The sequence below is a fragment of the Solanum stenotomum genome, chromosome 10 (genome assembly GCF_019186545.1).
Source record: "Solanum stenotomum isolate F172 chromosome 10, ASM1918654v1, whole genome shotgun sequence".
NCBI lineage: Eukaryota > Viridiplantae > Streptophyta > Magnoliopsida > Solanales > Solanaceae > Solanum > Solanum stenotomum.
Window position 1 is genome coordinate 54,288,087 of NC_064291.1, and position 70,793 is coordinate 54,358,879.

General features: G+C 32.2%; 9 protein-coding genes across 15 annotated transcripts in view; 5 read left to right on the top strand and 4 right to left on the bottom strand.

The window, feature by feature from the left end:
* Positions 1–14,077: 14,077 nt before the first annotated feature.
* LOC125842495 (protein DETOXIFICATION 56-like) lies at positions 14,078–15,894 on the top strand. Its single transcript, XM_049521795.1, has one exon. It carries the CDS (start codon positions 14,139–14,141, stop codon positions 15,579–15,581), a length of 1,443 nt encoding a protein of 480 aa, XP_049377752.1. The 5' UTR covers positions 14,078–14,138; the 3' UTR covers positions 15,582–15,894.
* Positions 15,895–27,039: 11,145 nt separating this feature from the next.
* LOC125878371 (probable LRR receptor-like serine/threonine-protein kinase At1g12460) lies at positions 27,040–30,904 on the top strand. Its single transcript, XM_049559614.1, has 2 exons — positions 27,040–28,767; positions 28,852–30,904. Exons 1-2 carry the CDS (start codon positions 27,602–27,604, stop codon positions 30,332–30,334), a joined length of 2,649 nt encoding a protein of 882 aa, XP_049415571.1. The 5' UTR covers positions 27,040–27,601; the 3' UTR covers positions 30,335–30,904.
* LOC125878372 (probable aminotransferase ACS10) lies at positions 30,766–34,775 on the bottom strand. Its single transcript, XM_049559615.1, has 4 exons — positions 34,087–34,775; positions 33,818–33,943; positions 32,225–32,385; positions 30,766–32,135 (listed from the first exon to the last, which is right to left on the bottom strand). Exons 1-4 carry the CDS (start codon positions 34,594–34,596, stop codon positions 31,280–31,282), a joined length of 1,653 nt encoding a protein of 550 aa, XP_049415572.1. The 5' UTR covers positions 34,597–34,775; the 3' UTR covers positions 30,766–31,279.
* A 10,800-nt stretch (positions 34,776–45,575) lies between these two features.
* Positions 45,576–52,122, top strand: LOC125841897 (protein TPX2-like). 4 transcript variants are annotated; one of them, XR_007443839.1, is made up of 18 exons: positions 45,576–46,029; positions 46,877–47,020; positions 47,489–47,578; positions 47,864–48,023; positions 48,336–48,444; positions 48,961–49,011; positions 49,438–49,535; positions 49,618–49,696; positions 49,766–49,825; positions 50,021–50,110; positions 50,474–50,532; positions 50,731–50,809; positions 50,885–50,950; positions 51,036–51,098; positions 51,256–51,333; positions 51,419–51,463; positions 51,609–51,714; positions 51,868–52,122. XR_007443839.1 is itself a non-coding variant. In XM_049521084.1 (18 exons), exons 1-17 carry the CDS (start codon positions 45,849–45,851, stop codon positions 51,665–51,667), a joined length of 1,515 nt encoding a protein of 504 aa, XP_049377041.1. In that variant the 5' UTR covers positions 45,576–45,848; the 3' UTR covers positions 51,668–51,714; positions 51,868–52,122. The 4 variants fall into 4 exon arrangements, 3 of the variants coding, with proteins under 3 accessions (XP_049377041.1, XP_049377044.1, XP_049377043.1); XM_049521084.1 differs by having other exon boundaries at positions 51,605–51,714; XM_049521087.1 differs by having other exon boundaries at positions 48,336–48,435; positions 51,605–51,714.
* Positions 52,123–52,255: 133 nt separating this feature from the next.
* LOC125841896 (guard cell S-type anion channel SLAC1) lies at positions 52,256–54,576 on the bottom strand. The gene is made up of 3 exons (XM_049521083.1): positions 53,960–54,576; positions 52,951–53,756; positions 52,256–52,862 (listed from the first exon to the last, which is right to left on the bottom strand). Exons 1-3 carry the CDS (start codon positions 54,482–54,484, stop codon positions 52,511–52,513), a joined length of 1,683 nt encoding a protein of 560 aa, XP_049377040.1. The 5' UTR covers positions 54,485–54,576; the 3' UTR covers positions 52,256–52,510.
* A 2,061-nt stretch (positions 54,577–56,637) lies between these two features.
* LOC125842328 (mavicyanin-like) lies at positions 56,638–57,488 on the top strand. Its single transcript, XM_049521605.1, has 2 exons — positions 56,638–56,806; positions 56,954–57,488. Exons 1-2 carry the CDS (start codon positions 56,638–56,640, stop codon positions 57,292–57,294), a joined length of 510 nt encoding a protein of 169 aa, XP_049377562.1. The 3' UTR covers positions 57,295–57,488.
* A 3,400-nt stretch (positions 57,489–60,888) lies between these two features.
* On the bottom strand, positions 60,889–62,508 carry LOC125841840 (probable sugar phosphate/phosphate translocator At1g12500). Its single transcript, XM_049521021.1, has one exon. It carries the CDS (start codon positions 62,335–62,337, stop codon positions 61,267–61,269), a length of 1,071 nt encoding a protein of 356 aa, XP_049376978.1. The 5' UTR covers positions 62,338–62,508; the 3' UTR covers positions 60,889–61,266.
* A 1,203-nt stretch (positions 62,509–63,711) lies between these two features.
* Positions 63,712–65,291, bottom strand: LOC125842064 (growth-regulating factor 10-like). 2 transcript variants are annotated; one of them, XM_049521263.1, is made up of 3 exons: positions 65,180–65,291; positions 64,859–65,083; positions 63,712–64,191 (listed from the first exon to the last, which is right to left on the bottom strand). In XM_049521263.1, exons 1-3 carry the CDS (start codon positions 65,235–65,237, stop codon positions 63,821–63,823), a joined length of 654 nt encoding a protein of 217 aa, XP_049377220.1. In that variant the 5' UTR covers positions 65,238–65,291; the 3' UTR covers positions 63,712–63,820. The 2 variants fall into 2 exon arrangements, with proteins under 2 accessions (XP_049377220.1, XP_049377219.1); XM_049521262.1 differs by having other exon boundaries at positions 63,736–64,191; positions 64,832–65,083.
* Positions 65,292–67,244: 1,953 nt separating this feature from the next.
* The window catches only part of LOC125878221 (uncharacterized), a 5,266-nt gene continuing 1,717 nt past the window's right edge, over positions 67,245–70,793 (top strand). For 2 of the 3 annotated variants that reach the window (XM_049559422.1, XM_049559419.1), the window contains exons 1-4: positions 67,245–67,404; positions 68,632–70,292; positions 70,379–70,529; positions 70,620–70,767. In XM_049559422.1, the coding sequence (XP_049415379.1) occupies positions 68,645–70,292; positions 70,379–70,529; positions 70,620–70,767 (1,947 nt within the window). In that variant the 5' untranslated portion in view covers positions 67,245–67,404; positions 68,632–68,644. Of the gene's footprint in view, positions 67,405–67,542; positions 67,567–68,631; positions 70,293–70,378; positions 70,530–70,619; positions 70,768–70,793 lie in introns of those variants that run through there. The other variant, XM_049559421.1, reaches the window with a different exon arrangement.

A 70,793-nucleotide genomic window follows, 5' to 3' on the forward strand; every position in this document is an offset into this window, starting at 1 on the left:
GAACACCAGAATTTATGTTTTAATGTAATGAGTTTATATTAATTACATAAATGTAATTATTATGAATTTTTATTTATAATTGATGTTAATTTTTTTTCCATATTTTATCTGGCTCTTTTTGATTTGGTATTGCATTTATGAAAAAAAAAATTAAAATTTATAATTTAAAATAATCTTTAGATATTTGTATGACTGAAAATTATTTCAGTCATAAGACTGTCACATCAAATGAGACATCCGTCTTTAGGAATGGAGGATTCTTTTGTTAGGCCATCAGACCATGATGATCCATATGCATAAGTGTAATTCGAATTTAATATTAATAATTAGTGTTCTAAATTTAACTTTGAACTAAAAAATGGTCCAGTTTGGCAAACTCACAAAACTCCATTTCCCAAATCATATATTCATCTAGAGGTACGCCGGGGTAGAAGAGGTCGTTAGAAAATTTCACGGTATATATAAAATTAAGTTATTTTTTATGTATATATAATAAATATTGAACTCTCGACTATTTTTAGTTGTTACATTAGTTTTTTTTTTCCACTGATAAAATATTGTTATTTCATGGTTATATAAGAGCATCAACATAGTCTATGATCACTATCAAGTTGCATATATACTATATAATATAAATAATATAAAACCAGAAAGAGTCCACAATTATTTATTTCCAACATGCATACAGATGCTATATATAGTAAGAATAGAAAAAACAAACTCAAAGACATAATGCTAGCTGGCCCAACTATATATATACTGTATATTGTATATAAAATGTTTGGATCAATTGGTTAATAAATATAATCAATTACTTTGCATGTTAATTCCACTCATCTTTGCCAGCCTATTATGATTATGCTTTCACAATATATAATTCTAGGTTGATAATTATATTATAATTAAAACAAAGTGATGTTCAATGGTTTGTATATAAATAAATAAATTCAACATAAAGTATTAAAGTCAATTTGCCAACTAAAAAGGAACTTAATAATTCTTTTTGTTCCATACAAGAAACAGAAACTCTAATAGTTTATGTATAATCACCAATACTTAAAAAACTGAGCTCGTTTATTTATTAAAAACAAGATAATCAGATCGATAACCACCAAATTAACATACTCCTAGATAGACTATGTTAGAATAAAAAACTAAATGATAAATACGACTTATCACTTAAAAAAACAACACAAAACACTTATCAGTTATTCAAATTGACATTACTCAAACAACGATATATACACGCATCACATTTTAATCCGTACCAAAACTTTTTCACTAAATATCTTAATTATTATGTAATCTTTGTATTATAATTTTGTCACTATAATCAAGAATTTCCAACATAATTAGGTTAAATGATTGTTGGTGAATAGAGAGTATTATTATCAAGATTCAATCTATAGTAATAATACATTTCTTTCATTTCAATTCAAGTTAGTTTCAAAAGAATGACGTACATGCTTCTATATGAGTCTGTCTGAAGTCGATAAGATAATAAAATTTAAATCTTAAATTTGTTATATACGTAGATGGCATGATGGTGAAGATTTGACTGGTTAAAAATATATGAAAGAGCGTGCAACGCGAAGGTAGCGCTGACACAAAGCAGGCCACGAGCGTTCCTCTTTCTCTCCAATTGCCACTACCACTCTTTGATTGGCCTTGAAGACAACACTAACTGTTTTTTTTCCACTTTCCCTATTCATTTTACTTGGATTCTTTCTATACATCATATGGTCCCTACTCTTGTAAACGATCACTTCGTTTTAATTTGTTTATCTGATTTTAATTTAATATGAAGTTTAAAAAAATGATTAATCTTGTGGTCTTTATAAGTTAAAGATACTATTCGATCCATTTTAGTTTGTTTGTCTTGTTTTCTATTTTAGTCTGTTTAAAAAAAAGAATAAATTTGGGGCAAATTATTAATTTCATCCTCGAACTATTGACCGTCTTAAAAATAGGTCATTTACTTGACTAATTGAACTTAAATACACCCTCAATCTTGAAACATGAGTAAAATACACTCCTAAATTCTTGTCAAGTTTAGGAGTATTTTCAACACTTTTCTCGACCTTTTATTAATCATGCTCCTACAAGAGTTTGAGACCACTTGCTACGTCATGTGGCAGATCGGAGATGTATCTAAGTTTAGTTAATTAAGTTGAGGGGTGTTTTTCAGGTTGTCATGAATAATTCGGATATGAAACTAATAATTTGTCCAGGTTCGGAGATGTTTTCGATACTTCTCTCAAAATCATATGATTAAAGGGCAAATGTCCTTTAATTTTGTAGTTTTAAACATGTAACAAGGAAAGTTGAAATTTTAAAATAGACTAAAAATAAAAATAAGACAAATAAACTGAAACGAAGTAAATGACTTTTTTTCACTCTGTTTTTCACTCGCATGATCTCTTTTTGGGCGAAAAAACTGGGTAAAGATGCTCTTTGTCGGCTCATTCTCCTTGCCAGGCTAACACATATGAGTACTAAAAAATAGGGTAAATTTTGGTCCCCATCTTCACATCTTGTTGCTTATATTGATGAATGAATCTCATGTCAAACTTACATACTGTCATAAACCAAAGTTCCATCATCCAATGCTTCATATTTAAGAGAACCAATGACATGTCAATTGGATTCATTCATTACACACACCATATATCCCAAAGGGTAGAAATCTCACGTCTAGAATTAGAGAAATCAAGGATTGTATTGATGAAAATATTATTGAGTTACAACCTCCTTATATAGGAGAGAATTGTAGAGTCCTAAGTTAACTATACTTAGAGTCCTACTACAATACCTATTACTACTATATAATAATAATAATGCAAATATAAATAATCTAATCCTAGTTGTACTATAATCCTAATCATAATCTAATCCTAGTCGTAATATAATCCTAATTAATATAAGTAGTCTAATTCTAGTATGACTCTAATTCTACAACAGTGTTGTAAACTCGTCAGTCAGCTTCGTTGGACCTGTTCCTTTGACATGTTCCAATCATCAGCTTCCTTCTTCTTCAACACCAACATCCACAATCATTTAATATCTAAGTCGCATAGTCAGAAATTTGAATAAAGAAATTGAAAATATGAACGTGTTTCAACAAACATAATTCAATTGAACTCGATTCACGGTTAGATTTTAGACATTGTGATAATTTTGAGGTGAGAGTGAATTATTAAATCTATAATATTGATAGAACCTAATTAACTAGTTACTTCCTCTGTCTCAATTTATGTGGCATTTTTTCATTTTGGGAGAGTCAAACAGTTTAAGTTTGATCGGCAATTTACGCATGGAATCTTCAAATTTTTTGAAATGAAATTTACATATTTGCAAACTAAGTAAAAAGTACTAGAAGTCACAATAATTGACAATTCAAAATATTTAAAAGATGTATGAAAATTTACGATCAAAACTAAACTTGTTTGAATCTCGAAATTCGAAAAGTGCCACATAAATTGGGACGGATAGAGTATAATCTTTTGAACATTTGTAATCATTTTTTTGTATTTTATATTTGAGACGAAAACATATCTAGAAATGGCATAAATTTGACATTCTATGTTAGAGTTGTTGCCCTTATATATTGTATATTGTTTGGGTACACAAGTACAAGTACTATACACTATATAGCATATATATATCCACTAGACAAAAAATTCATGCACATGCAAATTTGAGGTCTTCAAGTAGATACAGATATTGATCTATCATCCATGTGTTATCGGAATATAATAAAGCAAATTAATACTTGCACAAATAATAACTTTATATATATATAAATTAAGTTGTATTCATAGACAATATATCGGTGAGGATCGCCACTTCGCCAGTACTAACGTCAAAATATAAAAAGTAAATGTAAGAAAAAATTAAGAGAATTCAATATAGAGTCAAGAGTGTGCATAATTTTAGTAGTTCTATTTTTAAACTTTCGGAATATCCATTTTTTTGGGNGGGGGGGGGGGGGGGGGGGGGGGGGGGGGAGAGTCCATGTGAAAGGCACCTAAATATTTGTGATTTGTGGTCTACTAATCTTTCCTCAAAACTTAGCTATGGGGTTTTGAGATTAACAAAAATATTCAGTCCGTTTCGTATTAATTGTCCATATTTTTTTCTGCACACTCCTTAAGTAAGTACAGTAAATAAGAATGATAATTTTACTAATTTAACTCTTAAGAATTTTTTTCAAACTTTACAAACTTGTTTATACTTTTATAAAAACAATTATAAGAATAAAATAAAATAAATAATAAGATGGACAACTAATATGAAACGATGATGAAATATTAATTATTTAAAATGAAGAAAGCGACAAAATTGAATGCATGTGACTGGTGGCCATCTGTTTGGTATCAATGCAATTATCACTTAGCTTAATTAACTAACCTTATCTGAAAATTATAAAATTATTGTCAGCGCTGTCACACTAGAAGATGCCATTTTTAATTAGCAATTAATGACTTCGATTAATGCTTCATTAATTAATTTCTATAAACGTGTTATGGGCATTTCATCAAATTTCACAATAGCTCTGAGATAGCCTACAATTTATCCATACATTTACAGTTGCATCCCTAAAATTAAATGAATCAATTTTTTGTTTTTTATTTTGATTAGTAATCCAGTATATTAAAATAATTTTTAATTATTTATTTTAGTAAATTAAAAAGAAATTTTATTTTTCATATCTTCTAGTAATTATTGGAGTGCTAATAATCAAATTTAATTAATACGAGTAATTTAGTAAAATAAATATTTAAAACATTTTAAGAAGAGAGGAAAGTCAATGTTGAATTAAAAGGAAAGGGATGAAATACTCTTTAAAAATATCATTTAATAACATTAATTATAATAGATATTTGATTAAATTAATACATATTATCCCTTCTTGAATGAATAATTAATGATTATATATCTTCATGGAGTGTAAGAGTGAAATTATTTTCCCTTTGCTATTTTAATCTAGCTATCATTAATTAGTTTATATATATCCAAATCCATTTTAGTTATCATTTTAGCAAAGTAATTTAAGTTCAAATTAATGTCCTTGTAATAAAAATGGTACAAATTATTATTTTTTCTCAACTCTGCTCATGTTTTATTTAGTAATCCATTCTAATTCTTTCTAGAAAAAAGTCTCACGACAATGATTATTCATTTTAGAGGAAATGTTCAATCTTTCCTCATGGAGTATTAATTTTATTTTAAACTTATCTTTTATTTATTTATTTATCGAGGTCCATAGAAGTCCTCACTGTTATCTTTCATTTCAAATATATTTTATGTTATTATCATGAATCTCCCAACGACCTAAATTGTTTAACCAAAATAACCAAGTCTAAATATTACTACTTAATTATGTATTATAATCTTTTAAAAGTTGAATTTTGTTTGTCACTATATTTTTCTCCTAGCTAGTATCATTATATTATATATATACTTATATTATATATATCGGGTCCTGTTTCCACTAGAAGTATATATTAACTTTCATATAGATTTTACGTGTCTAATAAGATAAAATTAATTAATTCATACAAAAAAAATAATCCAAGAAAGCAACTTATATACAATAAATAATATTATTAGTGCATGGTTGAGTCGATAATATACTTTAAATTAATATCAAGAATCTTTGCTCCTCTCTAAAGATTAATTTAAACTTAAAAAGTATATATCCACTCTAGATACTTGTCCACTGATCTATATATTATTCTTAAGACATATATTAATTAGTATCATTAAATCCTCAAATCTAAGCAAATAAAAATTTATAAGTAATTAACAAGATCCATGCGTTGTATTTTGTATTTAGTATAATGTCCCAATTTGAAGGATCCTTCTCCAAAGCTACCTTAATTTAACAATTTGAGGACAATTATTTATTGACACCATTAGATCACCTTTACCTGTTATAGCAGGTAATATGTATTATTTTCATAATTAAGAATTCGATATTTTAAAGGATCGTATCAATAAATACACTTTGAGTGAATTGAAGGTGTATTTTCTTTTATATACTGACGATGCATATAATTTAAGTTTTTTATTTATCAAAACCCAGAGAAGGGTAAAAGATTATGAAATAATTCTATTTGTAAATAATTATTTTTAAAAAATGTCTGGAATTTTTTTGCTAATATTGTTCGAAAAGAGAACCTTTCCTTAAGAAGTCAAGGCCTGTGGATCAGAAAGAGTTATCTGGCCCAATTACATTGAATAGTTGGGTTGGGCCTATTTGAATATGGGCTTGAATGGATACGAGTTGTAATCGAAATTGGGCTAAAGAAGAAGGGCCCTTTTCTACCTCCAAGCTTTTGTAATTACTAGCTAACGGAATATTACACAAATCTCATAGTGTTAAGAGCTAATTTCATCATATTCCTACTCTTTTCAAATTACAAAAATTCCTTAAACTTGGTGGAATCTGGATACATCCTAATACATCGCGTCCTGGAATCTGATACATCGCGTCTCGGTTTCGGATACATCATTCAACGTCCTAAACTCCTAATACATCGCGTACATTCCAATACATCGTGTAAAGTGATGTATCTGACCAATACATCGTATAAAGTGATGTATCTGAGAATATGAGAGAGTAGAGATTTTGGTAAATTTTTCAAATGGTAGAAAATTTAGAGTATATGATAAAACTAAGTTATGTATTTAGGTATTTTTTTCCCACTGTCGTTTTTTTTTTTTTTTTTTGCATTGATGGATTTATGTAATTAATTGTAATTTGACAAATTATAGTAACTAATAATAGTGTTATAAGTAGTTATCATTAGAATATCGTGTTACGTTATAATTTTAGGATAAGGTTTTCTTTATGTAGTTTATTGCTATATAAAAGTGATAATTTTATGTCAAATATACTTGTATATAGAATTATGATTTGCGATAATAATAATAATGAACATCATCAATAAAAGTTATGCATAATTTGAAATTAGTAAGTATCGATATCAGTCATGTTTCATGTTTGTTTTTCTATAAAAAATAATATATTTCTAAAAATTATAATCAAACACATTTTAACTTCAATCCAACTTTACCTAAGTTATTTTTTTAAAAAAAATATTCGATCGAAGAACTAATATGATTTGCAATAATAATAATAATGAACATCATCAATAAAGGATACGCATAATTTGAGATTAGTAAATATCAATATAAGTCATGTTTTATGTTTGCTTTTTTATAAAAAACAGTATAATTCTAAAAACCATGTCAAACACAATTTCATAATCCAAACTCCACTTAAATCATTTTTTAAAACATATTTGATGGAATAACTAATAACCATATAACGATTTTGTGTCCAATCAGTTAAATCTGCAATAATTACTTCGTCAAAAATGATGGGACAATTAGAAGAGAAGTCCACATGTGATTCCACTACAATAAAGAATCTCACAACTTCAATCAATCGAAAATAGACCATCCACAAATATCCTAATTTTTGGATAGTGGGATTGTGGTGGAATTTCTATTTTATATTCTTTTGATTTATCGTTCTCAATATATGTAAATATATTTGATTGAGCATGAAATTTAAGATATTTAATATAAATAAATTATGATTTAAGACTAATAAAAATATAACAATTAAAAATTATTATTTCATTGAATAAAATAAAAATACCGCATTTGTGGCTTATATTGTTTGTGAAGTTGTAATATAAAGCTAGAAACCTAGATTGTCCTATTTGGGAAACAGAAAATCGTATATTTGCAACGAGTATAATTATTGGGTACTAACTTTAATTTTAGGACCATATGTGATATGTCCACAAAGAAGGGCTTTACTTTGGCCCCAATATGTTTGAAGTAAATAGCCGCTTTTTTTTTTATAAAAAAATAAAATAATTCAGAAAATAGTTATTAATTATTGACTTGACAAACATCGTAATAAATAATAAATAATAAGGATAATATTACTATATTACCCTATGGATATATTAAATTTAATGTTTTGAAAAATGGATTAGATAGCAACAAGAAGGGTAAAATAGAAATAAAAGGATAAATTATCTCTTGATTTTTCAAACTGGACAATTATTTTTAGTATAGTGGACAAGTAAAGATGGACCAGAAAATATATTACTGTTGTTTTAGTTTTTAAATAATTACTTTATTTCAACTCGTTTTCCTTAAATTTTCTTCAAAATATTTATACTTTATACCTCGGATCAATTCCTTCTAAATATTCTAAAACTAAGTTTGCCTTAGTATATTTCCTTTACGTCTAATTCTTTTAATTTAGTAAATTATCCTAAACAAAGGTATCTCTATGGCAATTATGTTACTTATCATATATACTTCTAATCCTACATATTTAATTCCCATCATCTTAATTTTTATCACTTGCATGATCTTGAAATTAATTTTTTATTTTAGTTTGAGATAAAGAAGTTCCAACTCATTTTTCAAGATAATATGTCCTTTAATTTATTCTTATCCAAAAAGCCTAAATTAACCATTTAGTGGGAACCTATGTTCATTAAATTAAATAATCAAAGATTAGATTAACTAGTGCATATCAGATAAGCATGAATGAATTAACAAGAATCACTAAACTTTTTGATAATGGTGGTAATTTAATTACATGACTAGGAAATACCACTAAATGAATTGATTAATTGAGTGGCGTCACCTATTGCCATTAACTTATTATGGAATTCATCTATTTTGTACTTCCTATTTTTCATACTAGCTGTCAACATTATTATAAAGATTCATTTCAAAATATTTGTCAAATTACAAAGAAAAATACATTCATTAACTTTTTTTCCATTTTGCATTTATAATTAATTGTTTTTAAAAGTAAACAGTATTAACTACACTGAAAAAAATTAAGAATAAATTACTAGTAAAGAGAAAGATTATCAATTTATCATAAAGACATACATGCAAAGTGATAGAACTAGGATAATTAATCTATGAAGAATTTAAAAAAAATTGACGTCTGTTATAATTGTATATATATAATATAATTTTTTATTAAAAAAGAAACAATTCATGCACTCTGCAATGTGGAGGTGTTTGAAGAGTGAACAAAATAACATTATTTTCTTTATTTTATCATCAAGAAATCAACCACTAAAGTATGAATTTATTATAAACTATGACCTTAATTATAAGTAGATCAATGTTGTTACAATATGCATGCATTACGAAGGGGAACAAGTGGAGAACAAAGTTGCCATAGGCCAATAAGTCCATAAGCATAATAAATCAATAATATATTCAGTATAATTTCATAAGTGAAATTTGAGATTAGTATATAATGAAAATGTTTTCGACACTCTCAACTTAAGAAAAAAATAATTCAAAACATTCATAACAAATATTATTTAAAAAAAGTCTCTTAAACAGTAATCATTAACAAAATAATAAACAAAGAAATTAATGTTTTATTATTCTAGCTCTTTGAGTAGCTCTTTTTTTCCCAAGAAAACTTTTGTAGTGCATATTTGTGTTTTTAATGTTGGAAAGCAGACCAATAATGACTAAGAATAACCTTATTTATATTTTCACAACTATTTTAAAATTACTTTATGAAACTTTTTATTTTTTATTTTTTTGGCATTTAGCTTGACTATTTGATGTGATGTTCTTGATAGAGCAACGTATATAGATTTTCAATAATTTAGCTACAAAATATATAGATGCAATTTTCGTTTGATATATATTATGAAATGCATCTTTCTCATTTATCTGAGCTACGCATCATTGATTTATTGTCACGATTCAACCCATCGGGCCGTGCGGACACCTACGTACTAACACCAAAGTAAGAGAACCCTCATATCCCAATAGTCAAGACATATGGAAAATTAGGAAAACAGACGAATAAAAGAAAAACATGTAATATCTTTATAAAACAAGAACTTTAAAACGACTTCGAGTTAAGACTTGTAAAGTAATTAACACCCCAGGGATCTAGTCTAAACAGGTACAAGAGCTACTAAGAGTACAAGCAGGACATAATAATGAAAAGACACAGCTCCCACCATGCGGAAGGAAAAATAGAGGCTGCTAGAGAATTTCTTCTTCTTCACCTAATGAAACATCGCCGATCCTGCTTCCAGACTATGCCCAAAGGCTTTTGCAATAAAGCCACTCGCTTCTCCACCTTTACCCTCCCCCGAATACCTCAGAATCACATTAGCACTCTTACTACTAACTCCCGACTCAGTCAACCTACTCACTAGGTTCTTGACCATAGTCTAACCATTCTAACTCATAGAAGAGTCCACCATTACAACTACCAACATTCCCCTGAACGACTAACCACACACGACGTACCCTTGCCTTCTCTTCATCTTACCCAGTCCTTGCCACATGGCACCTTTTATCAAGGCTTCCCAACTACTGACCACGAAGTCTTTTCTTCCATGGTAAGATCTACCTAAGTATTTTTATCACGTACAATACCTCCACTTCTCACCCTTGCAACACGCCGACAACCTTTTCTCTCAACATTACAACCCTGAACCCTTGGCCCTTCTACATACCGTATCACCTTCCGATTTAGGCTTGCCCTTCCCGGTTCATTCATCAACAAGATACATAACAAGTTAAATCAACATAGTAGAGCAAATAGATATAGGTTATCATAACTTTTTAACCCTTCAGGAGCAATACAATATCAATATCATTTACGAATAACGTTCAATTTCACAGTTCTCAATTTACACAGTTATATTCAGTCAATGGTCCTCTCATGGAACCCACACCCAAACTGTTAGTGTACTGATACGTGGTATTCGTTCCAAGTTAGTGTGTCGGATCGTGACACCAGTTCCAATATTTATGTCGGTACGTGGCAACCGATCCAGTTGTTTATGCCGGTATGTGGCAACCGATCCCAATTAGTGTGTCGGAATGCAACACCCGATCTATTCAACAAACCGCATGCACAATCACAAGTATATTCTCATAGTCATACAATCAAGTCATGATTCATGGCATTCAATCATTCAACTATCCTCATTTACGATTTGTGTGATCAATAATGCAACATTCGCATACATACATACATCATAATGAAGCAAGGACAAACATATATCACACAACATGAAATCACAACCATCACCTACCTCTAGTTCATCGTCTAAGGCTTCTTCCAACCATTAAGTCATCTTTTACTCGGTGCATGAAGGCCTACGCATAATTCCTATAATTGATTAACATTATACTACGCAGTGAGCACATATTTATAACTACTCAATTAATAAACCTAGCCTATCTGGGCGCCAAGCTGCTGCACGGAATTATAGCTTCAATTCGGATTTCCGGGCAATAAGGCGGTGAATTTGGCCAAGAATCTGCAAGTCATCGATCTCCTTACGCTAGAACTCTCCTCCTCCTTCTTTCCCAAGTCTAGAGCAGCTTTTGGAGGGTTTCTGGCGTGAATCACGTCTAAATTAGGTGTTTTTGGAAGAAGGAGAAAATAAAGTTTCGCGTTATTTATATTCTGTCTCGCCCATCTCACTCTGGCGGCTACTTACCCCGTTGTGGCGATGCCGCTGGCATATGGCCCGCCCTGGCGGGACAATGGCCCCAACATTTTCTTGAAGTTTTGTTTTTTCTAAATAACGATGGTTCGGATCGTTGCATTTATAGATTCTGTGAACCGATGCATGCTATATTATTTAGGAAAAATGAATTGTAGATATATTGATCATTAAAAGAAAGAATCATCATAAAAATTACGTTTTTCTTTATAGAATTTGATTGAAGGTCTAATTTTGAAGAACTCAAATAATCAAAAGATAAATAACGTGAATAAATGAATTCCCTACAAAATAATTAAAGAGAAACATTACAATATAATTTACACAACATTATTTTTATAGTTTCCTTTTCAAAGATTAATTGGATATCTATCTTTCATCTTTATGGTTTACCCTACTTCTGTCTAATGTCTTATTCTACAACTTTTTAAATTGATCCCCACCAATTAAAAAAAGATTCCAAGTGCTCATTTTTCTCTTCTTTTTTTTTTCTTTCTTTTTCTTTTGGTAGGGGAGGATGTTGTCATGATAATTGCTATAATTTCCAAAAAAAAAAACTTCAAAACACTGATCATGGTGTAAATGATCTTTTATATCAAGCTTAATAGAAAAGGCTAGTTATATGCTACTGTGAGTCAGCTTGATCTACAATAACATATTCAGTGAAATCCCACAAGTAAAGTTTGAAAAGGATAGCGTATACGCAGGCCTTATCACTATCTCGTGGGGATAGAGAAGTTGTTTCGGCATACCTTCAACTCAAGTACATATTAGCTTGACCTAATAGCATTAAAAAAATTACACATATAATGCAGGTACATGACATGAACTCTTTCAGAAATGTACATAAGAATATAATGGCATATTCCAACACATTAAAATATTCTAAACTTGTTTTTTTATATATATAAAAAATCTTGTTTGGTAGGCAATTCAACCTATTTCATATGATTTTCCGATATGTTATATTAAGTGGAAAAGTTTCCAAGTATTGAGGGGAAAAACAAGAATTTATTGGCATCATATGCTAATTCTTATTCGAATTAATATCTTATCATATGTTCCCTTCTTTTCTTTTTTTATGTGTCCATGTATTAATTAAATTAGCAAACACTTGGAGTATATTTTCGAGAAAAAGGACTTATTATATTTGACCATTTTTATCTCTTTCTTTAATTTTCCTGTAGAAAATTTATAAATGGAGAATAGAATTCAAACCTTGTAAGAAAAGAACTTATCTCTTAATAATGGATTATGTATAATTTGGGAGAAGTTAAACAGAAATGTGGACATTACAATTAAAGTCACAAGTGTAATTTAACGTGTACCAATAGAATATACTACGAGTTGATATTTTCAAACTTATCAAGATTAAAGATATATAATATTTCAGACTTAAGATTTTGAGTTTATGAGTTTCAGATTCTATTTAAAAAAAAATTATTAGCTTTTTGATAGATCATTTATACAAAATTATATCATCATCAAAATTATTGAGTTCGGTCGAATCTGTAATCAAAATACTAGCTTCTCATACCTAAGTCCTTTGAGCAACACAATTATTTTTTCATAAAGATTTTTAAGCTATGCTTTATCTTCCTTCAATCAGCATCTTTCTAACATATAATTGATTTGCTTTTGCATTCTCATCTCCCACTAAATAAGCAGTGGAGAGTGTTACGAGGGACCGCCTAGGCCATGTATATATTAACATAATAATACATTTAAAAAAATACTCAGAATGAAATTAATATGAACCTACCAAATTCTTTTTCAATCTAATTTAAGTTATATATACTAATAATGTACATGATGTTTACATTATTAATGCAAATAAACCAACTATAATAGGTAATTGTTCAACTTTTTAGTTTATTATATTAGACTTGTATCGAGGAGATATTAAATAGGACATGACACAACTTAATATTATTGAGGACGTGATCTTAGATAGAAGATTATAGAGGATACATATAAAAATAGAAGGTTAGTAAGTAGTTGAGTCTTATCTCACTTCTCTTCCATACTAGTAATCATGGTATTACTCTTGTAATTTGTTATTTCTTCAATTTATGCTATACTACTATCTATTGTTCCGTATACTTCAGTTGTCATATTGTTTTGTTGTAGTTGTTATTCTTTTTTTCTCCTTCAAAATGCTTTGTCATACCTTTTTTTAAAAAAATGCTTTGTCATACCTTTTTTTAAAAAAAAAATACTTTGTCATACCTTGTTTAGTATCGGAAATAACTTTTCTAGGTCTGCGTACATACTATCTTTCTCAGACTCCACTTATGAAATTATACTGTTGTTACGGAGAACGTGATGGTATAAAAAATGAATTTAACTTGTAACGAATGCATAAAACTTAAAACTCCTCACCGATTGGCTTTTTTACCTAATTGGCCGTTACAAAAAGGGCCATTCTTTTTGTGTCATCTTTTAGAAAAAATACAAAACCTTCACGATACTAATCATACCCCTCATGCACATTATCAAATTGAGTCATCAATTTTTATTTTATTATAAGATTAGAAAAAACTGAAACAAAGAGATCATTAAACTATCTTTGCCAATAACACAAAAAATATGCCATCTTCACCACCAAATGTGTCACAAAAATGGCCAAAATATTCAATCCTAATCCAAAATACCCTTTCAGAGCTAAAATTGCAAAGAGGAATATTACTTCCTTTGATTGCTATGAACTTCACATGGTTTGCAAAAACAGCCATTACAACTGCATTTCTTGGTAGGCTTGGAGATCTTTATTTAGCTGGAGGTACACTTGGTTTTACATTTGCAAATGTAACCGGTTTTTCGGTCTTGAATGGCCTTTGTGGTGCCATGGAACCAATTTGTGGTCAAGCTTTTGGGGCTAAAAATTATAAACTTCTTCATAAGACACTTGTTATGACTACTTTGTTTTTACTATTAATAAGTTTGCCTATTTCTTTCTTATGGCTAAATGTTGATAAGATCCTAATTCACTTTGGCCAACAAGAAGATATTTCAATTGTAGCCAAAAGTTATCTAATTTACCTCCTCCCTGATTTGGTTGTTACCTCTTTTTTATGCCCTTTAAAGGCTTATTTAAGTACACAAAATGTTACAATACCAATTATGTTAAGCTCAATTTTAGCAGTTGCTTGTCATGTACCAATAACTATGTTGCTATCAAGAAGTAAAGGAATAATAGGAGTTTCAATGTCAAATTGGATAACGAACTTCTTGATTATGTTTTTGTTGGCTATTTATGTTGTGATTGCGGAGAATAGGAAAGGAGGGAAATGGAAAGAAGGAGGATGGTGGGAACAAGGATATCGCGATTGGATCAGATTGCTTAAGTTATGTGGACCATGTTGTCTTACTACATGTCTTGAATGGTGGTGTTATGAAATTTTGGTTTTGTTAACAGGGCATTTACCAAATGCTAAACAAGCTATTGGTGTTATAGCCATTGTGTTGAATTTTGATTATTTGCTTTTCTCTGTTATGCTTTCGTTATCAACTTGTGCATCCATTCGTGTGTCTAATGAGCTTGGTGCAGATAGTCCTGGCCTTGCTTATCGTGCAACCTATGTATCGTTAGCTATGAGCATTGTCTCGGGTTTTTTTGGTGGCTCTGTTATGGCAGGGGCAAGGGGTATTTGGGGGCCATTGTTTAGCCATGATAAAGGGATAATAAGTGGTGTTAAGAAGATTATGTTGATAATGGCATTGCTTGAAGTTGTTAATTTCCCTTTAGCAGTCTGTGGAGGTATCGTTCGAGGAACAGCTAGACCATGGCTAGGAACATATGCAAATATATTTGGATTTTATCTATTGGCATTGCCATTAGGTGTGGTTTTGGCTTTCAAGATTCATCTTGGTTTGGCTGGATTGTTGACAGGGTTTGTTGTTGGTGTAGCTTGTTGTTTGGCCTTGTTGTTGGTGTTTATTGCTAGGATTGATTGGAGTCAAGAAGCTAAGAAAGCACAACTACTTTCTTGTAACCTTGAAGAAATTGCTAACGATGATGAGAGAAATTAAAACTTTTCAAGTTGTTACTGAGTACGACTCGTGAGTCGGGACTATAGTCATGTTTCACCTACAATCAGAGGCGGATCTAGAGCAGGTTCAGTTCATTAGTTCAAGTGAACATGTTTGCTTTTGACTCGAACTATGTATACATATGTAAAAAAAGATTTATTCTTACTCCTGAATTCACATATGCCTACAACTATTGTTAGACAAAACAATGTGAAGGAGAATCAATTAAGAAGAAAATACCAATTGTTAGTATATTTCTAGTATTGTATAATTTAATGATGAGTCATGTTTATTTTCCAAAAGATCCATTACATAATCTTGTGCAATCAAATAATTAAATATACAAATATTATTACAAGTTTAAAACACAAATGCACTTGGGGTTCAAAATTCAGAGTTATTTCACCTACGCTCTGTCTAATTTGAGATATTCTCTCTGCAATTCAAGATCTTCGATCATGGATATCGATTACTTCTTTCTTTATGTTATGTCGATTGCGATGGAGGACACTTAACCAGAGTTCTTGCGGGCATGGAACCTTCTAGGACAAGACAAAATTAGATTGAAGAAAGTCATACCATACAAATTGAACTCAAGCCTCAGTAGCCAAAAAGAAAAAAGCTAAAAGCTAAAGCAGTCAATAGGTAAATGCTTATTTTGAATTCATACTAGGATCCGTAGTATGAGTTAGCTTATTTTGAATTCATACTAGGATCCACCGTATGAATTAGTGGGGTGACTCAATAAAATGGGTGGCATAAAGTCAAAATTTAGAAAAGAAAGTTACATTTATTTAATTTTTTATATATATTTTATTCTCATAAATTCTAAAAAAAATATTTTAATTCATCATAATTTAATAATTAATTTTTCTTTTTCAATTAACAGTATAACATTCTGTAATATCTTGTAAGACAAGAATAAACATATATAAATTATTATATGTTACATAACAACACAAATGTTTAAATCTCTCTTATTGATTACATTTTTGAAAACTTTTTCAATAAAATAAATTGTTACATAAACTATCAAAATTATTCTAAAAGTGTTTTAAAAAAATTTAAGACTTCACTTCATTGAATATGCCAATCAAAGTATCATCTTTTTACTTATACAATATTTCATAATATTTTTAATTACAAAAACCAATATTATAGTAATTGTTACCTTTAGAAGACATTCAAAGTTAAGACAATATTTTTTAAAATTTAATTATTTGATAATCTAATTAGTTTTAGTTTGAAATGTTTAATATAAAACATTTCAAAGAATTGAAGACAATCTTACAAAGTCAATATTAAAGCATGGTTGATACAATTTGAAGTAAATTAGTCAAATTAACAAATATAAAGTAACTATAAATTTAATTGTCTACAATTTTTAATTATAATTACATCTACCTATAACACTTTGTTCGAATGATTATTACATATTGTTTTATAATGTATCGTATTGTATTATGTTGTATTGTATTGTTTAATTGAATATAGTGTGTGGATAGATTGTACTCCCTCCGTCCCTATTTACTTGTCCATATTTCCTTTTTTGGTTGTCCCTATTTAGTTGTCCATTTTGACAAATCAAGAAAGGACAACAAATTTTTTCCTATTATACCATTATTTACACTTCTTGAAAATTGTAAAAGTGTATGTTGTTTCCCTCCAATATATTTCACTTTAATTCAAATAAGTGGTTGTAATTTTGAAGTGAAAAGTTGTCATAAGGGTAAAATTGTAACTTCACTGTGCTAATCATTGTTGCCTTAATCTGTGTGTCATTTCTAAAGTGGACAACTAAAAAGGGACGGAGGGAGTATGTTCTTTGTCGTTACAACATGTCACACATCGATAATTTGAATGGTAAACCCATTAGGATACGGGGTAGAGCTACTATGAAAATGTAGCATAAAGATAAAATATAATTATTAAATAATAAAAAATGAAAAAATGAAAAGAACTTGGCAAGGTGTTTTTTTAGGCGTGCAATAGGACCAAAGAAGTCGGGTCGGGTCGCCTGCTATAGGACCAAAGAAGTTGGCAAGGTGTTTCTTTTGGGCTTCATTGATGGCCCAATAATGAAGGCCCACTGGAAAATAGCATGTCCACGGGTTTGAATTTCTTTTCCTGGAGAAGAAGGGGAATAAGCATCAGCTGATTCTGTGCCAGCAGTCACGGTAATACAGAGTATGCAAGCGTTATCCAGAATGATTGGGCGCAAAGCGTAGGTGGCTTTTTAAGTCCGCCATCAATCCCAGGGCTCAACCTTGAACAGGAGATGGAAACTATCAAGCTGGAGTACGGTAGGGGCAAAGGAAATTTTCGGTGGAGCTGTGAAATTCATAGAGATCGAAAAAAACACCAACCGGAAAGCACTAAGCTGGCTCAACATGGGTGGCCCACTTTTCGGATTGCCCTATTACCTTTACTCGGTACCATTTTGGGCCTAAATAACACGCTAGGCCCTTCGTACTCATATCTATTTTTTGCTGGGCCTGAATAACAATTTAGGCCTTCTCTACTCTATCCTTTTTTAAGGCTATTATTTAAATTTTTGTTCCTATATCTAAAAAATGGAAAACTACCTTATCACAAGTACATCCATATCATATATATTAATTCTATTTATACTTTCAAATAATTATGTACTTTACCACTAATTTAGAGTTTTCTACCATATATTGAGGAAGATACACCTAGATATGTGTATTTTTGCAGCTAAATACACAATAATAGGGAGAGAGCCGAGCGAGATGGGGAGGGAGTCGAGCAAGATAGTCATGTATTTCATACACATGTGAATCACACCAAATTCATGTATCTGGGATATCATATACATTGGAGAGTGATGAGCAAGATGAGAGGGAGTAGAGCGAAGATTGTCCATATATCCAAATACGTGTTAATCCACTTGGATACAATGTATTTATAATAAATTACACTTAACTTTGACCCTATTTATCCCGAGATACATGTATCTAGTATCTACACGCACCAAGATTTGATAAGATTCATAATATTATAAATTAGAGTAATTACCTCTTAAACTAGTAGGATTTCTGTAATTTTCCCTCTAAAAATTGTACAAACACAACCTTACGACTAACAAAATACTAGACTATTGTCATTTATAAAACGTTAAATCATAGTATAACGTTTTCTCATAAATTTTTCAATTTGCTCAAACAAGATTGTTAAACCAATGATCTAATAACAAAACATTCCTGAACTTGGGTACCTAAAATACAGGCTTTACTAACTTTTATGCCATAATATGATGTCATTTCAACTACCAAAACAACTAGACAATATATGCCTAACTTTATTTTCTTTTCACTGATACTTTAATTTGGACACTGAAAAAGGTTCTCCATATCAAAATACTTTTTTTATCAGCACAGATTTTAAGCTTCCTGTTTTGTATCCATTTTGTCGTGCGCATTTGTTATTGAATTTCTAAAAGTGATCGAATCAGTTTGTGTGTACGTTAATTATTTTATCAGATATTTGCTATTGTTGAGTCCCACGTCTATTGATTTAAGTATGTATGATCCTTTTCAATCCTTTTACGAGCCAATCTTCCTAAACATAGGTATCTAAAAAATTATTGAATCTTGTTGACATAAGTGAAGCTCTAGGATAATAACAACGACTCAGAAATTATTTTAAATTCCAATTATGATATCCCTACTCCTTTTTTTCTCAGCTTTTAAATAGTGTAATTTTTGGCTCATGTCTTTGGCTCTATCTTAGCTTAAACTAACACACTGACATAACCTATATATAGCAATCACTCATGCATATATATTAGCCTTTTTTTCTATAATCATCAATTCATCATCATATATATATATATATATATATAGACCAAATCATTATAAATAGTTAAATTTTCCAAGCCTAGTAAGCAGGGGCGAAGCCAGCCTTCTGTGAGGGGGGTCATCCGACCCCCCTCGGCGGAAAATTTTACTATTTATACATAGTTAAAATTATTTTTTATGTATATATAATAGATATCGAACCCCCTTCGATTAATTCGTATATTTAGTTCTTCAATTATTGAACCCCCTTATTAAAAATCCTGGCTCCGCCACTGCTAGTAAGGTGTATAGTAAAGCTAAACGAAGGAACATGTGACTATTGGAACTTTTTAAACAAAAATTGCGGTGGGGTTTAAAGTGTTTATTAACTAATCTTGTTGTCTTTTCAAAATTATGATGATGACCAAAAGTTCCCTGTTTTGTACGTAGCTTCTTCATATATTAAAACACTTTCTGCTGGAATAATAATAATGTTACATTTATAAACTATATTCGTTCACTTTTAATTGTCATAGTTTTTTTTTTATAGTCAAACAATAATAATTTTGACTAACATTTCACGATGTATTTTTTCATCATATTTATATGCAAAGAGTTGGAATTTATAGTAATTTTAGTATAGTTTTTAAATATCTAATTTTTTTGTTTAAAATATCGAATTAATGTAATCTATTTTAACTTTAAAAATTAGTTAAATTGCCTTTCGAAAAGCGTAAAATGACAATTAAAATGGACAAAGGAGTATCAGTCAAAGATAATTATTACTTACTATACTTGTCATCCTAATGACTTCTTTCTTGTGGGTTGAAGTGACATAAATTTGAGTATAGTCTGAATCAATGTTTCCATGTTACCTTAACTTTTCTGTTTCATTTCCATGTTATTATTGAAATTTTTCACCTTTTTTTTTATCTTTGTTTTGCGGATTATACTTTTAAGTTAGGCTATTTAAAGTTTTTATATGCTTCATAAAATTATTGAGAGATATTTTTAACATTTTTTCGTTGCATCATCCTTTACAAAAAAAGACAATAACAATTTAGTCAAATTGTTTAATTTCCAGAATTTAAAGTTTATGAATTCTAATAGATTTAAGGTTGTTTTGTTACTCGATCCCCAACACATATTTCTTATATTTTGAATATATTTTTCAATATAAATACAATATATGCACGAAAGTTACTAAGTTCTGAAGAACCCCCACTCAAAGCTCTGGATCCACGTGCCCTTGTATTTAGGTCCATCGAATTTATGCTTGTTTTAATCACTAGCTAAGTTAATTATTGAATATTTTACAAATTTAACAGATTATCAAACACAAATACGAAAAAAATAACTAAAAATTATTGAATTCATCCGAACTCGTCTTTCTTCTTCAGTTTCTTTACCAAATGGTCTTGGTAAAATTCACATGCACTAGTTCGTTCATTAATTGTAAATGAAGCCGTTGAGATGGAGTAAATGATCTTCCTATATACATATTTATAATTTGAAAAAAGAAAACGATCGTTCATACAAAAATATAATCTCTTATATTTTATTTATTTATTTTATATATCTCTTTGTGCTATTTATTATCGATATCCTAGCTTAGATGGAATGAAAATGAAATATGAATAGGGGTATGTTGTCCTTCCCATGCTGTGAAAGTGTTAAATATTCTTACTTTCTTTTGAGTTGTCTCAATTGTTATGTTATTTACTGTCTGTAAAATGATAGTTTGTCTTCGAGATGATTCGATTGGTTTGAAGGGTGGTTATCCACATGAATAATTCGGAATTGATCCCCTCAATGTCTTCTGAGTCAAGCATATCGCATAGGGCTTGCCTAATGCAGTTCCACCTCATGACAGAGGTTGTAGCGGCCGCGGGTTATTTTGAGGTTCCAAAAAATAAAATGATAGTTTTATACAGTATAGTAAGTCCCACCAAAAAAATAATTAAAGGCTCGATATATCTATTTATTCTCTTTTTATTAGTGAATTATTTATATGTATGTCAATAGATCAAATTATGTTAATTGATCACGTTTCTTGTTGATAGTTTTCTCTTTATTATCTTACGTATTGTCGTCCAATGTTTTTACTTTGTTAATTTTCACATCACATCTAATAATTAATTTTGATCGGAGTAGAAATCTCTAATTTTAAGTAATGTATTGATGTTGGAGTTAGACCACAAACATTCTAACGATGAAAATGTCTACATAAAATCAAAGAAATTAAAAGAGTTCGAGGGGTGGTCTTTTTAAATCAACCAAACCTATTTCGACTATTAGGTGGTAGCGTCTTAACATTAAAAAAATGTGAAATTTGCAAAAAAAAAAAATCTGAAAGAAAAAAAAGTTGAAAATGATATTTAAAAATTAAAGTTGTGTTTGTAAATGAATATAAATTGAAATTATTTTTAAATTTTTATGAGTTAGTTAGAGTTAAATTTGTGTCAAGAACGATTTTAAATTTATTCAACTTCAAATTAAATTCAGAAAATTATCCTCTACAATTATATATTCCAAGAAAAAGTGGAAAATATTTATGGACAAATAGACTACTTAGCGTAACAAGGATGACATCCCATTTTGGTTTCTAAATATGTGAGCAAATTAAATTCATTTCCAATTGCGTATAATTCTAAATTTAATTTATTTTAATTTGTGATCTCTTAATACGTGAGTAACTTAAATCACTTTTCTAACTGTGTTAGATTTAAAAGCTTTTACGTTACTTATGATCTCCATAATAGTAGTAATAATTTAATTGTGTGCATATAATCCTCCACTAAAATAGAAAAAAAATATATTAGGTGAGTAGTCAATTCTCATCATAAATAAATTCTTGATTGCTTCAAAAACCTTTCATTCTAAATACTTCAAATTAATATTACACTATGATCTTACATGACCTAAAAGGAAAGATATATTATACATTTAAATAGTGAACATGAAAGAAATAATTAGGTATTAAAATTTCATTCAAAGTGTAAGAGGCAATAATTATTCGATATTTATATTGATGAAAGATAACAAATATTCAATGAAATTAGTCCAAAAGAAAGTTTATGTATGAAAATTAATATTTTTAAATAATGACCTTTCCACATGATGGCTGTCCAATTAGAATGAAAACATAAATAAATTGAATTGACTCCAATTAATCTTCTTTAAAATTGATGGGTCTATAGATAGTTATTGTTTGATAAATACTTAAATTCCTTAGAACAGTGTTTGTTAATGTCTCTATATCCTTTTATATACATTTATTACAAATTCATTCATTGCCAAAGCAAATTGACAATTTTAGAATATACCACATCTTTTAATATGTTAATTAATAAAAAAAAATATGTGTGACATTATATTAATATTTTGGGAAGAAAAATCATTGGCCACAAATCTATCCCTGTGGTCATGTTCACTGTTAAGCAATTTCCAACTGGCACTCCTTTATAAGCACCCATCACCTACCATATTAAAAATGAATATTGATATATTTAATACATTTAATATTTTATTACTATTATTCTTGTATTTTTCCAAAATATATTTTATAAAACATTTTTCTTAAGCGAAATGTCTATTAAAAATAACATTATTAGGGATAATATTGTTGGCTTATATTCCAACCTTTCGCAAACCTCATTAAATATATATTTTATTATTACTATTTTATATGTTACCAAATAATAATACTAATATTTACTTATAAGTCGTAAATTCAAATCGTAAAATGAATCCTAATATTTGCATCAGAAAATTCCTGTGGGAGCAAAACCAATAGACACTTAAGCGGAAAGTTAAGCCAAAATAAGTGTTAAACAAAAATCTTAAATGAGAATATACATACCTTATGTCATCAAATGACCAATTCTTATTGTCTAAGTATGTTTATCATTCCTGGCAAACTAGTCACGTCCAATTCGAGTGTTTCAGAGAAACCTTCATCCCCTATTATTGTTCTCTTAATGATGTATTGTATGATTCCGGTGTAAAGCCCTTTGGTATTTGTAAAGGATAGACTATTGTTTTATTCGGTCATGATATAACCTGTAGTCGACAGATAGTTCCGACATGAAACCCTTTACTTATAAGTCATGAACTGATAAAATTAATACTAATATTTACATAAAAAAATATTTGTTTATATTATACCGTCGTCTGTTGTTCTTCACACAACTACAATTAATTGCTTAATGATAAGTACCAGCTACTCTGGCAACATTTTTTTGCATTAAAAATGACAAATGAAAGGAACTTAAGAAGAAAAAAAGGGACCCTTTCTTTTAATTTCTTTCACAAATCTTTATGAGTAATTGAAAAACTATAACTTTTCTCTTTTCCTGGAATGAACTTCATCATGGCATTTTAAAGCTTATATGTTATTAATACATTATATCCGGGGATTCAAACGATCATTATTCCTCTTTAAATATTTATCATGTTTTTTATTGAAAAATTATATAAAATAGCAAATTATTAATTTAAATTAAATGCTATAACCACAATTTTATTTAATTTTAATCCGTAGCAAAAATTTGTCATTCGCCTCTCTCCCCAGAAATCTCGCTCGCGCCTCTCTCACTTTTATACAAACACAAATGTATAAATTGCATTTGTGTTTGTATAATGCGAGAGAAAACTGTATATACAAATACAAATACATATATTTCCGTCCTAAACACTTATAATTATACAAATACAGATACTTCCCTATCTGTTCTCTTTTGCCTTTCTCGCTTTATACAAACACAAATTATAGAAATTTCAATGTATAATTTGTGTTGTATAAAGCGAGAGAGAGATTTGATATACAAATGTTTTATTTTGATTCAATTGTATACAAATTCAAATTTATGCAGATATACAAACACAATCATAGATACATATACAGAGTAGTTACATATATACAATTATCTAACCGATATACATATATAATCGCTGCGTTTTTATACAAACGAATGTCTGCCTGTGATTTATACAAATCTGATGCTCCATAGCAAACATAAAATTTGCTATGGAGCGCAATTATACAAACCATAGTTATAGCATACAAATATGATTTTTATGTTTGCTAAACCTAAAATTTACTCTTTTTTATTTATATGTTCCTTCGAAAAAATAATTAGGGAATATGTTTAACTCTCTTCTGTTAAATATATATATCCATTTCATGTTCCTAATTGAGATGTTGAAACATATATATTTAATAAAAACGATAATTATTTTGAGACACATTTAAATATGCAACCTTTCTTTGATGTTGTTAGGGGTGAGCGTCCGGTATTTCTTCAATCATTTCTATTTTTTAATGTGGAGGCACGATACAATAGAAGATCAACAAGTAAGAAGATATCAAGAAAAGCAAATTGATATCATTAATTGACATATGACCTTCCATTAAGTCAAAAATTTGTTATTCGGAAAATACCGAATACCAAATGATATTAGTGTCTCATATCAAACTCAAATTCGGATACCATAATTTTAAGATTTTACTCCCAAATACCATATCGAATACCGAATTATTGGATACTAAATTATCAAAAAATTTAATTTGATAATTCAACTTTTGATATTTTATGCCTAGTCGTTGAAGTTGCTTCATCTATCTTTTCTCCTTTAGGCTTTATGTGGTCTTGATTGTTGAGACATTAATAATCATGAAAAAAACATTTGCTTTTATCATTTGTATTATTCTTTTTGTCCTATCCGGAGACAAATCTAGAATTTATAGGTAATTATTTTAGAATAAATGTAATCTCATTATATTTTTTAAAATGATTCTTGAATATGTACACATAGGTCTGAACTGAAATAATGTTAAAAACCCATCCTTGGTGAAATATTGCTGGGTCAATGATTCTTATGAGGGGGATTTTCACACTTGTGTGTGTTGGGGGTGGGGTGTGAGTGTGTGTTTGATTTTGTGCATTTGTTTCTTTTAGAAGTTGACTCTTTTATATTGTCCAAGTGCTTTGTATCTCTTTTGACTTTGTATGTTATTCTCATTTTAGCTTTAATAAATTTTCTTTTTATAATCGTACAAATATTATGACATGTTTAAAATTATAAGGTTCGAAGGTTCTGTAAGTATGTAAATATTATTATTCCATATTTAAATCACTAATTTCAAAATCTTTATTTTTTACCTATTTCGTGTTGATTTGAACTATGTCAAATAAATTAAAACAAATGAAATAGTAGTAAGCTTATGTTTGACCATTGAAGTTGAAACTTGAAAATTTGAGTTTTTGAAATTTGAAGTTTTGTGAGTGGAAGGAAGTCCCAAAAACTGACTCAAATAGCGAACCAGTTTTGAAAATATTTGAAGATCAGATTTTCAAAATCTAATCGAATTTCATAATCAAATAAATATTTAAAGATAATTTTTTAAAATCTATGATAAAATGCTAACTAAATATCTGATGAAATAATTGAGATGTACGCCAAACTTACTAGAATAGCATCATTATAAAGAAAAAAAAATGAAAATGGTAAAAGTAGCACAAAATAATAACCAAAAAGGGAAAAAAAACTTATCTTGACTAACCACAATAACTTCAATAACCCCACCCCTGCAAAAAGAGTAAAAGGAGAAAAAGAAACTTTTGTAAGACTCATTCAATTCAACCTATATTTTTTTTTGTTTTTCATTTCATTGATCTTTTAGGTACCTATCTGTCTATAAGAAAAAAAAGAGTGTTTGGTGAGTAGTGATGTTAATGGTGGCTTGGTTGGTGAATAGAATAAATGCTTCTGTTCTTGCAACAGACCCTACCATATGATGCATACTCACACTGTAGTGATAGTGAACCCTCACAAAACCATGACATATAACAAATTGGCTTCTCCTTTTGTTTGTTATCACTAAAGAAAGAAAACAATTTAAGTATATACTAATTACTTCTTTCCGATATTAATCCATCAAATTTATGATCAAAGAATTAGGTGAGATAGTAAGTTTCAAAATTGTTGTTGCACTCGTATCGTATCTTTTTAAGATATAGTACTATTTTTTGAAGGATTTGACATGTATCTGTGTGTACTTCGTGTAATTTTGTATACATACAGTTCGTATGATCTTGTTATATGCATATATACACTTTACTTTTGAAGGACTATACATATAATACATTGACGTTTTCGAAGAGTAGGTGAATCAAAGATTTAAAGTCAGTTAGTTCGAGTGATCTTGTATATATATATCATAAGATTCGGGTAATGCGAGTTTACTTTTGAAGTACCCACACGAAGTTATCGACATTTTTGGAGGATGAACATACACAAATTAAGAATTTAGAGTCAGTCCGTCAGTTCGAGTGATCTCGTATATTTATATACACACACTTTACTATCACAATCAACAACATTTTTTTTTAAGGATGAACATACATAAATTAAGAATTTAGAGTCAGTTAAGTAATCATATATACATCTTAAAACACGATTCGTGTAATCTTACTACATAAATATGTCTTATTTATATATATATATATATATATATATATATACATATATATATATATATATATAAAATTAAAAATAATACATTCAGTTGAACTCGTAAAACTCGCCCTAAATCTTTAATTCTTGAGTGTGGTTAAAAAGGAGGAAGATGACCATGTGGAGACAACCGTCAAAATATATCTGCAGTTTCTCTATTAAAAAAAACTGGCAGACCAACAATCTTTTTCAGCAAAGCCAGGCATTTTCACCTTGCATCCCACTAGTTTAGTACTCTATTTTGCATGTCATTGCCAGCCAGATTAGTAATTGTAGCTCTAAAAATCATTTTTTTTTTTGTATTGGGTTCTTTCTTCTTAAGCCCACTTTCTTGAAATCTTCATTTTTTCTTGAAATTCTGCAAAATTATAGAATTTAGGGTTAGTAACTCCAACACCAACACCAACCCAGATATACAAAATACCCAAAGTTCCAAACTTTATTGTTTCCTTCAAGAAAAGAGTACCAAATCACAGAATTTTAAGCTATACCCAATAAATGCACTTTAATTTCTTTCTTGTTTTAAGAAGATACTGAGTAGAGTATTAAAAATGTTTTTGTTTAGTCAAGATCGAAATCTTGTATTTTTGATAATTGAACCCCATTTGAGAAAAGGTAAAAGGGTGTCTAGAGGAGTTGAGATCAAGAACTTTCAAGATTGGATCCAGCAATGATAATGTTTGAGTGTTTGTGCTGGGGAACATGAGAAAATTAGGTACATTTGTTCATTGTGTTGTTCTTGTTTGGTGTTTGTGTTTGCTTGAATTGGAATTGGTATCTCCCATCACTGAAAAGGAGATCCTTCTTCAATTCAAGGGTAACATTTCTAGTGACCCTTTTAATAGTTTAGCTTCTTGGGATCCTAATGGAACACCTTGCTCAGACTTTAGTGGTGTTTTCTGCAATTCTGTTGGAAATGTGGTGAAGATTGTGTTGTGGAATACTAGTCTTGGTGGGGTTCTCTCCCCTGCCTTAGCAGAACTTAAGTCTTTGCGCATCCTTACCTTGTTTGGGAACCAATTTACTGGCAATATTCCTGCAGAGTATGGGGGGATTGATTCATTGTGGAAGATTAACTTCAGCTCTAATGCCTTTTCTGGTTCAATTCCTGAATTTCTTGGGGATTTACCTAATATAAGGTTCCTTGATTTGTCAAGAAATGTGTATAGTGGTGAAATTCCTGTGTCTTTGTTTATGAATTGTAACAAAACAAGGTTCATTTCCTTGTCCCATAACAATCTTTCAGGTCCAATTCCAGCATCAATTGGAAACTGTCAGAGTCTTGAAGGAATAGACTTGTCTTTTAATGGTCTAAGTGGAAGTTTACCTTCGCAAATTTGTGACATTCCAGGATTAGTGTACTTGTCTGTGAGGAGCAATGCACTATCAGGACTTGTTCAAGAACAGGTTTCTCCATGTCAAAGGTTGGAGCTTTTGGATCTTGGTAGCAATGACTTCTCTGGTTTGGCTCCTTTTGGGGTTCTTGAGCTGGTGAATCTTACATATTTCAATGTTTCAAGTAATGGTTTTGAAGGGGAGATTGTTAACTCTGGGACTTGTAGTCAGCGACTGGAAGTGTTGGATGTTTCAAGGAATATTTTTTTTGGTGAAATTCCCTTGAGCATCTCGAAATGCAGTGCGTTGAAGTACTTGGACATGGCATATAACAGAATTAATGGAAGTATCCCTATTGAGCTTGCAGATTTGAATAGCCTTTCCGTTATGCGATTGGGTGATAATTTGTTAGGTGGGACAATCCCAACGGAGCTTGGTAGTATCGAATGGCTTGCAGTTTTGGACCTCCATAATCTCACCCTATTTGGTGAAATCCCATATGAGATAAGCAACTGCAAGCTTCTTCTTCAACTGTGAGTATATCACCATCTTGGTTTAATTTGTTCTATTTTATCATTGCTCTGATCTGGAATTGAACCGTCTAATATTTGCTGCAGGGATCTATCTGGGAATCTTTTAGTAGGAGAAATACCACAAAACCTGTACAACTTGTCAAACCTTGTATATCTTGACTTACATCATAACCAACTGAATGGAAGTATTCCATCAACCATTGGAAATTTGTCTAACTTGCACTTTTTGGATTTATCACAAAATCTGCTATCTGGGTCAATCCCTGTTGCTCTTGGGGATTTGCAAAATTTAACTCATTTTAATGTATCTTACAACCTTTTATCTGGTGCTATTCCCTCAATTGAGAGCATCAAGAAGTTTGGACCCTCTGCCTTTTTTCATAATAGTGGTCTTTGTGGTGATCCTTTAGAAGTTTCATGCTCTGCCAGTGGCACTACTCCTGCAAAAGGGAAACCAAAATTGAGTGTCTCAGCAATTGTTGCTATTGTCGCTGCTTCAATAATCCTTACAGGCGTTTGTCTGATAACCATCATCAATATGAAGGCTCGACGGAGAAGGAGGAGAGAAGATGAAACATTCGTTGTAGAGAGCACGCCACTGGCTTCAACAGATTCAAATGTCATTATAGGAAAGTTGGTTCTTTTCAGCAAGACTTTGCCTTCAAAATATGAGGACTGGGAGGCTGGCACAAAAGCCTTGCTAGACAAGGAGTCTTTGATTGGTGGGGGGACAATTGGATCAGTTTACAGAACTTCCTTTGAAGGTGGTGTATCAATTGCAGTGAAAAAGCTCGAGACATTGGGGAGAATCAGAAATCAAGATGAATTTGAGCATGAAGTTGGCCGGTTAGGGACCCTTCAGCACCCCAATCTTGTTGCTTTACAAGGGTACTACTGGTCCTCTAGCATGCAGTTAATATTGTCGGAGTTTGTTCCGAATGGAAACCTATACGACAATTTACATGGACTTAGTTATCCTGGAACCAGCACTGGTGCTGGTAACCCAGAATTGAATTGGCCAAGAAGGTTTCAGATAGCAGTTGGAACAGCTCGAGCACTCACATATCTTCACCATGATTGCAAACCTCCAGTCCTTCATCTTAATGTCAAGTCCACTAATATACTCCTGGATACAAACTATGAAGCCAAATTGACTGATTATGGCCTGAGTAGGTTCCTTCCCCTGCTGGATAACTATGGACTAACCAAGTTTCACAATGCAGTTGGTTATGTTGCACCAGAGTTGGCGCAAAGTCTGAGACTAAGTGATAAATGTGACGTTTACAGTTTTGGGGTGATTCTGCTGGAGTTGGTCACTGGGAGGAAACCAGTAGAGAGCCCAGTAGCAAATGAAGTGGTGGTCTTGTGTGAATATGTTAGAGGATTGATAGAAAGGGGTGCTGCTTCAGACTGTTTCGATAGAAGTTTGAGGGGCTTTGCAGAAAATGAGCTGATTCAGGTAATGAAGTTAGGCTTGATTTGTACTTCTGAAATATCCTCAAGGAGACCTAGCATGGCTGAGGTAGTGCAGGTTCTTGAGTCCATCAGGAATGGCTTGGGATCATAGTAAAGAATCAGTAGAGTCATAAGACTATTTGAAACAGCAGCTGTTCATAGAATGAGAAGAAAGCAGTCTAGCTGTTGTGCTAGACTCGCTTCTCATGAGATTCGATGAGGGAATCAGAAAGGGTCTCAAATAAGAGAGACGCGCAGACCAATTAATAGTATCAGTCATATTCTTGAATTTGGAATCAGAGTGATTAGGAGGTGACAGCTTTTGGTACAAAGAGAAGATTCTTTAGTATTTGATTTGTGATTCTTTTCATCAATTGGTCATTGTAAGTTTACAATAAAGCAATTCTTTTCCTGTAAGATGCAAAGGTATTTTGATGTCTCATATGCAGCTTGGCAACTGCTTTTTATAACCATTCAATATTGCTCTTCATTTACTGTTAAGAATTACCTTTGACATGCATATATCAACAACCTTTGAAAGGATGAAAGAAATCGATTCATTTCTCAAATTACATATCTAATGCTAACACAAGAATGAATGTGAACAAATAATGAGTCCATACATCTACCTGTAACTATACAACAATGAGATAATAAGAAAATATCAAGATTTAAGACCTTACTTATTGACACAAAGAATTTGGAAATGGATTTCATTTGAAGCCATTTCTACATGCTATATGTTTTTCCTTGCATCAACTTTGACTGCTAATTAGCTATCTTCAAAATCCATAAACTTGGAGGAGGAATGCATTTGTGAAAATGACAGTTGGAGAGGACCAAGAACACACTTCTGGAATCATCTGCATACAATCTGGCTTTTTTTTGTTTGTTTTCTCTGCATGTAGTTCTCAGTGCTGCTGCATTCTGATCTCATTATCCGAACATTGATAACTTATGGATCCATTAAATCACAGAACACGCGACCCTTAAAATCTCTGCAGAAGTTTTGGACCTTTGGTTACGGTTTACTGTAAGGGATCATATCATTAGCAACTTAACTCAGAGACTTACGTAACTCCAAAACTTTCTGGATACGTTGCATAACTGTGGAAATGTCCTTCTCACTTAATGTCGAAAAACATAACCTGAACCACCCAGGTTCAACACAGTGGCAGGAAGAACCAGGAGTTGCATTGATCTTAGCTACATTTAGTAGATTATCCCAAAGCTCAATCTCACCCTTCTCATTATACGACCGAATTAACCTGCTCATGTCAGCCCAACAATAGAAACCCCCACTACTTTTGGTGCACTCAATTCCCAGCTGCTTCAATCCACTGACAAATAGAGAAGACATCCTTCTTAGCCTCTCTCTGTTCTTTTTGATAAATTGTTGTACAAACTTTGCATCTGATAGCATCTGGATGATTAAATGCTGTGTCGGGGCTGAAATGGATGAGAATCTTGTCAACTTTTTCGCAGCAGCTAGGACATTTTCATTGCAAGAATAGATGACCCCCACCCTGAAACCAGGAAGAGAAAGGTCCTTAGAGAGACCATACACAATGTGTACCCTGCTCCTGTCAAAATCTTCAGAATCAATTATCTCTGCTATGCTGACAAATTCTTCACGTCCATAAGTTGACCCTGCCAAGATTTCATTGGATATTACATGGATGTTCTTCTCAGTTACAAAGTCTAAGAGGTTATAAAGTGTCTCCCTAGAGAAAATATTTCCCACAGGATTTGAGGGGTTAGAAATGATAATCCCTCGTACTTTAAGACCACGTTTCTTAGCTTGGTTAAAAGCTCGGTCAAGAGCGTCAATGCTCAAGTTAAAGTTGTCTGCACTGCGGCAAGGAACAGGTATAATCTCCACTCCAGTTCTCCATTTGACATCCCTATCAAGACTGCAAACGCATTGAGCTCATTTTATACACTATATACGTAAAGATGACCAAAAGATTGAAATTTATTTGGGAAGGAGAATAAAACTCACTCAGGATAATATGGTGAGGGAACAAGAAAAGCATTTCCAGGATCAGCTAGGCAGAAGCTCAGTATCTCAAGCGCAGGAGCGGCACCACCAGTTAGAACCATCTGCGAGGGGCTGAAGGACACTGATCTCTCCAGAGCTTGAGACATAAATTCTCCCACAGCCTGCATACAGGTGAGGAAACATGAAAATCAATTCAAAGAGATACCATAAATAATGTAGAATCACACAAAACACCTATTGTTTTTATGAATCGATCTTCATAGTGGCTCAAGGATGATTTCATATATTGCTGTTATACAATTCTCAAACCCACAATTTTAAAAAGTAAATCCATCAGATCATCTCCCACCCTAGGATACCCGATGACAAAGGTAGCCACTCATATTTCAAAGAGGCCAAAATTGCCTTCCATCTTCAACAGATACTGCAAATCTAGCAATAGATCCTTCAACAGGTTACACAATGATGAGTATCGAGGTGAGTATTTGTCAAGGAAATGATAGACCACCTCTCAGAACAACTGAGTCCATTATTCACTATTAACTTGCTTATAACGAAAACCATGCAAAATAAAGCAGGTTAAACTATTCTCGTATGTGCTCAAACTAGATTTTTTATCATATCACACTGCAAGGGATCCTATTGTTCTGGTCAGGACAAACATCACCACAGAAAATCATCAAATGCTGGAACAGCATAAATGACTGAGCTAGATCAACAATAATTATGAATTTCCAACTCAAGTTTTACCAATGTAACGCTCAACTAGGAGAAGATATTTACCACAAAAAACACCCCCATCCCTCTGGATACTGTTTCAATGCTTTGGCTGGTCAAACACATTTTCAGGTTTCAAAATTTTCCTATCATTTCTCTTCTTTTGTATTTTAACCTCCTTTATTAGACAATCATGGGCTCCAAAAGCTCAAGAAAAAAATCAAAACATTCAGAACCGTGTTTATTTTTCAAAGTGTTGCTTAGCGTCGATAGCGTAGAAGTTAGAGCGTTGACGAACTTTTCAGAAGTTAATTGGCACTGTAAAATGAACATGAAGCTTATTCATTGCTTTTCCTTATGTTTGTTGCACTTTATAGACTTAGAAAGCTCAAGACGGGACATACAAAACCTTGTATACAATAGGTAATTTTGGGATTGTCAAATGCCATTACCAATCCCGCAGCCAGGGGTTCACATTTCAAATTAAACCAGGTATAAAGCATACTGGACTAGCGGATGGGTGATTGATATGGAGTAACTGTTATACAAGCATATGAACATAACATCTTTGAAATTATATGGACATGACATGAGCTCATCCTAGGCTACAACTATAAACTAATACCACCCAAATAGGTATCTCGTTGATTTAATCCTATAGTCTAAACTCAAAGTAGCAACTTTAAATTATAGGTACATACTTTTTCAAGTAAATTTTTTGTTCAATTTCCTTCTCTAGCCTGTAAAAACTATAACCATATGAACAACTACTAGTACTTTATTAGTTCAAGAAGAACATATTATATCCAATACATGTCAACATTATATCAACAAACAAGTCACTAGTAGTGTGCAAGGAAAAATCAAAAAGCTTACCACTTTCAACTCCAACAACCCATCAAATGGCTGATAAGTAGCTATTCCGGTTATACTCGAATCTTGAGTCATCATCCATCTTGACACATTTTCTGCTAGCCATTCTTGAACTAAATCCAATGACAACTATAACCATACAAAATAGAGACAAAATTCAAAATCATTGAAACAACAAACAAAAGTAGATTCCCCAACAAGAAATGTACTGCATTTGGTACATTTCTCTAGAAAATGATTCAACATATCCAAACATTCAAAATTATTAGTACCTTGTTTTCTGCTAATCCTAGCTGAATAACACCATCTGGATTACTTGACTCATCATAAGGGTCTTCAGAAGCTCTTTTCAATCCAACATAGTAAGGGCTACTATCAATTTGTTTTGAAATAATCGAATTAGCTCTAGCAGATACCTGAGATTGCCCAGTAGTTCCCTTCGGTGACAGTAAAACACGTGAGTGAACCCTTTGTAACCCAGACCCAGAAGACACGTCCGGCAAATGGTTCGACGACGTTGACCTCGTCGGAGCCGTAGATTCGCCGTTATTGTCACCACCGGAGGAACGATTTCGTTTTAGGTAGAGTTGCCAAAAATAGAAAAGAGCACAGGGTATAACTGAACCTAAGAAAAGACCACCCCGACCTTGAACTACACCTTGTAAGGGTACTATCACCCTCATCGCCGTCGTGGCTCCTCCTCCGTCTCTGCCGCCGGCGCCGCCAGTTGAAATGGTTGTTGTTGTTGTTCTAGTTGGTGAACGGTCTCGTGACCTTGTCATAACTGTGACATAGTGGGGGCTGAGATAAAGACGTCACCTTGTCGGAGTATGACGTCAGTCAGCTATCTGGCCGGCGAGACGGTGGACGGAGAGTACGAAGGGGGTGAGTGATGGAGAAGAGATTTGGAGAAAATAGTGGCAAATAGTAGGTCGATTTATTATTTATCTTTTTGTCCGCCTAAAGTTTTTTTTTTTTTTTTGTTATAATAAGAAAAAAATTCAAAAAAATAAAATAAAAATTCGCGGTTTACCCGTGACCGTAGACATATAATATACTTGTTGAGATTTGCCTCCGGGTTTAGGTCACATATTCGAGTTGTATGAGTTAAATTATTTTCAAAATGATTATGAATTTTGAAGCAAAGCTAAATTTAAATAGTTGGCGTTGATAATTGTCGATAATTATTGATAATTGATGGTGATTATTATAAAATTGTGGCTAATAGTGGTGACAGTTGATGTGAGCAAGATGATAACGGTAAATGAATAGAGTTTAGTGAATTCTTGAATAGATATTCTAATGAATGACTTTATCATTTTTTTTAATTGTTTTGATTTATTGAGATTCATGAAGTAGTTGTAACATATGGAAGAAAAAGTTGATGATTAAGATCTAAATAGGTAAGATTCAAATCCAAAAAATAAATAAATTTAATAACTGAGATCTCAATAATTTAAAGTAAAATGCAAACAAATGTGCACTAATTATCCCTTAAGCCTTTTAACCCCACATTGGCCTCACTATCTTTTGACTATCTTGATTAAGTAATAATTAATAAGTGTTGAGGGACCTTTTAGAAAATTATATAGACCGTTAATTAATTAAGAGGAAATTCAAAAATAACAGCTAAAAGGTTTTAAATTTTCTAGATTCTTATTTGGACTAATTTTTTAATAGATAAAACAATATTTTTTTAAATATTGAATGAAGTACTCTAGTACTGTCTATAATTACTTGTCCACTTTTGAATTGACACGCCTATTAAGAAAACAATGATTGTTATAGAAAGTTTACCATTTTACCCTTATTAATTATGAAATAGATGAATTAAAAACTTAAGGGTTTCAAGAAGTTCTACATTTTTTAAAATAATTAATTGAGGGTATAATAGGTTAAAAAAATTGTATTTTCTTGATTTGTCAAAATAGATAAGTAATTAGGAATAATTATAAAAAGAAAAATGGACAAGTAATTAGGGATAGAGGAAGTACTTTGGACTTCAAATCTCTTGAGTAAACATGCCAAAAAGTGAGGCATCATTTCTTTAATGTGTGATGACAACATAGTACTAATCTACAAGTAGAATATGATGTTGCTTAATGAGTTGAGATCCCAAAGTAAAGTTAAGAATATGCCCATCATTTGGTCAAATCAACAAGTTTAATTTCAAAGCTAAACACTACTACTACTTAAAGACAAAAAGAAAAGATCTAGCTTATAATTTTTGTCATCTTCCNGTAACTTCACTGTGCTAATTATTGTTGCCTTAATCTGTGTGTCATTTCTAAAGTGGACAACTAAAAAGGAACGGAGGGAGTACTACTTAAAGACAAAAAGAAAAGACCTAGCTTATAATTTTTGTCATCTTCCAATCTCAATTGTAAACCACAAAGCTAGAAATAATAGAAAGATCACTAATCCAACCAAAAACCATTCTTATCATCATTTCTCTAAGAGACATTCTTATCGTTTGACAAAAAAAAATTATTAGATTTAAATTTATTTTTGAACTTTTTATTCTGCCATAATATTTATATTTCAGAATGAATGACTCAATAGTTTTAACCTTTATATCTCTATCATTAAGTAGGTTGTATATTGTGCATTTAAAATTATAAATTTAAAAATTAATATTTATTAAAACAAATAATAATTTATTTTACATATGTATCTTATGTTATTATGTTTCAATGGCTTGAAATGACCATAAGATAAGAGGAATATTCAAGTCCTATAGATTGGAGCCACAAATATTAATGGTTCGTATGCTTTGGATCTAGGGCTTTTTGTCACGTGCTACCATGTTCTTTTTCTATATCGTTCATTTTATTTTATTTTATTTTCCAAGAATTTAATTTATATAGTTAGAGGAAAAACAAAAAATAAATAAAATTTGCTATGCAGGACAGGACGGGAAGAAAAGAATATTATATAAGGCAGGGTAGATTAAAGTCATTGCGGGTTAAAGTTGAATTCGAAAACGCCCAGCCCCACTTCATTGCTATTGTGTATGTTTTACTTTTTATTTTTTACATTGATATTTAGTATTTGTATTGAGTTCACGTAATACAAATTCATACACTATAAAATTCATTTTTGAGATCGACGCTCTCATCGAAAGAGACTCGCAATTAAAAATTGAAGGAATCTCAACCGTCAAAACTTATATTGATCTTGTGTGCAGGGTTCTAATATCAATAAGTTCCTCTTTTCTTCTCGTCTCCAAAGTTGAAAACAAAATCAGCTAAAGAGTTTTGAAGAGTAAATATCTCAAAAGGTCACTCAAGTATGTGAAATTATTTTAAAAAGTCACTCAACTTAATTTTATATCAATAAAGTCACTTAACTTATGAAATTTCTTTTATAAAATCACTCAAGTTAAACTTTTTTTTCTACAAAATCATTATAACTAAAAGATAAGAAGAGATAATTGCACAAATTACCCTTCAAGTTTAATTTCATAACACTTTCTTCCCTTTTACTTAAGAATATTATGTTTACCTCTTTTTTTTTTTAATTATAATTTTTTTAACTTAATTAATATTAACTCAAGCGTCCAAGCATTAAGCATTAATGCACTTGGCTCAGGCTTCGTCTCTTCAAGTAAATTTTTAGCTGGTCTTATGGCAAACAAAAAAAATCATGAACTGGATTTTCAAAATATTCATATCAATAACTATTACCCTATTAAAAATAATGAGGAAACACGACAACAAAATAGTGAAAATGAATAAAAGAAGACAACAAACCTGTAATTTTTCAAAAAAATTATTTCAACCTATAATCCTTTCGATAGTCCTGCTTCCTTGACTTTTAATTGAAATTTCATTTTAACGGGTGGGTCGAATATTTGATACTAGTATTTTAATATGAATTATTTAGTGTTAGGGATGATAATAGAGTGGAGCGGAGTAGAGGCAAGGCGGTTTAAGCCTTAACCCGAAAAATATTAACCGCCCGTTTTTTTGTGTGTGTTTTAGACCCATCCGCCCCGCTCCGTACAATCCGCACCCAACCCGGCCAACCCGCAACAGTTTTTTTCTAAATAAAAGTTAAATCAAATTTAATAATGCTAAATTATTTTTACATCTTTCAAAAGCCAGCAAATTTAGATAGATTATGTAATTAAGGATAATATCTTTTTATTTTAAGTAGTATTATATGTTCATAATCATATTTCACATCTTTCCAAAAGCCAACAGATTTAAATGGTAATCAGTTTTTTTTTTTAGCAGTGAGGCAATGATGCATTAATTTTGAAAAAATGAGTTTGTAAACTTAATTTTTAGTTTTCGTGAAAAAAAATTCAAATAACACTTAAAATAAATAAATAAGTAGTTTTTATGTGTACAAACATGAAATTCAGCAAATAAAAACATAAGTTAATGCAAATTCACATTTTTAATTTCATTGAAAAATAAAATTATGAACTGATTTTAAATTAAACTTTTGTTTTGCTTAAACCCACTACCGCCCCTTCCCTACCCCGCCCCGTCCCGTCCCGCTCTGCATAGCCTTAAACCCGTAATCACTACGCATAGCTTACAAACCATTCCTATTTAGTGTGGCGTGCATGTTTGTATGGAGTAAAAAAATTAATTTGTTTTGTGAAGTTAGATTTTTTTGTTTGATAAATTGAATAAAAAGATGCTATAAAATCAATTAAATTAAATAATATATGGTAAAAGGCAACTTAGTTAAATAATAATTTTTTATATTAATAAGTAATAATTAGGTTAAGAAAATAAATATGAGAAAAATAAAACAAGAGAGATAAGTAAAATATTATAAACTACTCGAAGGGTGGTTTATGCAAAAAAAAAAAAATCTTTTGGTTATACTACAACTTGAGTGACTCTATAAAATGGAACTCATAAGTTGAGTGATTTTTCTACTATATTATAAAAGGGAGTTTAGGCCCAATTATAATATATAATATTTAAGATTGGGATTTTTCCCAATCTTCAATATTATATAGAGTAACTTTCACATATAGCAAAAAAAAAATCATATTTGTATGCTATAGCAAAGTTTGCATAATTGCGCTCCATAGCAAACATATATATGTATAATTCGCTATACATATACAATTAAAAGCTGTCTATTTCGCTATACATATATACAAAAAGAGCAATTGTATAATTCGTTGGCTCCTTTTCAGAATTGTATAATTTCATTATACAAACATAAAACTGAGCAGGGGAATATTTTTATTGTATAATTATAAGTGTATAGGACGAATATATATGTATTTGCATGTGTATATACAATTTTCTCTCGCTTTATACAAACAGAAACGCAATTTATACACTTCTGTGTATAAAGCGAGAGAGGAGAACACAGAGGGAGAGCGAGAGAGGAGAGTGGCGAGCGAGAGTTTGAGGGAGAGAGACGCTGGCAAACAGTTTGCTACAGGACACAATTAAATCAAAGTGTGGTTATACCATTTAATTTGAATTATTAGTTTGCCATTATATACAATTTTCCCTATTATATATTATACTTGTGGGACTTTTAAAATTTCTACTATGTCCAAGTATAATATATAATATTTAAGATTGAGACTTTCTTGAATATTATATATTATATTTATTATATAGTAGAACTTGGGCATAAACTTCCTTTTAAAATAATATATATATATTGATAATTATATATATATGTCACAAATGAAAAAGTCTCAATCAAGAAAGCAACATTTATCATTTACAAATGACCTAAAAAGCATTAAAAATTACAATAATTATTAATTTAAAATATTTAAAAGTTATATAATAAAATGGGTTGACTCTCAGAATTGTATCAGACTCACATATATTGGGACAAAAAAAAATAACATATATCATTTTAAAATTATCAAAAAAGTATTATAAATAATAATAATTAACAACTTAAAATATAGATATTTTAAAAGGGTTAATTTTGTAATTTTATCCATATCACATAAATTAGGACAATGTGACCAGTAATGTACGTTATTTCAAAGTTACATAGAAATATTATAAATCACAATAATTAATAACGTAAATTTTTTTAAAAAAACATATGAAAATTTGGATGACTCTCCAAATTTCATTTGTGTCACATAAATTGAGACAACAAAAATAACATATATTGGGTCCATTTTAATTTATTTGTCTTATTTTTTTTATATTTAAAAATTACGTAAAAATACTATAAATTATGATAATTGACAACATAAAATATTAAACTGTTAAACAAAAACTTAAATTTGTGTCTCACAAGATGCACTTTTTTATTTCATAATTTAGTGGACCTATAGTCCTACATGATATTTACTCCTAGTACCAAAACTGTCATTTATCTAAACTTTTTTATATACTCCATATAGAATGTCCACAAGTTTTAAGGTCCAGCTTCTTGTCATTATCTTTTTTTTTTTTATTCCCTATATATATTCTGCATTTGTCAGAATTGTGTTTGTGTACGGCTAATTTTTTATTGAATTTCTTCAAAAGAAAATATTTATCTATAATACTTTCAATTAAATTTATTTATTTTGGGTACTATACCAAACAGTACTACTGTGATTCAGTTATGAAAAGATTTACTGTATTTCAAAAACAAAGAACTACACCCTTGTACAACGTGTTGGTCTTTTTGAGCATTTTAATATTTATTTATTATTAAAATAGTCTCATAATNACATAATCAACAATTGACAATGAATTCCATGATTTAGTAATTTTTTATGTTTTCTTATCACCATAAAAATTAAATTATTTGAACCGTAATATCCACCATCTTCTTCTCCCCCTTTTAGTCATGGTCTCATTTTTATCGTAACATTGATATCTTTAACGGAGAGATTTTAAGATTTTAAAGTCAACTAAAATATTAATGTGACCATCATTTTCTGTGGACCACAGGTGTAAAGGATGCTGGCACATCACAAATGTACATGTTTATTACTATATCTATTCAGACCTATATAAATAGAAATAGATTACCTATATTTCTAAACAAACTAATTATATATGAGTTTGGAAGGGAAGTTCGAACCATAGCGTCACCTCAAAAAAGGAAGATGGTGATGAAGTAGTTCTGACTGATTCAAAATTATGTTTGTTGTCATTTAGTATTGGAAGACAAGGTTGTCCAGGTGTGAAACTTGGGTCAACAATTACTACAATGTTACTTGTTACACCTGTTCAAGGGTTTACTTGGAATTTACCATCAAATTCACCATGCAATAATGACTTAATTGAATCATCTAAGACTGATCCTTTTTGTACCTTACCACTTTTTGCTCAGACAAAACCAAGATTAATTAGCTAAGGCCATGTATACTAAACATACAATTTTATGCAACATGAGTTGTATTTGTTGGTCTTTTTGAGCATTTTAATACTTATTTATTATTAAAATAGTCTCATAATTGTGTCCTAGGCTTAATTGCATTTCAGCCTTAGTGAATGTGCAGAGAACGTTGGAAATTATGGCATTTCTTTTGTTGTCCGTTAGTGGACTTTTCTTATGCCTAATTACTCACTTTGGTTACTCACTGTGCATTTGTTTTATTGATCATTATTTGGTGGTTACAAAACGTTCAACTTGAGGTTGCCGTTAGTGGCAGAAGGTGGTCTACTATTACTCCTCCATTATTCCTTGTAACCTATGTAACTTTAGGCCATTTATTTTCACTATTTACTACCCCATTATCTTCCTATTCATTTCTAGGAAGACTTCTTGTACTATAAATAGTGATGGTCTTCATTTGGTTTGTTACACACAACATATAAGAAAAATATAGAGTGAAAGAGTTAGTCAAAAAGAGAGTTCTTATTAGTTGAAGGGAGGTGTTCTTTTTGTGGAGTTTTGGACTCAACTCTTGTCCAGAGTTGTTGAGTTATATTTTGTGATTAGGTTGTTGTATCCTGGAGGGGACAAGTCAAGAAGAACTACTGCTGGACCGGTGAAAACATTTGCTCCAGTGGGCTTGAATCTCCTTAAAGAGAGCGAGCTATCCGCGCCTCAGCCTGAAGAGATTTATTTTCTTCATATTTATTTTCAATTGTAATCTTGTATTTTTGTTATCTTGTAAGTTTTCACTAACACAACGAAAATTCTACACTGACATCTTTTATGATATACGCTACAATTATCGTTCGAATATCATTTAGTTGTTTATTTATTCTTTCGTTTTCAAATTATCTTAAATATACTCAGTTAGATGAAGTTTCATTTTTATAGAATTTTCATAATATAAAAGGTTTAATTTTTTTTAAGAATAGGGACAACATCAAAGGTGTTGTAAGTGACGATCTTCATAATATATGGGATGTAACTCATGTAAGTATTTAATTATAAAATACATGAAATTTATCCGTAATTGGGTTATAATACAAAGGTATTTAGTATAGTTAACCCTTTTTTAGATGATTTGTTTATCATAAAAACAAAGAAACCATGTTAGAAGATTTGTACGATACCGTCGTATTAACGAGGATGACAATTAGGAGGTCGCAGGGGAACTTTTTCTAATTATAATATATGCTAATACGCATCTTTTGATAAGTTGAAATACCACCATTATCAACTACCATAGTTGTTACGTTGCTACTGACCATAAACAATTATCACTACCACAACCATTATTACTATTATTGTCAATCATAGCAATAGTTGTCAACGTGCCTGACATCATTTATAATCATCACTATCAACCATCATTACCATCAATCACTACTGACAGTCACTATTATCAATCACACAACTATATTGTCAACTGCCATTATCGTTCACTGTCACGATTCGGCATTACATATCATTATAATATATCCATCACCACCACCGACCGCCACCATCACCACTACTTCCTACGATCAACATCGATCATCCCAATTATCGGCACAAAAGGATTTGACAATTAGATACTTTGGGCCAACGTTGAGTTTGTTGTATTGCATTTGGCCCAAACATAAGATGGTCCTCAAATTATTCTGAAATCGACATTTTACATTTTTATTTGAATTTTTTTTTTTGTTTTCTAATAATATTAGATTTAACATTTTTATTTTTGGATAAAAAATTGATATCAAAAAAATTAAATGAAAGAAATAGCATTTAATTTTTATTTTTTTTAATTTTTGGTTTTGACGATTATGATTTATGGTTACAAGTGCAACACTGGTAAAGAGGAAAAATACCAAAAAGTAAAAAAGACAAAGCAATAAGTTAAAATTAGCCGTGTAAATCTAGTAAATGGAGTACAAGGATAAAACCGTGGGGTAACTTTCTGACTTGAAAAGAAGAGAATCCTAAGAAGCACCTTAAATGAGAAAATAAATGCATTTCTCTATCAATATACAACAATGACATACCTACTCTAGTGTCACGAAGCGGGATTAATGTGTATCTTCTACATCTTCATATCTAAGATCATGTCCTTGGTGAGTTGTAACTGTGTCATGTTCTGTCTAATCACCCCTCCTCAATACGTATTCGGTCTACATCTGTCTCTTTTGAATCCATCCTTAGCCAACTTCTCATACCTTCGCAATGAAACATTTGTGCATCTCCCGTCCAAATCATCTCAACCTCGCTTTCACATTCTCTCTTCCATCAAAGTCATACCCCAAAAATAATGAATACATTTTTATGATATATTTTGTTTCAATTTTACAAAAAGTAGGATTAAGTTTTACGTATCATCTATCATTCTCAAATATGCCCTCGTTTATAAGAATACACTTAATATGTTATTTTTGTTGTAATATATACTAATGATAAAATGAATGTTTCTTTTGAAATTGCTCTGAAAATTTTTACCAACCAAATATAAATGCCAATATTTATTAGATTTTTCTTTACTATAGCATATAGTACATAATAATTTGCGTAGTATTAATTGCCCTAGCCATTGTTCTAATTTCTGAATTTGATTTCATTTCCAAACAAGTACTACCCTAGTAAATGCCTTAACCTTTTAGAGCCAAGACATAAATGAATAATCTGAAAGGCTTTAACTTTTTCCCCAAAGTAGGTCATGTAATTGCATAACTATTAACATCTACAATAAATTTCTCATTTGAAAGTTCATAACGTTTTAGGATTCAAATAATTTTTAGGGAAGAAGATTATCAAAAAATTATATAATATATATAAAATCGATCTTTTATGAATATATAACAGATGTTAAACTTTTTGACGAAAAATTATTCCTTTGCCACTATCGACTTCCAATCTACATTCACTTGTTACAACTTGCAACTCAATTGAAATTACATTTACAAATAACTTAACACCACTTCATTGGGAGAGATCTTATTATCGTTTTCATTTTTAGTCAATTATATATACATTTCATTTAAACTTGTCGAATATTTTCTAAATTTTGTATAAACACAAAATACTTTGTGCATCTATCTTTTTAAGATCGTTAGTGTATTCGTAATAGGTGGATTTTGCATTCACAATTTCACACGGTTGCTATAATATTTCTTTCACGATATAACATAAAAGTCAAATTAATATCCCAGATTTTTCATAATTCAATTAAACCACTATTATATATTTTACAATATAATAATAGTACTTGTGATCTATCTTTTTGATAATTTAAAAATTACTTTTCATTTGAAATAGATAAGCCTGGTGGGGCCCACATTCGAAAAACCTGACAAACTAACAAACCGTTAAGTGGTAGAATTGTAATTAAGTTGAAAAGAAGGGGTTAAAAGTGAACACATGTCAAAATAATGAGACTTGTTTTGACAGATTTTGAGCCGCCCGAAACAGAGCTCAAACTCCAATGGGAATTGGCTTTTCTGCCCAAAGACAAACAAATTATCCTATTTGCCCCCAAAATGACAATCCAATCCCTATCTTGTTTTAAATTTCAAAAATTCACACTATAAGATCCGTTTCTTCTGATTTTTTTCTATTCCTCTCACAAAATGATAATTATTTGGAACTTTTTGTTGAAAATTACTTGTCACTGCTCTACATGATTTTTGAATGATTTTATAGATATTCTCCACTTTTGAAATTCAATGTTTTTTAGTTAATGATATTATTATTTATTGATAGATAAATTATCAATTAAAAGTAAAGTCGTAGATTTTCGTTATGATCTTAATAAATACGTCATTATTATATTAATAATCCTCTTATTTGAATTGGTGTTTGAAATCAAGCTTTCAATGTAACGATTTAGGTGAGGTCCATCTTTCAATTCATTTGTGAGATTCGAGCTATTCGAAGGGGACCACCACAATTTCTCTCTTTGAGAATTAATACATCTCCTATTTTGAGCATAGGTTTAGAATCAACGAGAAAACAAAATGAAGCATCTAACACACAACTTTAGAGTCCAAGAATTATCATATCAACACCTTCATGTAACACTTTCGCCATTTAACAATATCTGTCCTTGAATACAAAATAGATCACATCTCTCCATTCAAACAACACTTGATTTTTTTATGTCGATATCTCAAGTTCAAATTCATGCAAGGACAAAAATACTAGATGATTTCTTTTCATCTATCTTAGCTTTGTTGGATAGATTTACTTGATAGCTATTACTAATAAAATATGACATATACCTTGTGAAATAATTGAGATACGTGCAATCTCGTGAATTAGTAGAGAGTTTTAACTCAAAAGTTGACATAAAAAGAGAGAAGGGTATAATGGTAAAAGCAGAAAAAGATTTTCTAACGTTATATAGCCCAACCCAATCGGACCCGCCCATACCCATCTTTTCAAAAATTCGGATCCTTCTGAAAATAGTCAGTCGCCGCTACCAACAAGTCTCACACTACTTACTGCTAAATATTTTTTCTCTTCCCAAATCTCCATGAATCGTTACGTCTCTTCTCTTCTTCTCCTTCTTCCAATTCTTTCTCGTTTTTCTATGCACTGACTAGGGCTTTTCCTTCTCCATTATCATCGATTCCAGTGTTTTTTCTTTCTTCCATATCTCGTTCCTCAAGATCACCATCGCTGTGTGAAAAATCACGCTTGAGTTTGTGTTTCAAAATCGACGGTTATCGGAAACTGTGCGATGGGAGAAATGGAGGAAGATATGGAGGATATGGTTGAGTATACGTTTACAGCGGTGGAGATTGACCTCGATTACGAGTTTGATGCACCTCGTTACTTTTATTTAGGTTGTGAAGAGGCTTTGCCTGAGACTTGTCAAGCTGAGAGTTGGTTTGAATCTGCCGGAAGCTATCCACCTTCTCGTGAGTCTTTTTCTTTTTCTTTTTTGTTTCCGGTGCTAAATTTTGGTGTTTATTTGATTTATTAGAACTTGTATTTTGTTTTCCTGCAATTTCTAGCTGTATTTGTTAAGGAACTAGTGTTAAAACGTTTTGATTAGACCTTGCATTTTTCGTGTTCTCTGCATTTTTGCATCGAAGCTGTTTGTGTATGATTCAGAACCCGTGACTCACTGGTCGCTTTTTAGGATCAACTTCTTCTGGTGCGATGATGCCAATGCTATATTTCTCACGTTATATATTTTGTATTTTTTCGCTTTTTTCCGACAATATTTTAGCTTTTTCCTGTTCATCTTGTTTTGAAAATATTTATATTTTTCTAACTAAGGTAGTGAAAGCTTAGCCTGGTGCAACAAGCTCTCGCAATGGACTGTGTGCAAAAGCGTGACCACAAGTGTCTATTGTAGGCAACTTTAGCTGCATTTCTGCGAGAGGCTGTTTACATATCTCGAACCTGTGACTTTCTAGTGGCATACTTGTGATAGTATATAGGAAAATTGTGTTTTTCCACCTCTTTTTTTTTTTTTGGAAATTTTTTGCTTAGAACTGTGTCTCTAACTCTCTGCTATGGGAACTATGTTCTAATGAAAAGAGCTGGAATCTCATATATACTATTTTCTTTGATGTACTGAGCATTATATGACACTGTTTTCTTTCTGGCTGTTCTTTGCTTTCATTTTGGTAAAGACCTGCCTAACATTCCTTAGGTTAAGTTATTCTAGCAAAATTTAAATTTGGATTGTCCGCAACACTTGTGTTATTGTTTATGGAATACTATGACTGATAATACATTTGTTCTCTGTTATTCAAGCTTTTGTCACTAGGTTAATTTCGAAGGAGGACAGTTTCCTGGAAAACATTCATGTATCTCCGAAATCCAAAGTTGTGAATATGAGTTTGTCTGATAGTGATTCTGATATTGAGGTTGAGCAAGAGGTTCCTGCTGTAATGCAAGGTGTTTATTCTGCCTCTTTTATTTTGTAACTCTTATCTTTTACTTGAATTTTGTGCTCTGCTGTTATAAGGGAAATGTATTATGTTCCTTCATTGGTGTTGAGCATTTGCTTTTAGAAGTTTATAATCAATTTGGTTATTCCTTATTTTTGCATGTGGAAGTATCCTATTGACTGAAAATTTACTGAAATGCAAGCTAGTTCTTGACATTAATTGTGACTCTTGAGATAAGTAGAAGGTAAAGCTTATAAGAGTCTAAGGGAATGAACCGGGAAATTTATCACACATGGTCCTTCTGCTTGATGTATTTTTCTGTTTCCCTCAAAAAGATTTAGTGTTTTTCCTAGTTGTTTACTTTAATTATAAGCTGGCTTTCATGATATGCCACAACTTTCTTGTACTGATGTTGATACTAGTAATTGGTATCATTCTGATATACTCAAGTTTACTGTCTGATCTTATTTTACAGAAGGCGAGGGCAACAATGCAGGAATTTCTGCTAACTTAGAAATTAGCAATGCTGAGAAACTTTTAAATCAACTGAGACAGCTTCCTTCAGGTGCTTATCATTTCTAATTTGACAATTGTAAATGTCTGCATTTTAATGTTTGTCTTAAAGAACTATCTCTGAAATGATTAATATTCTACTCGTAAAATTAAGAATATGTTTTTGTTCTGTCATGGTTCAAGTTGGTTGCTTGAGTGATAAGTATGTGATTTGTGAATAGGCAACCATGTTACACTAGGTACACCAGTTTTGTCATGCAACCATGTAACACTAGGTCTTGTGGTGTCTTTTAACTCTTATAGGTACACACTTATATTTGATGCCTTTGATTGGCAGGGCTGACTTTCTACAATCATATGGCTACAGGTGCCACTGTCACAAGAGGTAAAACGAGGTGCTCAGGAAAGCCATCTTGTCCCAGGGGCTCAACCCTCATGAAACCAACCGCAAGTCACTTAGCCAAGCAAAACCTGCCTCATCCAATAGGTGAATCGAGGTTGGTACTGACATGTTAGGATCTTTCTTCCTGATGCATGCATCATCTTGGAATTCCTGATTTTCTTCGCATTCTTTGTTTAAGTGCAGACCAATTTTTATTATTTTTAGTGTTCTTTTAAAAAAAATTCAAGAGTGAGGATCTGTAAATCTTTAAACAGTGGGTCATCTTCTGTATGTGTTTTGTTGTTTTTCATATTCCACCTTTTGGTGAATGGGAATGACCTTGTTTGATCATACATCTGCTCATCACCGGCACTGCTTACTACTTTACTGGTTTGTGGTCTCTGTGAACACCTTTCTCTTGTATTAGGTTACCCGCATTCTTGGTTGAGAAAAACGGAACCAGTTCAACTGTGATCGAGACTCAAGCTGCCAAGAGACAAAAGCTTGAGAGTGGTCATCTACGGAAGGTAGTTTTTGTATGTTCTGCCCTATGGATTTTGCTCCTTTTCCTCTGCATTATGCCATAGTAATCATGAGTCTCTTTATCTATTAATTGCTTCTTCCAATTTAGTGTTTCTTTTTACATTAACAGAATCAACTTTATGAATTTGTGGAGTTAAATCTGCTGCAAATTAATTGAATAGAATTATGATTTTAAGAATTTTTATGGGGGATGTATTACATGTTGGAATTCTAACATTTTTAAGTATTGGAAATGGGCTACAACAATTCTACACAAGGTTGATTCGTACTCTCTGGAAGGAAAATACAACCCTTGCCAAAAAAGTAAATTTTAAACATTACTTGGTCTTCACATCTAATTACTTGACCAAGGTTCTTCTCCAGCTGTGCAATCTTGACAACAGCGCAAATGCTTCATCTCTTCCTTCTATTGTGTTCAAGTTCTGTTCACTTGTATATGGACTTTTGGCATCTCTCTAATGTTAGGTTGCTCAATTTTTAATGAAAAAATATCTTTTTCTGCATTACAGGTTGCCGAAGCGAAGCCTGTATTTAGTTTTGTTCACAAGGCACCTAAGCGAGTAAGTATTTGCTCTCCATTCTATTATCTATTTACTCAGAAAAAGTTAGGAGTCTTCCTCCTTGTACAGTTAAAGACCTTAAGTGGCTATCTGTTTCATTGTTTTGGTCATGTCTGTCCTTAATATTTTCCCTTCACCTGTGATATCTTTTGTTGAGTTGACCTTCCCTATACCTATAGCAATTTTGGTTGATTTGAGTAGTTCAAAGTGCGAGCTCCCATATTTTTTACTTAAAAGATGTCTGTAGCAATGTTTGCCTCAGTATTCAACCGCCGACCAGGTCCACTCTTGAGTGGCTGAATTATAAATTATGCGTAATCCCTAGTCTCTAGAGCTCTGGGTTTATCAACCTTAACCATGTAGAACTTTTGGTGATGACTGGATTTTCTGTTGGAGTTCTGACACAGTTTGTGAACTATCTTGCAGGATGGAAAAGTTGATGGCAACAACACATTGGCGAAGCCCAGGATTACTATTCCTAGAGAGCCTGCACTTCAAACAACTCATAGAGCACAAAGAGCAAGGTTGGCCTCATTAACTGGTTTCATTTATCTTATCCTGTTTAAGATCCGTTGTCAACATTTTATCATGACTTTTCAATTTCAGGCCAAAAGGTAGTGAACAAGCAGAAAATTTGCCGCCGACAGCTATACGTAGATTCAAAGCTCTTCCACTAAATAGAAAGGTTAGTAAACATAGCTTCTTTGAGGCAATTAACTCATCTGCATGTTATTGACAGCTGACTATCTCACAGATCTTTGAAGGTCCTTCTTTGCCTCCAAAAAGAAGTAATCCACAACTTCCGCAGTTTCAAGTAAGGATTCAGACCGGTGTCTTTGCTTCTTGTTCCTGTTCTAAGATTACCAAGCTCTATTCATATCATGGTGTCTGGCCTATGGCTTTGATAACCAGTCACTTATATTCCATGAATTTTCATTTAACATTGATTGTAATCATAATTTCACAAACAAGTGAATTAAAATTTCTACCTTGACACTTTGGTTTTCAGGAATTTCACCTGAAAACGTCAGAGAGAGCCGTGCAACATCGTTCAGCCGTTTCAACTTCTGTTGCCAATTCTTCTTCTACTAATGACAAGGTTACATATCAGTTCTTATCATGAGGAGTTTGTTCTTATGCACAAACACTCTACTCGATTTAACTTAAAGGCTGAACCAGTGAAATTGGATAATAATAGTGGCAACAACATCACAAGATTTGGAAACTTGTAGTGTTACCTTATTTTTGATGGCTTCTTCCAATGTGGTTTTTTCCAGCCTAAAATATTATATAAATTGCACTGTTGGTGAAGTCTAAGAAATGTACCCACCATTTTTTTTTGGATTCTATCTGCTTCTAAATTTGAGTTTGATAAAATTAAGAGGGTTCATAAAGAAATTTGGTTATTTGAATTCAAATTGTTTGCATAATTATTACTGATTGATAAAATATTTTGTTGCAGGTGTTGCAGAAAGCCAGTTCTAATTCAACCATGGAATGTGGAAATAGAGAATTCAGAAGGTGAATGTTGATATCCTTGTGTGTGTTGAGCAGCAGTTGCCTTTGTTGTTAGCATAACATTCTATGTTGTTCTTCTTATTACATTCTTTAGTTTATTTTTCGTTTCAATTTAAGATATTGGTTGTCAATGCTTGTAAAATGTACATTACTTTACGGTTAGGTTGTGGGTGACTAAAACATGTGAACTTTTGATATCAGAGTCAATCATGTAGAGGCTCCAAAGCAAGAAGAATCGGTGTCCACCTACAACTTCAAAGCTCTTCCCCTTAATAAAAAGGTACATTAGGGAAGACTGGGGAAGTTTTGATATATGGAGTTCTGGGAACTGAACTGAACTTTTTGTTTTATGTAGATTCTATCAAGTAAAGGAGACATTGGAGTGTTCCGAAATACCAAGAAGGAAACCACAGTGCCAATGGTAATCCAAACATGTCTAGTTTTTTCAGTGTTATTGTTATCTTTGACGTTCCAATTACACATGAATTGCTTTGCCTCTGCTACAGGAGTTTAATTTTCACACTGTAAAGAGGATTCATCATAATCCGCCAATTGATTTGTTTAATAAGGTTTGTATTTTTACATCTTTATGCTGATGTTTCAATTGTGTACATTGTTTGGTGTCTCTTTTTGGACACAATATTGCCACTATTACTATAAGTTTTTCTATTCTTGTGTTGTAGCTCATCAAATAGTTATTAATCTTTCTTGTTTTTTTTTTATCAGCTATCTCTTATGTCTGAGCCCCAACAAGCTGCAGGAGTGCAATCGAAAGGACAAAGACCATCCTGCTTTCTGTCAAAGGTTCCATTTATTTTTTCATTTTCCTTTTCTGATCTTATTTAGTTAAGCATTGGATTTTTGATTTTGTATGGCTTTTTGTTACAAGGGTTCTAAAGAAAATAGATGGGCTTATTTCCAACAAAACCATGAGGTAAGCACTGTTTATTCGGTGGTTTCTAGCTCTTTCCATCTCCATTCATGTGTCTAATAGGCATTTCAAGCCACCAAAATTTCAGCATTATATTTATGATGAACTTTAATCAGCTTACAAAAATAAATTCTTCTTTTTAAGATAGTACACACGGAGACCGGAAAACTAGCTGATCTCAAAAGCAAAGCCAATTTTGTTCGGTAGTGATGTGGGGTAACTGAAGTTTGTCAAGTCTCTAACACGATCAACAGGTACATGCTTTGCTTTCTTTTTTCTTTACAATCGAGAAATCTCCAAGGGTTTGAAGATGTGACATGCAATGTTACATCTTCAACACCTTGGGGGGAGTTTTGCTTTTTCTTCTCATATTATCCAACTCGATAGGTATATTTGAATTCTTGTAGGTGTTTGGGCTTTTAAGGGACAAAACACAGCACATTTCTGGACGTTGATGGAACACCTTTTTGCTTGATTCAAAAGGCAGACTGAGATGATGTAGCAATGCCAATACATAACAATTGTCTGAAATTGTAAAGTGCATTCGAATATATAGAAGTTTATAACTTTATGTAAAAATCACTTTCTACAGATGTAAACCATCAGATACGAACAGCAAAATGTTAATCCCCATGTGAATAAAAATGAGCAAGTTTTTGTTTAGTTGAAACTGTTCAGCTTTATTTTACTTTGGTTTTGCCTTATATGTTATTTCCACGAACGGAAATAATTGGCTGATTCTTGATGACAGAATGCTTGAGAGATCAAATGAATTATGTATCAGATGTGAAAAAAAATCCTCAAGGCTAATTTCATAGTTCAGACAGCTGGGATATTACATTCTTACTATAATGGCTGCAGAGTAGGGAAGGCTACTTTAGACCCTTCGATAACGTTTTGCTCTTTTCTAGTCACTACATTTGTGCTCATCCTCAATGCAGCAAGACTTTGTTACTCTTGATTGCCTTCAGGACTAATTGCTTGATACCCTTATATATTGCTGCTAACTTCCATATTATACATTTATGCAGCATGATTATTGATTTACAATCATTTCTCCTCCTCAGAGGCGCATTCTTTGTCTCCTGAGTTATGTTTCCCTATTGACGTGACAAATGAAAGAGGTGAATGTTTTGTCCAACGCTTCATCAAAGGCTTCTTATCCTTGCTGTATCTCTTCTTTGTTATGGCAATGGCGAGATCATTGGGGAATAAGGTTTTCCAAACGAAAGCATGCAGAAGGGTTGAGACGAATAATATGCAGACCATTGTTGTTGACATGAACGAAAGGGCCAAAGCCAAAGCCTTGGTTATGAAAGAAGGAACCTCCTCTGCATACTTTATGGTTGCTATTGAAACTGTGGTCATTGGAAAAGTATATGACCACCATGCAACTGAAAATCTGCAGATAGACAAGATATTAGTTCCAAGTTTTTATCAAAATTTTGAACTCTTGTGCTGTTTTCGTAGTTCAAGGACAAGAAAGTTACTTGAATCCTGTGAAGAAGTTGGGACGTACAACCAACGATAAGTAGAGAAATAATGAAATGAAGTAGCAGGTTCTTGCCAAGCCATCAAATTCATCATATATAGCACCCCAAGCAAGGCTGGCTGCAGCTGGAGTGGCAATGAACATGGAATAAACAGGGTGAAGTTCCTTGGGCAACGCTTCACTCGTTGGCAACCTTTGATATAATGTGACAAACACCACAAGGTAATGTGCAAAGCCAATCGACCACAAGAACTTTCCAGGCTCCTTCCATCCCACTTTAGCAGCCAAAATAGCTCCCACGAAATTCCCAATTACAGAGAGGTGAGATGAGGGGTTGGCTACTTTACAGAGACGTCGTTTCCCTCCTGAAAGCCATTGGCCATAGATTTTGAGATTGAGGAAGAATATTGGGGCCATGAAGACACACCAGATGGCAGGATGAAGAGTTCCTGGTGCTGTTTTAGGTGGTGCACCAATAGCTAAAAACATGCATACAATCCATGGAGCACAAAAGAAGTTGACTCTCACTGGGTGAAAGTACTCTCTCTTTATAGCTTCAAAGTAAAGAGCACATTTGAACATGTAGGTTATGAAGACTGCAACTAGAACCCCCACGGCTAACAGCCAAACCGCGAAGTTAATGAAAAGTGGAACATGGAGGAATTTTGTGACAGGACTCAGAGCAAGAGAACGCCAGAGGATGGCTTGACTACTAAGGCCTAGGCAGATACCAAAGCAACCAATTGGAAACCTGAGTAGAAAAGGCCATTTTTCATCTTTTGGAAGAAGAATGTCCTCAGAATCCTGCAGAAAAGATTGTTATACCAACACCTGAGTTTAGCAACATCTATGCACTGACAGCGCAAAGGATTAAATAGACATTTTGTTACATTCTACGTATCTTTAGTTCAAGAACACAAATTCAAAAGTTTCTTTTACTTTTTTAAACTACGTGTCAAGTCAAAACCAGACAAACAAATTGAAACAAAGGGAGTACGAATAATTACCTTGACTTGATCAAGTTCAGGTCCTGTAAGGGCATCAAAGTATCTTCCAGCAGGTACACTTTTCTTGACATGATCATTAAGTCCTTCTTTAACATTATTGTTCTGAAGTTCAATTCCACTTTCTTTTCTAAGTGGTATCTTTGAAGATTGTCTAGCAATAGTTGATTTAGTCCTGAACATGTTGAAATCTCCTTTATTTCTTGCTTCAATACCAGTTGTTCCATTGACACCAAATCCTCCAAAACTCTTTCCACTTCTTCCGAGTATTTTTCGCTCATTTTTATCTTTAGATGTCTCTCCATTGAGTACAGAGAACCCTGTCTCTAGTGAAACTTGCCTGCTGAATTTCCTAGGAGGCCTTTTTATTTCTCTATTTTTCGTAGGCCTGTTGAATCGCGTGTCTGGTTTATCAGCTATGGTTGAAATGTTACTATTTTCTTCATTGTAATCCTCTTCCTCTTCATGCAAGACTTCATTGATATCAACTAAATGGTTGTTTCCTACAGAATTTGATCCTACATTCATTTTGCACCCCTTCTAGTGTTCGCGATAAGTGGACGAAATGTAATTATTCACTATAATAAACTTCCATTTTTATTGATTGTCAAACATGAGATGTATCACGAGAAATGTGAAAAAAAAGGAGTTTGTTGGTGGTGGTTATCAACTTGGATCTTTGATGGGGTTTCTCGTGAGGAAGACTTCAACAAAAGTAATTTGTGGTGTTTTGAGAGAACAGACTATTAGATTGAAGTATTCAAGTTGAATATGTTTGTAATTTTATGGTTTGTGTCTTTATGAAAAGAAGTGATGATTTGTGTTTGAGAGGCATATTTTCTTGCATTTCACGGGTCTAAAGACCAAAATAAGGGTAAGTGTAATAAGAATTAGTGGCATTGGTTGTGAACTTTTACCTCATAACTAGGGTGGCCTAGGGTAGCATAAATAGTGTCATTTGGCCGTAATGAAGTAGGTTCAAGTTGTAGTTGAATCTTGGTTTATGACTACCAAAAGTCATAATCTAGTTTTGTATCAATCAAAACCTTTTACATAATATATGTTTTAGATGAGAGGCAGATCTAAGATTTAAAGTTTATGAGTTTTTATAATGATCTTATGTTAATATACAATATAATAGAGTTCATATTTATAGATATTTAGTAGATTTCTTAATACATATATGGAGTTTGGATCAAAATTACTGAATTCACGTGAACCCATAGATGACACTCTAGAGGCAGTTAGATCCACGGCGGAGCCAAAAGTTATAATAAGGGAATTCAAGAAAATGCCAGAATGCTAGACTTGGGGATTCAACAATTCTTGATAGAACCTTTTCCCTTGCTTTTGAATAGTTGATCATGGTCCATTCATTGCTTTGCCAATATTGGGCCAGGAACTTGTATTGAGCATACAACTATTAAATCTCTAGTAGCATAGTTTCTATTTTTGTGCTAACTGTTAGTCACTCCGTCTACTTTTAATTGTCATAGTTTCCTTATTTAGAGTCAAACTATAAAAACTTTGACTAATATTTACGATGTATTTTTTCATCATATTAATATGCAAAAAATTGCAATTTATAGTACTTTTCGTATAGTTTTGAATATCTAAATTTTTTGTTTAAAATGTTGAATTAATGTAATCTAATTTAACTTTGAAAATTAGTCAAATTGACTTTCAAAAAACGCAATATGACAAATAATAGTGGACGGAGGGAGGGAGTACTGTTGGGACGACTTGTATAAGTTTTGAACTTCAACATACTGCAACAATTCGATTCAAGATATTGTACTAAAATTTCACTTGCACCACTTTGAATTTTCTGACGATATGGAATTTTATTTGTTGAAATTTTAGAATAGTGACACTATCTTTCAATCACAAAGATTGTTGAAAAATAGCTATTTGTAGTGATATGGGCCAAAAAAAATATTCTAGTGATATGGGCCTTCCAGACAATCCATCCAAAAACATGCATTCTATTAACAAGGCCCAGTCTAATGAGTTGAGTTCAACTCATTTTCCAACACCTAATACTAAATATCAGTTAATAAGGACAATGTGGTAAAATAATCACGTCAAACATTATTTTCTTAATGAATCTGACAAGTAAAAATGAACAAACTTTTTATAAGAAAAGGCACATTTACAAAAATCATCTATCTTTAACACTTCATTTTTACTTATCAACCTTCCTTTGAGAAGGTAAAGTTATTCTCTGCCATTACTATTATTTTAATGATAAAAGTAATATTATTTTCTCTTTTTAATTTGATAAACTAGACAAGTAAAAAATGATTTCTTTTTTATTATTATAAAGACCAAGTAAAATAAAACGAAGGAATATAAACTTTTCCATGTGGAGGGGCAAAAGATTAGATGTTAATATAATTAGCATTGTGACATTCGGCAAGAATAAAATTAGGATCAAATAAAAAGTCATCGTAGACATACGTTTTTTCTACAATTCCAAAAGCAACATATCAAATTCCATATAATAAATTTAATTCAATCTTTGTTATTTTCTCAAATAATAATGCCGCTATTAGCCGGCTACCCTTCTTAATCTTCAACAATTAACAACCTATAAATACATTCCCTAATAATCAACAATTTCAAATCATCTAAACACCTTATTATAACTACTTATTTTTCAAAAAAAAGAAAAAGTCTCAATGACGTCGACACCTTTTATGATTGCAGTTATTATTGTTGTTGTTGCCATTGTTGCTAGTCCAGCAATGGCAACTGATCATTGGGTTGGTGATGATCAAGGTTGGAAACTCGATTTTAACTACACAGCTTGGGCTGCTACGAAACAGTTCCACGTTGGAGATAAGCTTAGTATGTAACATTTAATTTATCATACTTACTCATCTAATTTGTTCATATCTAGTAATTGTGTAATCGACTCATCTGAACTTCTAAAGTTGTCTTAAACATATTTTCAATACGTCCCGAAGCTTAGTCTGATTCATTTTGTGATTGCAGTATTCAAGTACAAGAAAGACGTTCACAACGTGTATAAAGCAGATCAAGAAGCCTTCAAAAGCTGTACACCAAGTAGTGATGTTACACCTTTAATATCTGGAAATGATGAGATTTCCCTGATTACGCCAGGGAAAAAATGGTACATTTGTAGTGTAGGTAAACATTGTGAAAAGGGAATGAAACTTGCTATTAATGTTTTGCCAGCAGAATCAGTATCCCCTGCTCCTTCACCAAGTAGCCCTGGTTCATCTTCTTCATCTGCATCTTCAATTTCTCTCGATTCCAAATTTGTTGCTGTGATTGTTGCTGCATTTGCAATGATTATCGTGATCATGACTTGAGGATTAAATTAGTTCGTATGGAGGGGTGAGCTGATGAACATTTATCAATTTGTATGTGTTATTTGTTTTCACATTTTGAATAATTGTAAGATAGTTGAGGCAATCAGGACTCAGGAGTAGTGTATGAGGCTCCTGGATTTATGATATTTCTTTTACTTTGTTTGTTGTGTTATTGAAGATTTGAATATGTTTACCATATAAAATCAAATACCATATTGATTTTATATATGAATAACTTACCTACTAACCAACTATCATATATGATACTATGTGAGATTTGATACCGTATAACTCACCTCCAAACCAACTATCAAACGACTCCTAATTGTGCACCAAAGGACTAAAAAAACAACTCAAATTTGGGATGTTCATTAAATTAAATTTTGTGGTTGCAGTGGAGTGGGCAAACACTGTGCTAATGGTATGAAATTTGGCATCAATGTTTTGCTATAATTGGCATCACCTTCTTACTAATTTTGTTGTTTGAATGGTCGTTGTAATTGTCATATTTTTCATGATCAGGACTCAAGGATTTTCTGGAGTTTTGTGTCGAGGGGACGAGTGACTTGAACTCCTTATTTCGTTCACTAGTTTGTTTTTTCTTGATTCGAGTTGAACTTATTGTGCAAAAATTAGTTACACCATCAACTAATCTGTCAGAGCTATCCTTGTTGAACGGAAGTCAACTAATGTTATTTTGCCAAAATATCACATTGTGTAAATAGGTAAATTGTTTTATATATAAACTACCTGTTGATTTCTTTGTGTATTTAATTCTTTATATTTTGAATTGTTTTAGTAGAAATTTTGACTTCGTCTCTTTTTATGGCATCATCCGGGTTTTCAAGACCCGGTCAAGGAATTGGAAAATTCCTTGAATGGATTTCTCTGAGCACAAAATAGAGTGTTTAGTTGAATATTCGTTGGTGTCGAAATGGGCTTTGACCGCGTGCCTGTTGAAGAATGAGCCGGTGACTCATAGGCAGTGGCTTGGTTAAGGGAACCCACCAGACCGTAGCGCAATATTTATTTATTACGGAATTGGACATTGAGACAAAAAGCGAAGCGAAAACAAAAGCGGATGGACCTTCCTCAAGAAAAAAGCCAATCTTATTTCGGGGCATGTAGGCGGAGAAAGGCCACAATCCCTAAGTGTATACCAAAGGACTAAAAGGTGACTTGTGGTTAAGAAAATGGAATGAAATTTGTCATCAATGTTTTGCCACAATTGGCATCCCTTGCTCCTTCACCTTCTTACTAGTTTGTTTATTTGAATGGTTGTTGTAATTTCATGTTTTTAATTGTCGAGTGGACGGGTGAACTGAACTCCTGATTTTTTTTCCACTAGTTTGTTTTTCTTGATTCGAGGACTGAATCAACGTGTTTGTTAAGTTTACCAAGTTCTCGATAGCGTGAGAAATAAAGCAACACCTCGATTGTTTCTTTCTTCTTGTTGTTTATTTGTTCAAAGGTTAATATGTATTTGATTTCTATAAAGCTCTCTGACCCACAAATCACGTGCTACACTATTATCACTAAACCAAAGCCCCGGAGGTGACTTGACTTCATGACCTGACTTGTTTATGTAGTTTTTTTTTTTTTGTAGTAACACATGATTTAGAGGACCCCAAAACAACTTTTTTTTTTATTTTTCATCAGCATTTATATCTATTTAATACATTCATATATATTGCCCCTCCCTTTATCTCTTCAAGTGGATGAAGTTTTATAGACATAAATGTGATGTTTGAAATAGGATATTTTCTACAATTGCACCATCTTGTCCAAGTGGACCTGCTAATCAGCTATCTTTCATATTCACTGTGCCCTTCCTAGTTGATTGCATTTATCTGTTGCTGCTGCATTGGCCATGTTCTCTTAAATCTTGGTTTTTAGTGTGTGGAGGCCCACTTTTATCCTTTTTTCTTTGTGATTTATTTACTTTTTTGGTATTCTATGTTATCTATCAGTCTTGACTAATTTAAATTTACGTCCGCAAAGCTTATTGAAAAGACAGTACTTCATTACAAGAACTTTTACATTCTCAAGACTTGGATTTGAAATTTTTGATTAACAGTGAGAGGATTTCATTCATCCTATCATAAGCTAATAACTTTTGGTTAATTCCTGTGTATATATTAAGAAATCTCCTATATATATATTAAACATTTCATTATAAACTCAATTATTATAGTATAAACTTGAAATCATTGACTCATTGTAAAAGTTCATCAACTCCGAGTCTTGAATTAGTCTCCCACCATACTCCTTCATGATTTTTTTTAACGTAAGATCATTTACATAAATCGCACGTTTTGCTCTTCAAATAGACTAATTTTTGAATTTCTTTTGTCACGAGGGGCATAAATTAAATACCAGCACAAAATAGGGTCAAAGAGGCTTATCATACACACAAAAAAAGTTAAGAAAAATAATATTAGAGAAAGTTGAACCTTAAACCTTTTAACATTTTAAGATAAAATTAGTAATCATATAAAATTTAAAATATATTAAATATATAATGCCAGTGGGTGGAAATAATTTTAATCATTTTATTCTTTTATCTATTTGGTTGAGAGACAACTTCTTTAAAGTCATCCTAAAAGTAACATGCTTAACATGCTCATAAAGAAAAACAACCAATATTTAGCTTTATGTAGCTAACCAACTCTATATGTATCACACAAGGAGTAAAACAAAAGCAAAATAACACATCTGATCTACATTTTACCACAAATATTAGTTTTCCCCTACTATTCTACACAAATCACTCACTCGATACAGAAACTTACCTGTCGTTGTAGGTCAACTTAACGTATAAAAGTTTTTTACACTGTCAGTGCAACAGAGCAAAAATCCCTTTCCAAAATACTATAAGTTTCTTTCTGTGGCTCTCCTATACTGAACGTTCTTACATATGCTTTCTCAGTAGTTCTTCCAAGAACCTTGATATGAGGCTTAATAACAGTAGGTTCATGTCAGATTAGACTAATGTATATGCTCCATCAGGGTACGGAGTTAGTGGGGCGGAGATGAACCACCTTCAACAGAAAGTAGAAGGTACGCTGTCTATCAGCATTCATGAAGTTAACCTTAAAAGGAGTAGGTGCATTTCCTATCAAGTCCCTCATATGCAACAGACATACTCAATAAATAGGAAGGTTTAGCAGCTACAAACATGCTGGAAATAGTTGAAAACTTGAAGTCATTCTATCTACATAGAAATTAAGGTGAGGCAACCAAAGAAACTTGGCAATAATGACAGCAACTTCTGAACTAAGTACCACTTAAAAGACTTGCCAAATAATACAAACAATCAATGCAACTCATGACTATTTTGCACCACAATTTTCCACATAGTCGTTTTCTAAAACAATCCTGGACCTCAATAGAGACAACATTTCAATATGTTTCTTGGCTGGCAGATCAAATATTCAAAAGTAAAATGACCTTGCATCATTTTGATTATTGAAATGTTTGCTATACATCTGATTGATTACTTACGTCTTTACAAGAACCCCAGATCGCCAACTTTTTATAATAAGGATCGACACTAAAAATGTTATCTTGAGAATCAACTAAAACATAGCAGAGTAGGAAAGTAAACTTGAGTTTGGACAAAATATATTGGGAGGACAATTCTCCCACCAAAATATTACACATAGAGAACAATATCGAAAGAATCAGTCTTTCTTTGTTGTAGTTGCATCAAAGGAGTATAAAATTACAGAAAGGGGAAAAGTAAAAGAGACAACTTTATTCTCTTTAAACCACCCCCAATCAAGAACAATTATATAGAGGAAAAAAAGCATAGCACATAAACCTTTTTCCACTTTACCCCATCTTTCTTCCTATACAGTGGAATACAATCCAACCACTTAACATCCCCAACCAGAATGAATTCTAATTAGACCAAAAAAAAAAATTGTACCTTTGTGTGGCATCATCAAGATTGAATCTTTCAAGCTATCATCAGTGTGCTGTTACTTTAGATCTCTTCTTTGCCTCACTGTAAAGCACCACACCCATTACAGTCACAGCAAATCCTGTTATGCCCATGATGTTCACTGGATTCCTGAATATCAAAACTGACACCACTGCAGCCACTGCAGCCTTAGCATTCCCCAAAACTTGCAGTGTCAAGGCACTTGTATGCTTAGTAACCAAGAAATTAGTTAAGTTCACCAAATAAGCAACTGTGGCATTACCAATCAACAAGAAAACCATAAATCCATCTCCCTTAGCTTTCTCCACCGTAACTGCTGCTACATTCCCCTCTATGTATAGTGTAAAAGGAAGCAAAATCATTGCTGCCATTGGAGCCATGTATAATAACAGATTCATGGAGTGTAATTTCTCAGCATCAGAGGATAACAACAACCCCTGAACAACAGATTTCAAGGCTCTCCCAGCAGTTGAACCTAAAGCCATCAAGAACCCAAACAAATGGAACAATGGCTCACTATTGCTAGCCAAAACAATACCAAGAACCACAGGGACAAGAGCTAAATAAACCTCAGCAGTTTCTTTCTTACAAGTAATCACAAAAGCAAAAATAGCAGTAAAAAATGGGGTAGTAGCACCAATTGCTTGATTAAACGATACAGGAAGGTACCTCAATGAAGTATTACCACACACAACAGAAAAACAAAAAATAGCACTCAAAGCAAGAATCTTGAAGAACTGTTTCCTGCTATGTATCTGCTGGAAAGGAACAACTTCCAGCCACTTAATAGCAACTAAACTATAAGTAGCACATGACAACATATGCAACATAGTCAAGAATATTGGGTAACGATAACCATAAAAACTTAAAAGATACTTGTTTAGCAACAACACCCCAATATTTGAACAGTACCAAGAAGCAATTATAAGAGCAGTAAGTACATTTGGTGACACCAAAGAAGTTATCCCACCATTAGAATACTGTTGCTGCCTGATTTCAGCAGTTGGGGTTACTGGCATATCCAAGACTTGATCTTGGGGTGACTCCAATCTTGGATTGCTTCCCCTTCTTGTAGTCCATGACTGTGCCTCCACCATTACAATGCTTCTAGCAACTTAACACAGTGTAAAGATTCAATTTTTATGAATCTTGATACAACTTAGTATACTAAATACCCAATAGAATTTCAAGAAAATATAATGGGGTTGCTATTGAGCTATAGTTTGAGTATTTGGCTAAATGGGGGTTGAGATCTGGGGGAGTGAAGAAGATAGGGTAAGTTGGTGGGAAATTTTGGGGTTTGATCTAATTGAAGGGTCAAGATTTAGATTTCAAATGAGGGAAGTAATCTTAGCCATTGGATGAGAAAATGACTAGAATAGTATTAATAATAATAAAATAAAATTTGATGATTATAGCTGTGAACAAAGTGTCGGTACCATATTGGGTGCTTTAAGCTTTATGCACTGTCCCACCCATGAATATGGTCCACCGGATGAGGCTACTCCTCCCTTTATCAGAGATCTCAAGCTCTGGGTATGAAAAAATCATGGATAGTTATTATTATCCCAGAATAGAGCTCGTATGAATTCGGAATAGTCAGACTCCAATGTGAATATCATGCATAAGTGAACTGTAACACGTGTCGTTTAAGCGTGTGAAGCGGACCAATAGGAATTGTCTATCTAACATTCCCCTATATTACATCCTATTTTAAGAGTGGGGGTGGGGGGTGGATTTATTTGTAGTTATTGTTGAAATTTCATGAGATATGTGGTTAAATTAGTTAATTAAGGTCAAACATATTGTATTGACAAAGAAACTCTTATTTGTTTGTTTATAGAAGTTTTGCATTCATGTTGGAGACAAGTAATATACAAAGATGTAAATGCATATGAAGTGGAATTTGATGTAATGTTTTTATACATTTTTGTGTGTTTTTTCCAACCAATGCTTCAATAATTGGCAATCCAGATTGTTACTTGCCTCTTTAAAGTCAATATTGGTCATAGAAATGGGTTGGAGAAAGTAATTGGCAATCAAGATTGTTTGTTGACAGAGCAAATGACATAATCAAGAAGATCATTTCAATTGGCCTTTCAATTTGCTAAACAAGAAAGGTAAGATTAATCATTATTATAGCCTTCTATTAAAAGATTGTTGCATTTAATTGTATGGCCTAATGATGGATATAGATTTGACAATTATAGTAGAGTATCTTTTTTCCATTAGGTTAATTCTTAGGGGCCATTTGGATATCTAGGTTATAATCTCAACATTATAATTCTGGAATAACCTTGTTTTAAGCCAAACAATCCTTTAGTGAATGGTGTTTCTTGGTATACATGCTTGTGAGAAATAGTAAGCATCCGATAAAATAGTCAAAATATATGCAAGTTGGCATAAACACTATCGTGATTAAAAAATGACTAGAATCATTGTCTAGCGATCCATTACATCATATTTCAAAATAAATTGTTCCCTCAATTAAATCATAACTAGAAATGTCACAACAAAAGAAAGAAGAGAAATAGTTTGAAGAATTACACACATCTCCAATAGAACAACTTATACTAGTAATTAATTTATTGGTAGACCGATGGAGAAAGTGGCTGTGTCTGGTTCTGAATTATGATCTATATTGTTTGGACTTTTCAAAAATATCAATGGTTGCATGTCGGATACTTTACCAGCAGTGCATTTTTGAAGAATCTGACACGATTGCGACAATATTTTTGAAGAGTCCGAACAACGTATATCTGTTGAACTTGTTAACTCCACACACTTTCTTGAACGCTGGCGGCCTCTATGCATATGCTTCTCACAATATTTCTGATTTTGGACAACACCTTTGTTACATCTCCATTTCTTGCCATCAGTCCTCCTACATCTTCTTGGCTCTGGTTCCATCCTATTTTTATGTTCCCAACACATGTGTCCATACCCCATCACTGCAAAAAGAATCACGGTATCCGGTACATATTATCCGTCTTTAAAGATTCTTGGACGCTCGTAAAAAAAGAGTTTGAGTTATATGCATCGACAAGGGAGGGTAAGGGTTCAATTGAATTTTTTATGAAAAATTATACTACTAGTTTAAATTATTATCTCCACCACTAATTACACCATCAGGTCATATTTACATGTTGTAGCAGGTAATATGTATTAAAAATCTGTCTTATTTCCAATATTACAATTTACAATTCTCACATTTTAAAGATTGTAGATATTCTTTAGGTGACACTGACAATGAAAATATTTTTCAAATATTAAAACTAAGGGTACATGCATATGATAAGGAGCAAGATTTTACTAACACTTCACTATACATGTTACTATGAATCTATCAAAATCAAAGAAAGCACCTTATTGGACTAAGCTTTAGTTATACACGAATTTGAATAAAGGTCATACCATAATACAATCTTACCTTATATTAATGCAAAAGATTATTTTCACATCTTAATTAACCTCATGACTTTCGTATCAGATGACAACAACAACTGTTATCATTACGTCAAGGTTTCTACCAGTCAATCAATCTGTACTAAAAAATAATGAAAAATGCTAGAAGGTTAGGTGGAAACTTACAATTGGTCATGTAATGTGGATAGTTACCATCATGAAGACCTTTCAAGGAACAAATAAAAGACTTGTATATAGGAAAAATTAGATGTGATGGAACAGGTAGCCCTGCTTCTATATACTTGTAGATGAAAAATTGTTGCTCTAATTCTTGCCTTTGTAGAAATGTAAATCCATATCCATTTGTACTAAATTTTGAGTAGCTAAGCTCAAGATTTAGCCCAAGTTCAATTGAACATTTTTCACCTCCATTAGACACTGCACAAAATTAACAACAACAACAACAACAACAACAATGAGATAATAAAATAGTCATTTTTGGCCTAAAATATATACACCAAAAGAAAGGAGTACCATTGTAGCAGACTTTTTTGTTAGCAATATTCTTGGGAGGTGAGATTTTGAGTTCCATGGCAGATGAGATATTTTTTTTTGTTTATTTTAATAATATTAGTACTACTAATTGCTGCTGCTCATATTGTGAGATGTGCAAATAGGATTCAGATAAAAACAATGAAATACTGGCACAGACAGCAAGTCTTCTGACATAGTCAGAAATTTTGGCAGTTCTTGTTTTTGAATGGTAGGGCTCTTAGCTTTTTTGTTTTTGCGTTCGTAACCATATTAAAGCATGACTAAATTCATATTTTTGCATTCTAAAACTTGATTCTAGGGGGCTGCACTTTCAATAGTGTTTTTTCATTTCCAAAAGCTTGAATTCGAAATCCTAATTAAGAGTGAAAGATGAGAGAGAGTTGCTCAGATGGTAAGCACCCCTCACCTTCAACCCGAAGGTTGCGAGTTCGAGTCACCAAGAAAGCAACAGAGATGGAAGCTCCTAGGGAGGGGTAAAAAAAAAATTAATAGTGAAAGGACACTGAATTGTTCCACCACAAACTTTGCACTTAGACCGTGTGTAGTCCAAGATAACAACAACAACATCATACCTAATGAAATCTTTATTCCATTTAGTAGGGTCTAGAAAGGGTAGATGGTACACAAACCTTATCATAATCTCGTGGAGGTTGAGAGACTGTTTCAAAAGACCCTCAACTCAAGATAACAAAAACTAGAAAATGAAAAATTTTACATTTTGTTTTTTTTTCTTGTAGAACTTACCCTACTTTTCATATTAACTTGTTAATTGTTATGCTTCATTTTTTGTTTTTTTCCTTTTCTCCTTGAGTTTGATGCACTTAAGCTGATGGTCTTTCGAAAACAACCTTTTTTTCCTTCACGAAGTAGTGATAAGATCTATGTACACTTTTTTCTCTTCGAACTCCACTTAGTGGAATTACATTGAATATGTTATTTATCGTTATGAATTCTAAAATATGACAAATTTATTACCATTTCTCCCCTAAGTTCTCTTTGTTTAAGATGTAACTTGTGAAGCATTAATCTGGATCAATCCAAGTTAAGGAAAGTATATTGACATACAAATTTTAGATATTTAATAAGTTGAAGTCACAAATTCAAAATCTAATCCTAAATTCAAAATTAAAATTCAATTTGTAATAAAAAAAGTCAAACAAAAAAGTTAATAGGAAATTGAATTTTGATTTGTCCAAACTATTCCCACCCCTTATTGATAATCAAACAGAATCGTTTTAGAACTATAGGGCCCGTTTGGCCATAGATTTCCCAAATAATATTTGGGGAAAAATTTGGCAAATAGTGTTTGTTCATACAATTTGTCATTATTTGGCAAATATCCAAATTCCCAAATACTAGTTTTTTTTTAGTATTTGGGCCAAATCTCATTATTTGGGATCTTTTGAAAATTGAAATTTTACACCAAACTTTTATCTTTTACAAAAACACCCTCTATAATAGTTGTCTGCGTTGCATTACATAATTCTTTACGTAAACATCAAAGTAGTGATGAAATATTCAGTGAATATGAAAGTGATGATATGGTTGTTGATGAAAATGATGAATAATCGGCTCAAGGTAACAAAATCATGTGTTTTGTCTACTTCACGATGTATGCGATGATTCTTGTTGCACTCACTCCAAACTATCACATTGCTCCAGTAGCATGGACACTACTTGATATTTGTTGCAACGAAGATCCAATTGACTTGTACTACAAACTTATGGTTAATTTTGATAGTTTTTAAAACTTATGGGTATAAATCATATTTTTCTAAAAAGTGAAATATATTTCACAAATACTATGACCAAACACATGGTGAAATTTCACCCAAATAATATTTGCCAAGAATATTTGGAAATGTATAGCCAAACGCTGTATAAAATATCTCGTAATTCATTGTATTTTGTTTTTTTCTCACTTTAAAATGGGATAATACGAAAAAAATATTTCTTGAAAATTGTGTCAACTAGAAAAATAAAATAAAATGGTAGTTATTCCTTGTAGAATTTCTTTTCTCACAAAATTGCACAGAAACTGTCAAATTGGACGAAATTGCCCCAAATTGTGTCTTCTTGTAATTGAAGGGTTCATTTTTTTTTTACCTAAAATTATAAAACAAAAAACTTTCTAACTCTTGTTGTTTGAGAAGCTTCTTAGGAACCCAGGAAGCTTGGGACTCAAGTAGCAGCTCATAGAAGAGGTAAAGTTTCGATTTTTTCTATGTGGGTGTTTGTGATTTTCCATGTTCTACTTATTGTGGTCGAATTTATCTCATTTTCTGTCTATTAAATTGCTGTTTGATATTGAAATAGAAGTGTTTCATCTGCTGAACGCTTACTGTTCGACGAAAGTCCTAAGAGAGGTTAATGTTGTTAGAAAGTACATATCTTTGCTTTCTGAGTAGTTTCTGACTCTAATATTTGCCGGACTACTACTCTTTTTTTTAAATTTTTTTTTAGGTGTTCGCTTTATGTTGTAACTAAGCTCCCCTTTGGTCATAGGTTTTGAAGTTGAAACTCGAAAATTTGAGTTTTTGAAAGCTGTGACTTTTGGAATTTGAAGTTGTTTAGATATGTATTTACTTGGAAAAAATTTGAAGTTTTGTGAGGGGAAGTCCCGATTGGGAACTTGAAATTATTTATCAAATTTCATGCAAGCAAGTATTTGAGGGTAATTTTTCAAAATCTATGATCAAATGCTAAGTAAGATTTCGGAATTTTGCTTGTTTCTACTGTTCCATTTCAAGTTTCCCTTATTTTAGCTTAAATTTCTTGTTGATTACAGAAGCCTTAGGTAGTCACTAGTCAGTGTTACTTTCTTTCGAAATATGAAAGATTAACTGACTTATTGAATGTCTCCTCTCGTTACATCAAGTGGCTTTCAACTCCTTTTTTCTTACTGGAAATAAATGTAGGAAATCGTCCTACTTATCACGAGGCACTATTGTTTGTTGCGTATTGAATTTGAAATTGTTAAGGAAGGAATCCTTCCCTTATTCATTTTTTAGAGTACAATGCCCTTTTTAAACCTCTTCCCTTTGATCCGCCCGGGAGACTGGAGGGAAAATATTATCTATAACTTTTCTCATTATTTTTACTGAGTTACCAAATTCCATTGTTGAATAATTTTATCAAGAAACTTGAACATAGACAACTCCCTTCCGCTCTTTTATCCCAGCTTATAAAGGGGATAATCCTTTTGAAAGCAAAGCATTTAGTAGTTACTTCTGTTTCCATGAAGCTACGTTCACTGTTGTGATGAATATATGTAATTCAGGTGGTAGATAACTTAAGTCACCTAAATCTTGTATTAAGGCTCATTGATGAGACTTCAGTAAAAACTTAGTGGGGTCTTAGCTATGTCCATTCTGCTTTAGTGCATGCAGCAGTCTTTTTAAATTTATTGCTTGCAATGTTTGGTCTTGCAGTTGCATAATTCACATGATGGCAAAGAAACCTGAATCTGTATTCCTTGAAGAATGGCTATGCAGAATCAGTGGCACCCAGGAGAACGTGACGCTGAAACATCCTTCTTCGGCATCAGCCCAAGCTATCATCCGAGCATGGGCTGATCTTAGGGACTCCTTTCAAAATCAAGCATTCCACTCAAATCACCTCCAATCCCTAAGGATCCTCGTTGATGTTCAGTTCTCGCTCTATATTGCTGATCCACAAGCAAAGATTCTGTTGTCTATTTTGTCCTCACAAAAAGTCTCCCTTCCACAGGAATCTTATCCTTTATTTGTCAGGCTTCTATACATTTGGGTTCGGAAATCATTTAGACATTCTCCTGGGGTCATTGATTCAGCAGTTGAGGTCCTCTTGCACCTTTTCTCTGGACATATTCATTCAAACAAAAGCTTATCTTTCTTCTCTGAAGGTGTTCTTCTCCTTGGTGCTCTTTCTTTTGTACCTTCAGCATCCGAAAAATCTAAAACAGTTTGCTTGAAATTGCTCTGCCAGCTCCTTGAAGAAGACTATAGATTGATCCATTTGTCTGAAAGGACAATCCCGAATGTTCTTGCAGGAATTGGCTATGCTCTCTCTTCTTCTGTGAACATTTATTTTGTTAGAGTTCTCAGCTGTTTAATGGAATTGTGGGATAAAAGCGACGTCCCTTCTGCTAGTTTGTCTTATGGGCTCATGATACTGCATCTGATGGAGTGGAGTTTCTCAAATTTTATCAATTCTCACTCCGCAGACAAGATTGATCTTTTCAGTAGGGAGGTATTGAAAAATACACGACCAGCATTTTCTTTGTTTGCTGTAGTCATGGCTGCTGCTGGAGTACTGAGAGTCATCAATAGATCTGAACAGAAAGCACTAATTGACCTTAAGATTTCTGCAGAGGAACGAATCGAGACTATTGCATGTGGTTTAGTTTCTAGTTCTGGAGATGCTGATTATGCTACAATGGAGCCAAGAAACTCCTTTCTGTTACAGTGTATATCATTAGCTTTATCTAAAAGTGGACCATTTTCTTACCAACCTCATGTGTTTCTATGCCTCACTACAGCTTTGTTGACTGAAATATTCCCCTTGCCACACATTTATGTCAAAATCCAAGAATCGCCTTCTGGCAACTTGGTGGGATTAGTTCTCACTGAGGTGCAGCAACACCTAGACAGCATTATTTTTAAGGAAGCAGGGGCCATAACTAGTGTCTTTTGCAATCAGTATGTCATGGCTGATGAAGAAAACCGAAGTGCAGTAGAGGATATCATATGGAATTACTGTCGGGATGTCTATATGTGGCATCGGAAGGTTGCTTTGATGCTTGGAGGTAGGGAGGAAGTGCTGTTAGGGAATCTGGAAAAAATTGCTGAATCTGCTTTCCTCATGGTTGTGGTCTTTGCCTTGGCAGTAACAAAGCACAAGTTAAGTTTAAGTGCTCCCCAAGAAATTCAAATGAGACTTTCAGTGAGGATATTGGTTGCATTTTCTTGTATGGAATATTTCCGCAGAATGCGTTTGCCAGAGTATATGGATACAATTAGAGCAGTTGTTACAAGGGTTCAGGAGAATGAACATGCCTGTGTCTCATTCGTGGAATCTATTCCATCTTATGATGATTTGACAAACCAAGCTGGTTGTGACTTTTTCCTGCATGTTTTAATTGCCAATATGTTTGCTATATTACAGTCTTTCACAAACACATCACCTTTTTCCTTGCAGTACCTTCTAGCTTTCAGAAAATGGAATATATGTGGACTACTGATGAAGTGCAGACTGCTCGGGTCTTATTTTATATGCGAGTAATCCCAACTTGCGTAGAATGTATACCAGCCTCTGTATTCCGCAAGGTGCTGGCTCCAACCATGTTCCTGTATCCTGCATCAGATGGTTAGATCTAGAAACAAGTAGGAAAGTCAAACCTGATTGAATATATAAAAATTTCCTTAATGCACTTAACCAGATACATGGGGCATCCAACTGGGAAATTGGCTAAAGCCTCACACTCGGTGTTTGTCGCTTTCATGTCCTCTGGTAAGGATGCTGATCCAGATGAAAGAGATACATTAAAGGAGCAACTTGTATTCTATTATGTTAAGAGATCTTTAGAGGTAATAAAAACTACCAAAGTTAATTG

Bases quoted from the DNA above. Each gene is read 5' to 3' on its own strand.
- LOC125842328 (XM_049521605.1), top strand. From the start codon at position 56,638: ATGACGTCGACACCTTTTATGATTGCAGTTATTATTGTTGTTGTTGCC. The intron at 56,807-56,953 runs GTATGTAACATT...TTGTGATTGCAG, and splicing joins CCACGTTGGAGATAAGCTTA to TATTCAAGTACAAGAAAGAC.
- LOC125841897 (XM_049521084.1), top strand. From the start codon at position 45,849: ATGGGAGAAATGGAGGAAGATATGGAGGATATGGTTGAGTATACGTTT. The intron at 50,111-50,473 runs GTTACATATCAG...ATTTTGTTGCAG, and splicing joins CTTCTTCTACTAATGACAAG to GTGTTGCAGAAAGCCAGTTC. The intron at 51,099-51,255 runs GTTTGTATTTTT...TTTTTTTATCAG, and splicing joins CAATTGATTTGTTTAATAAG to CTATCTCTTATGTCTGAGCC.
- LOC125841840 (XM_049521021.1), bottom strand. From the start codon at position 62,337: ATGGTGGAGGCACAGTCATGGACTACAAGAAGGGGAAGCAATCCAAGA.
- LOC125841896 (XM_049521083.1), bottom strand. From the start codon at position 54,484: ATGAATGTAGGATCAAATTCTGTAGGAAACAACCATTTAGTTGATATC. The intron at 53,757-53,959 runs GTAATTATTCGT...TCTTTTCTGCAG, and splicing joins CTGAACTTGATCAAGTCAAG to GATTCTGAGGACATTCTTCT. The intron at 52,863-52,950 runs GTAACTTTCTTG...GTCTATCTGCAG, and splicing joins AACTTCTTCACAGGATTCAA to ATTTTCAGTTGCATGGTGGT.
- LOC125842064 (XM_049521262.1), bottom strand. From the start codon at position 65,237: ATGGAACTCAAAATCTCACCTCCCAAGAATATTGCTAACAAAAAAGTC. The intron at 65,084-65,179 runs GTACTCCTTTCT...AATTTTGTGCAG, and splicing joins CAAAAAAGTCTGCTACAATG to TGTCTAATGGAGGTGAAAAA. The intron at 64,192-64,831 runs GTAAGTTTCCAC...TTCTTTTTGCAG, and splicing joins TCCACATTACATGACCAATT to TGATGGGGTATGGACACATG.
- LOC125842495 (XM_049521795.1), top strand. From the start codon at position 14,139: ATGCCATCTTCACCACCAAATGTGTCACAAAAATGGCCAAAATATTCA.
- LOC125878372 (XM_049559615.1), bottom strand. From the start codon at position 34,596: ATGACAAGGTCACGAGACCGTTCACCAACTAGAACAACAACAACAACC. The intron at 33,944-34,086 runs GTACTAATAATT...GTATGGTTATAG, and splicing joins TAGGATTAGCAGAAAACAAG to TTGTCATTGGATTTAGTTCA. The intron at 32,386-33,817 runs GTAAGCTTTTTG...ACCTGTATGCAG, and splicing joins GGTTGTTGGAGTTGAAAGTG to GCTGTGGGAGAATTTATGTC.
- LOC125878371 (XM_049559614.1), top strand. From the start codon at position 27,602: ATGAGAAAATTAGGTACATTTGTTCATTGTGTTGTTCTTGTTTGGTGT. The intron at 28,768-28,851 runs GTGAGTATATCA...TATTTGCTGCAG, and splicing joins TGCAAGCTTCTTCTTCAACT to GGATCTATCTGGGAATCTTT.